Source organism: Alosa sapidissima, chromosome 10 (assembly GCF_018492685.1).
Source record: "Alosa sapidissima isolate fAloSap1 chromosome 10, fAloSap1.pri, whole genome shotgun sequence".
Lineage (NCBI taxonomy): Eukaryota > Metazoa > Chordata > Actinopteri > Clupeiformes > Clupeidae > Alosa > Alosa sapidissima.
In genome coordinates, this window is record NC_055966.1 from 25,243,464 (window position 1) to 25,315,552 (window position 72,089).

At 44.1% G+C, this 72,089-nt stretch overlaps 2 protein-coding genes, 1 long non-coding RNA gene and 1 other non-coding gene across 4 annotated transcripts in view; 3 read left to right on the forward strand and 1 right to left on the reverse strand.

The window, feature by feature from the left end:
- The first annotated feature begins 3,898 nt into the window (after positions 1-3,898).
- LOC121721548 lies at positions 3,899-4,004 on the forward strand. The gene has a single exon (XR_006034867.1). It is a non-coding gene; the product is annotated as a U6 spliceosomal RNA (small nuclear RNA).
- A 2,737-nt stretch (positions 4,005-6,741) lies between these two features.
- On the reverse strand, positions 6,742-32,070 carry ibtk (inhibitor of Bruton agammaglobulinemia tyrosine kinase). Its single transcript, XM_042108229.1, has 28 exons — positions 31,908-32,070; positions 29,729-30,646; positions 28,797-28,893; positions 28,211-28,335; positions 25,913-26,023; positions 25,241-25,411; positions 24,808-24,925; positions 24,178-24,358; positions 22,762-22,885; positions 22,280-22,457; positions 20,252-20,411; positions 19,139-19,846; positions 18,631-18,717; positions 17,567-17,649; positions 17,267-17,304; positions 15,904-16,000; positions 15,582-15,683; positions 15,085-15,202; positions 14,867-14,927; positions 14,614-14,735; positions 14,196-14,308; positions 13,126-13,301; positions 12,700-12,818; positions 12,375-12,473; positions 11,601-11,762; positions 10,303-10,497; positions 8,491-8,623; positions 6,742-7,846 (listed from the first exon to the last, which is right to left on the reverse strand). Exons 2-28 carry the CDS (start codon positions 30,056-30,058, stop codon positions 7,721-7,723), a joined length of 4,134 nt encoding a protein of 1,377 aa, XP_041964163.1. The 5' UTR covers positions 30,059-30,646; positions 31,908-32,070; the 3' UTR covers positions 6,742-7,720.
- A 5,866-nt stretch (positions 32,071-37,936) lies between these two features.
- On the forward strand, positions 37,937-40,901 carry tpbgb (trophoblast glycoprotein b). Its single transcript, XM_042108233.1, has one exon. The coding sequence runs from the start codon at positions 38,495-38,497 to the stop codon at positions 39,635-39,637; it is 1,143 nt and encodes a 380-aa protein (XP_041964167.1). The 5' UTR covers positions 37,937-38,494; the 3' UTR covers positions 39,638-40,901.
- Positions 40,902-61,515: 20,614 nt separating this feature from the next.
- Positions 61,516-72,089, forward strand: part of LOC121721366 — a 20,022-nt gene continuing 9,448 nt past the window's right edge. The window contains exons 1-2 of the long non-coding RNA XR_006034810.1: positions 61,516-61,616; positions 71,117-71,122. This is a non-coding gene — a long non-coding RNA (uncharacterized LOC121721366). The remainder of the gene's footprint in view (positions 61,617-71,116; positions 71,123-72,089) is intronic.

Below are 72,089 nucleotides of genomic sequence, written 5' to 3' on the forward strand. Positions count from 1 at the left end.
CCATACAGCAATAAAACATAATGCCATAATACTAGCTCCAATAAAACATTTAAAACATAAGACATATAACCATACAGCTATATAACCCTTAAGGGATCAATCAAGTAACCACCTATCCATCTATCTATCATACATACACCATGGGTTACAGGACAGCTAAACTATAGAGGCAGACCAACATTAATGTATTATGAGAAGTGCTCACATTTCTGTATGCTCAAAAGCCAGTCCTTAAGATGGTGTGTGAATGTATGGTGAGAGGTGGAGTTTCTAATGTCCACTGGCAATTGATTCCATAGTTTAGAGGCTCTCACAGAAAAACATAATTGGCCAAAGGAACTGGACCCAAGGGGGACTACACAGTCCCCTCTTAGGGCAGACCTTGTGGTTCTGCTGCTAGATGACTTTTGCTGTATAAAAGTGCTGAGTGGAGGGGAAGCCTTCCCATTAATGATCTTAAAAATGAATACACAGCACATTACTTAATGATTCACTGCTTTAATTATATGGTTAATATAGGAGAATGTTGTATGTGGAATATGTTTCATTGACATGTGTGTGTGTGTTTGTGTGTGTGTGTGTGTGGGGGGGGTTGGTTGTGTACTGTATGTTTTTTTTGTGGCATTTATTCATGTACATACAGTACAACACTCATTCATAATCCAAAGCACGTCACTTGTTAATCTATTTTATCACCTACGCCACCTATACATAATGCAGGGATATATCCCAATATGATATCAGTGATGATGATGCATTAGTCTCTTACAGAGTAGCACTAGCCCGGTCAATATTTCCATTTCCATATGTAATGATAAGATAGAGGAAAAAGGGGAAAGCCAATAGGGGACTGATCTCTACAAGGATAATCTGGGAGACCAATGCTGCACTCCACTGGCTGTTGTCAGAATTACTTTCAGGAGGGCAAATTGGGATTACACAATCTGATAACACTGGGCCGGTTGATGAGTGCCTGTAGCCCAAATCGGTGTGGTGTACACTACATCGCACCATCAATACCGATGGACCTCCATCAGCGTGTTTGCAGCCAATTTAAAATGTTGAATTGGCGACAAAGCTGTTTGCAAAATTATTTTTAATTTTTTTTTTTTTAAATAGGTTGTTTTTTTGTTGTATTTTTCGTACTTGTTGTACAGTTATGCTACAGTGGAATCATTTTGTTTTTTCTATTCCAGAAAGTGGATTTTTGTTTTTAAAAAATCTGAGTTTGTTAACCCTGAAATGAGTGGAGACATGGGATTTCCACTCCAAGAGACTTCACCACCATAACTGACTCTGTGAACATAACCTGCTACCACCATAACTGACTCTGTGAACATAACCTGCTAGCACCATAACTGACTCTGTGAACATAACCTGCTAGCTGGCAGGTTTTCTCTTCTCTGAATCTCCTTCCACTCATAATGCATTAAGTAAAATAAGTAAATGTAATTTATAACACAATTATCCAAAGTGCTTCACAATAAAAGGAAGAAAGAGTTTAATCGGTGGTTCCAACATCAACTACAGCTGATACAGCTGACAAAAACAGATATACAGAAATAATAAAAATAGGATCTCCATCCAGTTCCTACAGGCTCAATGGCTGTTAAACGCAAGTCGGAACAGACAGGTTTTTAGCAATGATTTAAAAACAGTCACAGAAGATGTTGATTCGAGATCTGTTCCAAAGGCGCGGGGTATGGACCTTTCTCTGAGGGATGTGAACGTGGTATGTCCAGGCGCGCTTGGGATGTCATGATGAGGTGTATAGGTTCAGCATGTTTGGTACATAAACTGGAGCACATCCATTTGATGCTTTAAAAACAGTCAATGCCATTTTATACTGGATTCTATTTTAACAGGAAGCCAGTGCAAAGTCAACAGTACTGGATAATGATGAGGAGAAATGAGAAACATGATAGAGGACTGGCTTCTAATAATAATCTGACAGACCAATGCTGCTCTCTACTGGCTATTTGCTGAACTGCTCTCAGGAAGGCAAGTCATGGCAACATTTCATGTTCTTATTCAATAATTAAAGCAATCAGTGTACTTTTTGACATGTTTGCATATGTAAAAAATCAATATTGGATCTCATAATTGTGTTTTTCATATGTTTAGCACTACTCAGTAAAATGGCTAATGGAGCAACATTCATCGCTATTTATCACACAATGAAACTTTTAATTTAATCTATCTTTTTAAGATTCTGTTACAGAACAGGGTGCAGTGAATGGGCCCTCCACAACTCTGCTTTACTCATATCAAACCGTGTGTACTCTCTACATAAACATACGCATTGAGCATGTGCAAAAACATCACAAGCATACACACACACACACACACACATACACACACACACACACACACACACATACGCACACACATACACGCACGCACACACGCACGCACACACGCACACACACACACACACACACACACCTCAACATCTGGATCAGCACCTATATATCTCTCTCGCTCTCTCTCTCTCTCTCACACACACACACACACACACACACACACACGCACACAGATACAAATTTTCAGGAGATGGGGGTTTTCATTATGAAATGTTATTTTACAACTATAAATAAAATTATGTTGTTTTGGTGAGTAATTTCAATAAATATATGTTTTGGTTACAACTGTTTATATTTTATTGTGAGTCCTCTGTCTTTTGATTAATCTTGGTCAGAGAGAAAGAAAGGGTTTATATTTACTGATTTACTGTAGTCTAGGCTACTACACTGTAATTAATGCTAAAATATTCAGGTGCACACAGATTCAAACTGTTGCTGATCTCTTGATAGACTTGTCTTTAGCTTTGAGGGAACGCTTCCCTTAGTTGTATTACTGTAAACCAGTTGTGTGGTTACAGATGTGTGCAGGCTGGAATCAGCATACTGTAACATGCAGAACCGAGAAAAACGTGGAGGTGATGTTTGAGGACTTACTGAGGCGGCAGTTTGAGTTCAACATGGACTCCTTCCAGTTCAAGCTCGACTCGCTGCTGCAGTTCTACAAACTTGCTCGGAGAACCCCATGACCCAGATGTTGCGCCCATTGTCATCGCTGAGAGTGTCTACGGCAACTTCGGCGCCATCCTGACCTGTGCCACCAGGTGATCTGCACGCGCAATCTGGAGGAGATCCGTGTTGGCGGGCTGCTGAAATACTGCCACCTGCAGTTGCGTGGCTGCGTAAACGCGAGAGCAAGAAGCGCAACTGCAAAGCAGTAGCCTAAACAAAAAAATGTGTCAATGAGGAATAATCTGAGGGTTATCCAAAGAGTTAAAGAGTCCAAAAAGTTATCCAAAGAGTTAAAGACAGCTTTATTTTGCAATTATACAAATAATTTGTTTGCGAGTTTTAAAATTGGTCTTTGACTTGCACAAATTACTGTAAACTCCATACAGCCGTGTATGGCTCTATATACAGTCTATGGCTCTAACGCATCGGCTACGAGACGCCACCTGTCGGATGACGAGTGCAACTCAACTAAAGAGTGAGCTGATCACAGACGCAGCCAACTTAATTTTCAAATATTTACTCTTATAGGTGTGGTCTTGTTCTTTCAGTCTGTAGATGTTCGTGGGGGCTTAAGTGGCTTGTCGGAATCAATAACCATGTCAATAACCGCTAGGGGATAAACATGTCTGTATTACCCATAATGCAACGTACAGTGCGACTCGAGCCTATTTTGTCAGTTTAGATATAAAACCATGTATAATGCGTGTTATAAGTTATATGTTATATTCAAAGACTACATCGATAGAAATATCTCCAATGACGCAATTAAAATGTTTGTGTTGAAGAACACGTCTCAAATGGAACACCGGCAGATAGCTGATCCTCTCTCATCAGGCATAAGTACACAGCGAACACTCAGTGTAGTTGTGCTTGCTACGGCAGCACATGTACTAAAATTGGAACGATACAGAGAAGATTAGCATGCCCCTGCGCAAGGATGACACGCAATATCGTGGAGCGTTACCAATTTTTCGGTATTTATCATAAAAATATTATTTCATTTTCGCCGAAACCCCATTGTTCTCTGTTGTTCTCTGACAAGCCACCAGAGGGTGCACTGAGCACCAGCAGATCTAGGCTACTGTAACAGTGGAACTACTCACACTGTCCTGACAACTCAGGCAGGACGATAACATTCTTTGCCTTTACCCCCAGCACATCTCAGATAATCTCGCATGGCCCAATAACTGCATTGGCTTGGCTCTGCTGCATGCAGAAAGCACAGCAAGTGTTATTTTTTGGGGTGGATGTTGGCGAAAGCTGGTCTGGCTCAGATAGATGCTGGAGTTGTAAAGATTGTAAAAGACAACTACAACTCCCAACCCTTGATGGCATCTATATCACACTCCCTCCGAAAAGCTGTAAACTTGAATTTCCCCTTGGGGATCAATAAAGTATCTATCTATCTATCTAAACATAGCCTATTTAAAGACTCCCTACATTGACTCCATATGAATGGACTCCATACATTGAACATATAGGCGTATGCACACATCACCAGTTTTTTGTTGTTTTTAACACTGAGTACACTTTAAACGTCATTACATATAATTTTACTCACACTATGAATGTGTCGTACTTGTGCAATGACGTATATTGTAGGCCTACAGCAGGCTGACAAGTATACAGAGGGCGCCGTGACCATATCAGAGATTATTATTTTTTGTCATCAGAGGAACAGTTACGTTATAGTTGTGTAGCAAAGCATGAAACATTTCTGTCTTGCAGTATTTAGATGCATTGCAGACATGTTATGAGCTTAATATAAAAAGTACAAACGATTGATTGTTAAATGATTATCATACAGGAATGCAAAAACAAACACATCATGCTTGGTGCAAGGCTCTATGAATTTATGGGAGGACGTCTCTTGGCTTAATATTGGCTTAATATTAGTGAAGAAAGAAAGAACAATGACAACAGGCAAGCTAACGTGATTAGTTCAATAACAATTTATTCCAACGTGGAAATTTGCAGATTGTTTAAGTAACACAACAGTTTTAATTTGGAATTTAGTTCTGAAGAGACAGTTCATACATGCTTATAAAACATGTAGCCTAATAGTAGGCCTATAGGCTAGACGGTTAATTGAAATTAAAACACATTATTAATTTTCAAACACATATCACACATTAATATTTCAAACATATTTGGATACTTATGTACTACTTTTATCTGGCTTAGATACAGTAGTTTCATTAGGTTTCGAAGCTGCATGTGGCGTGTAGGCTGCTTTATGTGTAGGCTACAGATGTGGCTTAATTGCTGAACATATAGGCTAGATGCCTTAAAAAAGAATAGTAAAAATATCAAAGTGTTTGAATTTTATGTGGTTCTCCCATCGTCTTGTTTTGAGGAATGCACAACAACAAATATTTTAATGTAGCCTAGCATAGGGCAAATAAACCATATGTTTATAATGTAATATGTAACCGATAATGGGATGATTTGCAAACTATCTGGCGTAGGCCTACTGATGACTCTGGACTCTATGGGCAGGCAAGAGGTATAGGACGCTGCAGAAATGCTTTACCACACGAATTACGATTGAGTATGCACTCTGACTGCCACACCTGCCTGGCTCTTTGGTGTTGCGGTCAAGCTGCAGATGCGTGCATCCACTCTACTCTTGCACAGATGGAGGCAACTGTGCGCCAGGCCTGCTGGACATTGAGAAGGGGCTGACTTTATACTTTGACTCCACTACATCTCAAAGTGAAAATTCTTACTTGTTACTCCATTAAATTTAGTGAAACCTGTCTTTCCTTTTTACCAAAGCGAGTGCACCTAAGCGCTACCTAAGCACATGACCAATCAGGGCTCAGCGAACGATTTGCTCTGAACGCCTTTTGGTTTTGTTGAGACTTGTTGGACCATTGCGCTCCACGTTGAATTCGTCACAAGCCTGCTGCAGCATTTTGAGGATGCTTTATGGTTTCAAATGTGGGGACTTTTAAATATAGTCCTTTATTTGTATCTTATTTTTTTATTATAATTTAACTCTTCATTTATGTATATTTTCTGTTGATTCTTCCTATGTTTACTTAGCTTAACTATGTGAAGGTATCTGTGTCTTTGTAGGCTACTATCAGATTGTTTCAATAAACTGGAATAAATGAATCAATGAATGAATCATCAATGAAATTATGGAAGAAACGGCTGACACGGACTTGCCTGAACACCCTTGGTCTTATTTGCACAAACTTTTTGCAATAGTGGAAAAGAAGAACGACTCATTTTATTAGTGTCTTCTCTGCCTGCCAAGGCACCATACAATTTTCTCTAAAGTTAAAAATAAATGTAAAATGAAATAATTGATCTCTAATGCGGTTATTTCATAACTGGTCTTACCTAATGGGAATGGATTGCGGTTTTGTGCTTATGATCTTTTTAGACAAATGTCAGACACTATTTAAATATTGGTGTGCCAAGAGTGCCATTAGTATTTTCACCTAAAATCAGTTGATTGAGCAGGAGTTTTGATGTGAAAATGATAAAAGGACATTATAACCATAATCCATCAAGGTATTTTTACTTTTAATACTTAAGCACATTGAAGGCAAATACTTTTAGAATTCTACTCGAGTGGAATACTTCCAACTTTTACTGGAGTAATATTTTACACAAGGTATCTACTTTCACTCAAGTATGCAGATAGTGTACTTCGTCCACCAAGTTTGGTTGCACAAGGCCAAAGAATACAAGAATATTTCTTCATTCAGATGAATTTTTTATTGCATGCCACTGTTAAGATGAGTGATAAGTCTTGAGCAATCAAACTGCTGAAATGGTACCAAACGCAAAAGTTAGCCAAGACAGAAAAAAAGGCATCAAAATGACATCTGCTTCAGATCAATCCACTGCAGGGCAGGGACTAATCCTTCGTATGTATACTGTATCTATTGTATGGGTTTTTTGTGCGAGTGTAACAGATAATTGGTCGACAAGGCAGAAAGGCACACTTCCCAGCTATGGGACTCCGGCATGAGTCTGGTTCTTACTGTGCATCAAATAACTTGGCAGAATCACGACCACTGACTGTTCTACTGCAATATGCAACAGCACCAGCTGACTAGCACTACTACTTCAACTGCGTATCACATTAAAATGTCCCCAGCCCCACCCTAGCTGTCCTAGATTTGGATTCAGATATGCATGTGTGATACCTCAACTCATCCAAGCCCGCCAGTGGTTTAGCTATTTCCACCAGGCCCGAGGTAAAGCCTGGGACTTTCCTGCTGAGGCACCCTGTCTTCCCCACTGCATGGCCAGTAAAGCTTTGTTCCATGGAACCCGTTACCAACTCATTTCCAGTTCATCTTTGGCAGCTTCAAGACTGCTCTGTGTGCATCATGAGACAGCCATCCTTCCGAAGACACACAACTTCACATACACCATCACCTTTGTTAAGTTTTACTAAACGCCAATAAAGGATGGTCAGGTCATTTGCCATCTATCTTTCCTCACTGTATTCCTCCTGTTGTGCAAACAGGATATGAAGCAGCAGGGTTAGCAAAAAAATGACATGGAAAAAAAGGAGGAAAAAACTGAAAAGAAAAAAAGCCAGACTATTGTCTGTCACTTCATCCACAACACGAGGTGCAACACTGAGTTTATGGAGGTCACAGAGGGGGGTTATCTTGTCAACATTTCTCTGTGTTAAATTGTACACAGTGCCGGTGTTTGTGCTAGTGTTTGTTCCAGGTAGGGGTGGCAATAGGACCCAGGGGAGCCCTCTCCACCACAATCAGCTCATCAGGGTTGTTGGCGGCTCGATAGTGAAGCAACAGGTCTTGAATGGCTCGCTCCTCAATCTGAAAACACAAACGGAGGGAACACACAGAGATTTAAAGGCACTCTTACCAGTTTTTTGACCTTATCATAGCGTTTCCAAAATCATTTTTGATGGCACATAACCTCATAACATGACTAACGGCACTTCTGCCATAGTCTGAGTGGCCCCAGGGTTAGCCCTAACCCTAACCCTAGGAAAACGGAAAAGAGCTGCTATGCTAAAGGAATTCGGAGATCTATTTCTACAGACTGCCTTCGGTGCATTCCCTCTATATTGTATCGGAGTTATGTTAATACTTTGTTGCAAAAGACGCATATTTAGTTTGTTTATTATTGCGCTTCTCAACAGTAGGGGAACCCCGAGATCTTGTTAAGGGTGCATTTAAGACAGGAAGTCAAAACCACCCACAGGAAGTCAAAACCATCTTAGCAGCATGAAGTGAGAAGAAATAATGAGTACATGGAAAGTCAGGAGGGGTAGACAAAAGTCATGGAAAAGTCAGGAAGGGTAGGGAAAAAAGAGGAGGAAGAAAGATAGAAGTGAAAGAGAGGAAACAGTGAAAAGCATAAAGAGAGAACATGAAAACAGATGAGGAGCGCAGAGAGAGAGAGGGATGAAGGAGGACAAAGGGAAGGAGGTGGAGCCAGCCAGGCGGGATTGTACCTGTATGAGAGCCAGCGGTTTCTCCCGGCTGCGGATCAACGCCGCCTCCTGTTTCCTCTCCTCCTCCACAATGGCCGCGAAAGTCACGGCCGCCCCCGCCGGTGGGCTGCCCACCCCGCTCCGCACCCACGGCCTGATGGGAAGAGACAGGAAGTGCCAGTGAGTGAGGGGGCACAAGCACGCATGGGTCAGGGGTCAGGGGAAACGTCACAGCCCCAGTCATCACACCCTCTCCACACTCGAACTTCTGGAGCTTCTGTTACTAAACAAAGCCATATGGCCGATAAATAAAAAAATTTCCCTTTTACTTTTGTTCATATCCATATGTATTTTTAATTGTATTTTATTAGTACTCGAAAGAATACAAACTACTCCTTTAATCATAGGAGCCACAGGTGTCATTCTAGGTCAGCACCAATAGCACAGCATCTTTCTGCACAGCTAGATAGCTACAGCGCACAGAGCACTACATTCACTCTTAAATTCAAACACTCTCTTTTCTCTGCTTGGCTGAAAACACCAGCCAGCCACCCGTGCAGAATCTGATGAGTAATTTCTATCAGTCCAGAGGTTCAATGCTGAGTGGTCTCTGCACTAGCGCACACATGCACACGCGCGCGCACACACGCACACACGCGCGCGCGCACACACACACACACACACCCCCCATAAGACACAGACAGAGCAGGTCACGGTGACTGTGTCTCTGCGAAGCTGACACAAACTCAACCAGTACATTTTGCCTCTTTATTTTAGAATATGGACACATAGACAAACAGACAGACAGACACACAGACACACACACACACACACACACACACACATACAGGCAGGCAATTTGGAGCTGGCCTACTGAGTGAGTAGCAGTTTCACAAATTCCTCATTCTATGAACCTTAATCTGTAGCAGACACCAGTAATGTCGTTTTGTAATGATGTATACAGACTAGCCAGTAAAAAAATGGCATTTTATTTGCAGTAGACGCAAAAGCGCCACACACACATACACACACACACACACACACACACACACACACACACACACACACACACACACACACACACAAGCACAGTGCATTGCATAGACTATACAGTCTATGGTGCATTGAGATCATCTTACACACACACACACACAGCACGCCATGGCCCCAATTAGTCAGACCATAAACCCAAACTACTAAAACTTATAAAACAGCTACAGTCACAAGACAATATGAACCTATGCTGATTGTTGATCAATCTGGGATAAAATTAAATAAAACAAGGGTAAAGTAGTAACCCAAGATGTTTGTAGAATCTCACACTACTTTGAGGAAACGGGTGCCGAGGACTAACAACTCTGTTATTGTCATACGTGCCCACTCATGGCCAAAATACAATACAGCCATGTGCTTGCAATGAGTGGTCCCCTCTGCATTAATGAAGTAGACACACTCACTCCCAGTGTTGTAGGTTGTGAATGTGTGTGCAGAGATAGTGTGCGTGTCTGAGACAGATACTGAGTGTGTGTTCATATGTGCATATGTGCAAATGGGTATGACTGTATACATATGTGGGTGCCACCGTGAGTATGTAAGTGTTAAAATGAGTATTGTAGTGAGTGACTGTGTGTTTGTGTCTGTGTGATGTGTGCGTGTGTATGATATGTGTATGTCTGGGCAATGTGAGTGTGTGTATGTGCATGATGTGTGCATGTTTGTGAGTGTCTGTGTGCCTGTATGATGTGCGAGTGTGCATATGTGTGTGTGTGTGTGTGTGTGTGGTGTGTGTGTGTGTGTGTGTGTGTGTGTGTGTGTGTGTGTGTGTTGTCCTACCCTGCAGGTTTGTCTGTATCGCTGCTCTCCGCACACTTGAAGGTCACCCTCTTGGCTCCTGGCACTAATCGCACTGCGGGCCCCGGATTCCCAACAGCCACTGGGGCAGCTGGAGGGGTCTTGACCCGCTTCACTTCCTCTTCCAGGACGTCCCGGAAGGACCGCAGCGCTGGTGGAGACTGGACCGCTGTCGCCCTGGGAACAAAGACATGAAGATGACCTCCAACAGCACATGAAGATGACCTCCAACAGCACATGAAGATGACCTCCAACAGCACACGTCAGGTCAGGGACAAGGAGATAGACAGTGTGTCTGAGAAAGCTGGATTTGGATCGAGTCATAAAGGAGGGAGCGGTTACAAATGCTTTAGTCACTTCCACAAACAGAAGCGCAGACGTGCTTTTAAGCGTGCTACCCATCCACACGAAAAATTCCAGACATGATCTCTTAAAAAGGTGCTCTAAGCGATGTTGGGCAACGTCACTTCTGTTGATGTTCAAACAAAACAGAGAGCTAGCTCGCTATTCTTTCCCCCTCCCAGCCGAGCTGAGGTCAAATCCATACTGTTGAGGCAAAATACTTTTTTTTTATTAATACTAGGCTTCGATTCCAATCCAGTGTCAGAGAACAATTTCTCTGACCTGACCTTGACAATTTCATAAGCTGGCTCATAAGCTGCCTTGCAGGACCAGTAAGATGTGAGATGTGGTTGTGCGAGCTGCGTGCATTATTAATGAGAGAAAGGTTTTATACAAATAGCGATACAAAAACGGTTGAAGTTCAAGTTGAAGTTCAAGTAGTTTATTGGCATGTACTTATAAAAGGAATTATAAGTAATGAAATTCCTTGTGTTCAAGAGCCAGCTCAATTTTAAAGAATAAATAAAAAAAAAGTAGTAATCAAAAAGGATTATATTGTGTGTGTGTGTGTGTGTGTATGGAGGTGCATGGTGTGTGTGTGTGTGTGTGGGGGGGGGGGGGGGGGTTGCCCGTGTAAATCCTCACAGCCCTAACCTTAAGAACGCTTCTAACCGCGGAGTTGGGAGCCTGACATATATCAGCTATATTACAAGGGATTACATTGTCCCCGGAGCAACTTGGGGTTAAGTGCCTTGCTCAAGGGCACAACGGTGGAAGCCGGGAATTGAACTGACAACTTTCAGGCTACTAGTATGCTAGCCCAGCTCCTTAACCACTACACTACCACCGCCCCATCGAATTACGACCTCTGTTACATGTGCGAGAGTGAGATGCACCGCAGCACCACCAGACACATCCAGTCGCTGAGCACCACTGACCATGCTTTGGCCGTTTTGGAGGGGGTGACCACGGGGGTTGGGGGCGACCGAACAACGGCAGCCCTCTCCTGGCCTCCGTCCTTGGAGGCCATGGCCATCAGCTTCCTCTGCTTCTGAGAGAGCTTCGCCGGGAGGGGCGACGCCTTGGTTACATTACCCCACCTGTTCAGAGAGAGAGAGAGAGAGAGAGAGAAAGAGAGAAAGAGAGAGAGAAAGAGAGAGAGAACTTATATTACACATCACACACAACTCATCAGCATAGAAATATCCTGTACAGCATAAATGTAACCATAAATATAAAGTGTTCATATAAAGTGAGAGATAAGATATTTAAGATTTAAAGCTGCAGTTGGCAAGTCTGACAGATTGAGGAAACCAAAATGTTGAATGTTTACAACTCTCATGCCCCTCCCCCAGTACCACAGAGCACCCTCTCATCGAGTTTGTGCTCGTCAGACTGTGATTGACAGTCAGATCTCACACAGCCCTGCTCTGATTGGACCAGAAGAACCGGGAGCTGTGGATGTTTTGCAAAACAAATAACAGGCTCTAGGTGGAGGTAGAACCGGCTGATTTATGTTGTTCTGTCGGAGCATAGTGTTGGTTTCAGTGAATATGATCAAAAAAATCTTGCCAACTGCCGCTTTAAGATATTCAGCCACATGAGAAAATAACATTCAATGCATCTCAGTCTACATTGTTTCATACAGCAACACACACACACAGACACGAAGACACACACACACACACACAGAAGAAAAAAAAAACACTCACGATCCAGGGCTTTTAGGGGTGGCTCCTTGATTCATGGAGTTGGCCTCCATCTCCATAATAATCCTGAGGTCCACCACAGGAGGAGTCTGACGGACAGTGCTGGGGAGAACACACACACACACACACACACACACACACACACACACACACACACACACACACACACACACTTTAGGATTAAATGATCCCATAATTCCATTGGGAGGCGTCACATAAACAGACACTGAGATCCACCACATTATGGCACAAATTCAGCTCTGCGGATAACAGATGCCATCTGTACTGAGAGAACCGTAGCTCAGCACAGGATGCTGCTGAGGCTTACCTGGATTTGACCACAGGTATGGGCTCAGGGGCGGAGCTTGCCAGTGGGGCGGGGCCCCCATTCCTCAGATGGGGGGTGTTGGGGGGAGTCCTCATCCAAGGGGGGCCGCATTTCTCCTCCTGACCAGGACACAGTTTAACCAAATTGTCCCACCTAAACTTTGATTTATCTGCCCATGTGTTACCTACAAGTTCAGTATCTTCAGTTGCATAGGATTGGTATGCAATAACAGGCAAAGTCTAAAGTATAAATCAAGATTATTTAATAATTTGGCAAAATTGATCTGCTAATTCAATTATATGAGCAAGACCCTATGCACAGACATTGCTGGGTCAGCTCAATGCTCCTACACCACACACCACATGATAGCTTTCGGCCTAATATGACATAGGTCTCTCTCTCTCTGTGTGTGTGTGTGTGTCCTACCAGTGTTTCCGGTCGGGTCAGGGGTATGGGGGACTGCAGGTCTCGCGGGCTGCCCACCCCCATGTAGCTGCCCTCGGAGTCCGAGGTGACCACCTCATGCAGCGACTCCACAGAGTTAGCCTTCGCTGGGGGTCCCAGGTCCCCGAAGAACACCCCCGAGGACAAACACTTCTCCCCTGTGCCACACAACAGCAACAGCAACACAACACAACCGATCAGTTGGTGTCTGTAATGTTTTCTTTTTCTAAAGATATTTGTTATGGTGCAGAAAAGAAAAAAATAAAGCACAGAAATAATTTTTTGCTGATACACTAAAGCGTTGGCTTGTGGAAGCCAATTTTCTTTGTCAGTCTTGCATCTGTGACCTCGGAGCACAGAGCCATTCTTATTTTCCCATTGTGCAGCCATGTAGAAACCGTGGCTGCTGGAAAAGCAGAGGGAATACAAAGTAGACTTCTATAAGAAACAGGGTAAGCATGGGGGACAGTCTGGCCCCGGCCGTGGCGCGACTCTCTCTCCCACTCGCTTCCTGTCATTCTCCACGGTCTCATTAAAGGCATAAGAAGCCCAAAAATAATTGGGGACAGTCATCATCAGTGTATTCACTTAATAGACACTGGTACTTAATAAAAGAGAGGTCATTTCCATGTTTGTTTATCTATATTCTATGTGTGAATCTCGGCACCCTGAATGACCTTGCTGAGTTTAAAGAGTACAGGGATGGTATGTGTGCATCATGTGTATGTGCTCATGTTTTCCTGCTAGATAATTAAAACCCAAAGTTGGCCATCTAGGCATCAGAAATGAAAAGCTGCACCATGCATTGGTTCTGTTGGGACACTCTAAACATGCATTAATAAGCTGATCTATCTGGATGAGGGGCTGTGCTAATCCGAATCAGCTGGTTTACATGGTTGCAACAAATATTTGGTAGAACCTTTAATGATCAACTTAATGGATATTGTTGTGATGACTTCATCTCATTGGCTTATCCAAATAAGGCATTTCAAAAGTGAGGCTAGGACTGGATAGGCTTGAGCGTGTCAGAAGGAGTGGAGGGGGTTTGGTACCTGAAGGAGGCGGGCTATGGATGATATCAGACAGGGTGTAGCCGCCGGAGCTGTCGCTGCGGCGCCTTGGCTTCCGCTTGGCCTTGAGCTTGGCTTTCTTCAGCAGACTCTCACTGAAGGAACAGAAGAACAGGGATCATTTCAACAACACAAAACACCAGCTCAGTGTGTGCATGCTGCAGACTGAAATTAGAGCCCCATATTTTTTTTGTTCATCTTCCTGTAGAATGGCGTAAATATAGAAAAAAAATGTGTAAATGTTAATAACCTAAATGTTATTCTAATTCTACAACTGCAGCTCTTTATCTTCAATATTAAATTGCTAAATGTTAAAAGCATAAATGTTATTCCATTGCTGTAAGTTGGATGAAGGCGTCTGCCAAATGCATAAATGTAGATGTCGATGACTCTTCCTTACTTGCAGGAGTGGTTGGTGTCGTTGCTGGGGCCCAGAGAGGAGAGGAGGTCTCGGTCCTCGTACCCGCTCAGGTCCGGAGCGTTGGGGTAAGGAGTGATCAGGCGCTTCTGCATGGCTGGGATCTACAAAGGGAAGTCATTCATATGTCACAGATTGCAAATCACCAACCAGTTGTGTGTGTGTGTGTGTGTGTGTGTGTGTGTGTGTGTGTGTGTGTGTGTGTGTGCGCGCGCGTGTGTGTAAGTAATCTTACCATTCTCCTGTAGGCTGAAGACAGCTCTACCAACACATCTTCACTCAGAACATCCAACGCCCTGAAAACACACACACACACACACACACACACACACACACACACACACACACACACACACACACACACACACACACACACACAATCAATACACAAGGCAGAAGAACAAAGCACAAACACACACACACATTTTCATTGTAGATAATACCCGTGCTCACCGTGACTCGAGCAGGGCAGCCATGTTGAGCACGATGAACTGCTGGCAGGAGAGCTTCAGCTGGTCAGCGTTGTACATGGACGCAAACTCCAGCAGCTCTGCAGCGTTCTTCAGGGTCACTATGGACACGGGGGAGAAGGAACCCTCAAGCAGCTTTCACACACGAGGCCATTTGTTTGCTGCCCATCGCTTGTCATCTTAAACATTTGAAATTAGTTTCACTTAGTCATGCAATGCTATTCTCTAGTCTACGCTAACGGATCTTTAGCCTGGCATCGCTACAAGTTGCTGAATTGCATTAACATTTCATGGCCTCTCATTGCTACTGCATTTCTGCTAATTTCTTCCAGTCTTGAATTCAACTTTCACCAACACTCACTAAACACTCTCTGCCCATTCACAATGAAAACAGAAGGCGGTCACTGGTAAAGGGCACCATGGGGGCACAAGGTGGCACAGGGTGGGGGGAGAGAAAGAGAACAGGCCGTGCAGACTCACGGTTCTCAGTGATGGCCACCTCACACATCTCCTTTAGTCGGGGGATGAGGAGCTGGTCCGCCACCACCAGCACGTTACACACAAACTCCACTTTCAGGGACTCTGAGAGAGATATCAGACAGAGACGGAGAGATTGAGTGAGGGATAGAGACAGAACGATAAAAAGATGAAAAGAGCATGAGAAGCAGAGAGAGAGGGCGAAAGCAGCGAGAGAGAGTGCCAGTCAACAAAGCCAACATTATACCATAGTTCTGTTCTGTCCTCAAGTATTACTGTTAAGTACTAAATTTACTGTGATTTAGCTCACGCAGACAAATGTTACCTTTGACAGTTGGTGAGTCGTCTGTGTAAACATACTCTAAGATGACCTGCAGAACCTCAGAGCTGGTGGGCATATCCAGCGCAGTACAGCTTGTGGCCTACAGGGGGCAGGCAAACACATTCAACCATTCATTAACCCTTAGAACCCTAAGCTGTTTTTAGGGCATTTTCACTACCTTTATTCATAAGGATTTATTCTGGTCATTGTAAGTGCCACACACACATATTATATATTGTCTTTTTCAGCAGAGTCTAGGCTATCCAGATCTGCCTATTATTTCATGTATTAGTACTAGCATTCAACAGTACAAGCTCATAGCTCTACATGCATTTCATGTGTGTGTAGGGCAGACCGTCCTGAAACGGGCAATATAATTGCCATGTTGGAGGGATACTCTGGGGCTGAGCAATTTACAGAAATATGTGGTGTGTGGTTTACGGAAATAAATGCCATTTTTTTATTTAGCGACCCAAGTTTGCCTGTTAGCATGTGTGACTATGGTGTATGCACTCATGATGATTCTCAACTTTTTACTGCATTGCCATGAACAAAGTAAAGGCAAAAAAGGTGTTTCTTTTTTGAACAAATTGGGATGCAATGTGAGCCTTGAATTGGATGCCATGCAGGAATTTGCTAGGATCTCAAAACCGGATTATGAACATGTTTTGCCATAGAGAAACACACGATAGCGTTGGATTATAAACATGCTTTGCCACAAAAACAGACAAAAACGTGGGGTAAGTCCAGCTATATGAAGTTATTATTTTGCTGTCACTTCGTCTGTTTTTATGACGCGAGTAATTACTCCGAGAGTAATGGGTGTGCAGCGTTGGTTTGTGTACATGACGTTAATATTTTGCAGTCACTTCGTCTGTTTTTATAAGCCAGAAAGATCGATATCCATGGTACCAATGGATAGCCCTGTTTCTCCTCTTTCATCTGATATGCTTGCCATATCTATGCGATCACGGGATCGTGAGTAATTCAAACGAGAGTAATGGGTGCGCAGGTGAACGCAGAGAAGTATAGACTTCAAATATGATGCAATTTTATCTAATTTCATGATTTTTTTTTATTTTCATACTTGATCGTACAGACAAGTGCGTAGTCTCTTTGGAAAGCCCGACTTCTTCTCTGTCATAAAATAAAGGTTTTATCTCGTTGTGATGAACAGTCGCGGAGCAATGTAACAGAGAAGAAAGGGTGTGTTTTTTGACGCACTTTGCGTCAATCGGGTTCTAAGGGTTAAAATGTACTCTAATCTACAAAACTGGTATCTCAGTTCAGGCCAGCAGTAACCTTCACTGAATTTACACAGCAAAACGGTACATCATAACACATTGTGTGTATGGGCATAACATACCTCAATCCAGGGGTTTCCAAGCATACTGTTGAAATATTCTGTCAGAAAATAATACAAAATATAATAATAATAATAAATAAAAAAGACATTCATATAAAATGAATATGTGATTTTGATCAGAATAGATGCACACTTCATTATGAAAAGGGATTATAATGGGACCTGAAATGTTAAAGCAGAATTAATCTTATTGACTTGCCTCCCTGCAAGTGTGATGTCTACACAACCTCTCAAGATGCCATCATTATCAGTGAATACTGAAAAGTACATCTAGCTTATCTAGTCTAGCAGTTTTCTTACCCAATCGTGCACACAGGACACATTTGTGGCAGGGGAATTCTTTGCCATCCTCAGCTCGAAGTGTGACATCACACAGGTAGGTGCTGTAAACACAGAATCAAGACACGGAGAAATCAGAACCAAATAAACACTTCATCCAACCTGCATACACACATAGCTGAATAACACGACCATCAACTGTCCTTAAGCACTCTGCACTTTGTTCAATTAAATAATGGTTAGAACTACATCATACTTCTATGAAAAATGGTGGTTCAATAAAGAGACATTAAGTGATCTGCTTAAGTGGTCTGTTCTTAATTAACTACTTACTAATGGTTACACAGTACATCTTATATGAAAACATGTTTCATAAAGTGAAGTTAGGCTACCAATTGATGCTAGTGTTCATAACGTGTAATGATGAGAACGGACAGGAGATAGGAGAAATCACACACTGCTCACTGTCTTTAGTCAACTCTACTAAGGACTCAACAGAAGAGAGCGGGACCAAACTGCTCTAAAAAACATCTAGCTGGCATTTGGAAGCAGGGAGGAGGCGTCCTTGAAAGGTCGCTCGTGTCAGACGCTTAGCAGCTGTGCTGACTACAGTAGACAGCTCCCAACAACCTCTTTACAGGAGAGCTGAGAGTTACAGACGCAAAGCCACAGGGAGAAGCTAAGAGAGAGCTGCCAGTGCCACCCTCATCTGCATAGTCTAGTCCTCACCGACATCTACAATTTACATTACGCTCACATAGAAGTTACTTTTGGGTATTTAGTAGTATTTGAAGCTATGATTTGGGGCATTTCTTGCCTTATTTGACAGGACAGTGGAGAGTGAACAAGAAGTGGGTAAAAGAAAGATGGGGATTGGCTACAGAAATGACCTCAGGTCAGACTCGAACCCGGTTCCCACAGGGCCCGTATGTGGTAGACAACGCCAATGCTACATTTACACTTACATTTTCTTTAGCATGCGTGTTAAACCCATGACCTTGGTGTTGCTGGCACCTTCCGTAAGGGGCACCCATACTAGACCGACAGCGCAGTGAACGTGGATTACTCTACTGCACGACACCTACCATTTCTTCTGGTTGAACTTCGGTCTGCTGCCCGTCTTCTTGGCCGTCACAGTGACTGTGCCATTCTCAAACTTCACGCCTTCCAACCTGCCAATAAACAACATCTACGTTCAATTGCTGGCTTACTCAACAAACATACCCATGACATACTGTACAACACCATAGCTGTGAGACCACAAACGCTTAAAGCCACCTCTCCAAAGATGTATATCTAGGAAAATAAGCTGCCCTAATCAGTCAGTGTAGTTACATACAAACAGATTTCAGTCTAATATACTGATTACTCCGATTAAAATAGGTCATGTAAAAATTGTGTATTCGGATTGAAATCCAATTTTATGCTAAAAGCAACTGAATCGGTTATCACTGTAATACCAATAGGCTCAACACCCCTTTCCAAATATTCAGCTAATTCCCATGAACACAACAGATACATGCATATATCTTCGCCTTCCCAGAAGCTCAAAGCTACATCCAGTCACCACCCACTGTGGACTGTTTTCTTCACCTGTTGGAGAGGCTGCCCAGACCCAGTCTTTTTGCCAGCGCCTGCAGCATCTTCACTGGGCTGGGACCGCCCGCTTCACTCCCACCACCACCCTTGCTGCCCTTCTTGCCAGGCTTGGGGCCTTTCCCCTTGGGCTTCTCTTTGTCCCGGTTATCCCCCTCCATGTGGGTAGGGGGCGGCAGCGAGCGGTACACCTCCAGCGCCGAGCGTCCCCGCAGGCTGTCCCCCAGGCCCAGCTCCTGCAGGCTGTGGATCAGCTGCTCCTGCTGGTTCTGCTGGTTCTGCTTCTGCTGGTTGTGGCCCGGCTTCCTGGCGCTGTTGGTGGCGTTGACGCGTGGGACGCTGGGCCGGGCGCCGTGGGTCAACATCTCGCACGTGTCCGCGTAGACGAACTGCAGCGCCTGCTCCAGCAGCTCCGCTGAAACCTTCTCCAAGACGAGCAGGTCGCAGCCGGACGCGTCCTCGCTCCGCCGCACCTCCTCCTCGTCCCAGTCCTCTCCGCCGCCGTCACCCTGGCCGCCCTCGCGGAACAGAAGCTTCCGGAAGAAGTCGGAGCGCACGGACAGAATGTACTTGTGGGCGGGGAAGGTGCGGTCACCGGCCTGCAGCGTGACATCGTGGATGCTGTCCATCTCGTCTGCCTCGGCACGGAGCACGCGCAGGTGATCAGAGAACGTGGACATGGAGACGGTAGGAATCTCATACAGACTGGAACACAGGAGGGGAACACAAACACAATAGTGTAAAACACAATAGTGACTTCACCACCCCACATGACAAAGAGTTGAAGACATTTGACCATGTTGTCAAACGGTGAAGGGTGGTATAAAAAACTACATGGCTCAAACCAAAAAACAAGTTTAACCCAAGGCTATATACAGATGATGGTACGGAGGCCAAGAAAACAAGGAGAGTGATTCCTGTCCAGAATATCTCAATGTGGTTTAAATCAAATCAAGGACATTGATGATGCACATTTAACCATTGAAAACACAATTCAACCTGTACAACAAGCCAATGTGTTATTTTACTGTCTTGTGAGTTTAGTGATATCTGTGTCCTTGCAATGGCCAGTGGCTATTCAATTATCGACTGTCGGTCAGTATTTGGTACCTGGTCTTAGGGTCGGACTGTAGCACGGCAAAGTTGCGTCCCTTGGAGTCGACTGTAATGCTGACGGCTCGGTGGACGTAGGGAAGCTTTTCCAGACGGATGCGCTCGTACACCCCTCCAGCTTCCGAGTGGCCACAAACCTCCACCCCCCCGGTCGGGTCTGTTTGGGCAAGGAGATGGACATAGTGACTTCACCCTTCTAAATATGCTAAATATAACTCTGCTAAATAGCTACTATTTAATATTGCTACTACTAGTGATTGCCAAGCAGGGCAGTTTGAGAACACTCTTAAAGAATACACAGCCACTCACTGTACAAATTACAAAATTAATTTAGGCAAGGGGTTTTTTTTTGTCCCTAGATTTCCCTGCTTCAAGATGAGTGATTTCACACTACTCATGGCAGCCTGGAGCATAATTAATTTACAGTTTCAAAATAGCTTCAGTCTTCACGCTCTCAAGTGTAAGACATCTCTCAATAGTATACTATTTAGTAATAGTAATTACTAAACACGGCAGTTGGAGAGGAGTCTTAGAACATACATACGGTGACCAATGCCGGCCTTACACCATGCGATTTTCGAGCAATTTCACAGTCAGCAACTTAGTTTCCAAAATCGGAATGAAATCATGGGAGTTTTACTGGAGTTACGGTGCGCTCCCTTCAACTAGATCTCCATCTAATATCTAAACCAACAGTGACCTTTTTTCAACACCAAACAGGAAGGGGCAAAGTAGGCGACAGCTGTAGCCTATATGATTTAGTTTTGCATAAATTATTAGTTGGCTATTCCAAGTGATAGAACAACTCTGAAACAATGCTGCAGAAACATTAACATATGTTTTTGAGGAGTAGGCGATCATTTGATATCCTGTTGATATCTATTTACGATGGGAAATAATTTAAGGAATCTAGTTGCAGTCCAGTAAATAGTGACCCTGCAAGATCCCTAGACGCTGCAAAAATCATAGTCTGCGACTAGTCTGTGACTTAAAAACTCTATGACTTGTCTTTAGATGTGTGAGGGTCTGAGACTGTCCTTTCAAATAGTTTCAGTCTTCTGGTGTGAGGATGGAATAAGATGATGAGGAAGGGGAAGTTAAGTCCTGTGGTGAGGTTGTTCCTTCCTGCTACAATGCAAGCTGATGTGGTTCATGTGCTACACTGTTCAGAGTGAGAACTGAACTAATTGAGCGTCAGCGTCAGTTCTGGCAGGCCAAGTGGTCAAGGCGCTGCTAACCGCTATGGGCGTCAGCTGATCAGCTGTCAACTCCCTTCACACTCCCCTCGCTTCTAAATGGCTACATCCAAACAGGGTGCCTTATTTAAAGCTGCTTTAGTTATTCCATTTATGCAATCCACCTCCTCCCCTGCTCCACCCTGTCGTGTATAACATGGCATAGGCTTAATGTCATAGTTGCCTGCTCTGTTCATATGGGGGAATAGTTTAGCTCGCTCAGTGTTAAACTGTGTGAGCGCCCCCTAATGCTGCTGCTGTCCCCAGGCTCACTGCTCTTTCATGGTGCTCATGAAAGGTCTGGGGACCCCTCTGAACAGAGCCATACCGCCAAATTTAATTATTGAATATATTTACATATATTTATGTAATATATTCAATAAAATTTCCTAAAGAATTTGTATTGCCTGTGTTGTTCTTGACTTAATGGACCTGACAGAACTTGATTAGTCAGTAGTGTTCCTTACACGCAGGTTTTGTGCTTTTATCTTTTTGCATGTGTGTGTGGGTTTGTGTGTCTGTCCAATGAAAGGAACCTAACAAAGGGCTCTTGTGTTTTGCATCTTTCTTGCCTGCGCAGACACAATGTTCTTTGATCTTTATTATTGCTAGTTCTCGTACGCTTATAGCGTACCCACAGATGTGTCAACGGTACCCGTCTTACACCGTGATGTATTTGTCCAGAAAGCTGTATATGTGATCTCTGCTTCAGTCTTTGTTGCCCAGGAGCCTAGAGATGTGATTCCCCTGTCCTCCTACGATAGCATTCTAAATATTGTGTTCTGTGTACCTTTCTTGTCTGTGATCTTCTTGTACTCCCCGAGCCACTGGCCACTGAAGCCCTCTCCTTCCTGCGTTACGAACATCATGTTGCTCTTGCTGAGGGCGATGTCGGACATGAACACCTGGCGGCCGTACGCCCACCTGCACTGCCTCAGGGCTCCGCCCACGGAACGCCAGCAGAAGACCTGAGAGAGAGAGAGAGAGAGAGAGAAAGAAAGAAAGAAAGAAAGAAAGAAAGAAAGAAAGAAAGAAAGGAGAGAAAGAAAGAAAGAGAGAACTTATATTACACATCACACACACACACACACAACTCATCAGCATAGAAATATCCTGTACAGCATAAATGTAACCATAAAATGAATACAAAATAGAGGAGACATCACTGTGGTCAAAGTCTTTAACAAACCCTAACAAAGTCTGATGGGCTTAAAGTTTGAGATTTCTTCATGCCTTTCGTAGCTAAAAAGAGAAGAAAACATTGTTACTCACCCGTCCAGCCTCGTCCAAGGCCAAGATGGCGGCCTTCTCTCCCCCGTTCTCGTTAAGCAACTGGGGGTCCACGCGATGGTCCAGAGTCCCGCCGGTCACCAGAACCTTCTTAATGTTGAGTTGCCTGAACAGAAAATAAAATACAATCTCTGGGTCACAAGGCCATTCAGAATAACAGAGCATGCATGGACCCAGCAGGATAAACACCACCAACACCTCATGGTCATAACAATCCTAATAACCAGGCATACACCTCAAACTGAACGTCTGTGGTGAGGCCTGTTACTGAGGCACCAAACTAGGAACGAAGTGAAGAACAGACCATTAAGAAAGCAAATTATAGAAACTTGTCAAATAGAAGTGGTAGTTCTTACATCACAGACTTGACTTTACTGGAAGTCCTAAAGAATCATCACTCAAATGTACTCAAAAGATCAAACAAACAACAGTACTACACTGGTCACAAAAGAACAGAGAAGACTATTTAGTTTCCCACTATGACAAGGCTCTAACTCTAAAAGCATACTGCAGGGCCTAAAGCAAAGAACAGTTTTGTGCCTGAGGTCATCATAAATGTTCTTCGCCGATAGATCTATATATAATGCTCTACTTTCATATCTTAAATAGCCTGACCTACACCTGAATTCCAGCGCTGTGCCTGAGAACTTTAAAGATGCAGTCAGCGATCTTACGCATTCACGTACACATTCAGCGAACATCTCCTCACAATCCGCTAGCTGCCCATCAGATGAGTACACTGTACAACCAAAAAAGGTCTGTAGGCAACCCAGGCTCCGGAAACGGAAATTGGAAACTGTCCCCCAAACAATAACAAACCCCTGTGTGGAATTTCTCCGGGAATACTGAAGGGAGGGTAGCGCTACCGATTTGTTGTTCCGTTTGGTCCTTGGTTAAAATATAATGTGCGTAGTTTTGAACAAAAGCGTCTGCTCCATCACTAGTTTTAAATCTAGGCTCAAAACCACTTTAGTCAGTGTAAACTGTATTTTAAATGTGCCTTATCAAATATAAACATAAACATATATGATGTCATGCGCAATCGCTTACCCCACTTTTAAGCCCTAATACTAAACAGCACCCCATTATGTCTAGGTTCTAACTTTAAAGCAACAAAGTGTAGATCTTTTATCTTAAAATAACAACTTCAAACTCATTTTGATGATTCATGTTTGAGTTTGGCATTGCCGATGCGCACCCAGAATGCCTGGTGTTGCACTATGTAGCGTTGTTGTCGCGGTAATGTCGCGAGCATGACCCTTTTTGTCAGTTTTTATACAAATTAGGTACCCCGTAGCACTAAGTGGGCACCCAGTATGTTGAAAATTGACAAAAGTGGTATTCCTACATTGAGTTACTTCAAAAACTTAAAAATATGCCCGACTCCGACACACTTACTTAGAGGCCAGCTTCTTGCACTGGTAGTCAGCCAGCAGGTAAACATCGCCCTTCACCGTCACACACACCGTGGCACCATTACTGGCCGCTACCATGGAGATACTGACATCCTTATAGTGCAAAGCGGACACCTGGCGGGGCGAGGTCACACACTTCTCGCCGTTGGGATCCAGCAAATAGCCTACAGGTCAAGGGTCGAAAGGTCAACACATGAAATTGTGGAGCAGTCTAACTGATCTGAACTGGACTACACTATCTAGTGTGAATTAATCTAGATAATCTGGTCTGAACTGGGCAAAACTATCTGGCCTGGATTGATCTGGATCGAACTAAACTATTTGCTGTGGACTGGTCTGGGAAATCTGGTCTGAAACCGGTCTAAACTGGCCTAGACTACATGGTGTGTACTGGTCTTAACCATCAAGTGCTGACTGGTGTGTGGACTGGCTTAGGTAAAAACTAATTTGATATAGATCAGGATTATGTTTTCCAAATCCAACCAATATTGTGTATCATTGTTGTAAGAATGTTAAAACTGTCCATCACGTCATGATGGTAGTTGTTCAACGATACTTCAGGAACATGCACCTCGGGTCTGGTCTGATCTAGTGTGGTCTGGACTAGACTTACCAAGCTGCCCCCCGTTCAGTCCCACAGTGTAGACCGCATCATGGGTCCACATGACCGTGTGGAACCTTCCGGCGGCAACGCCAATGACATACCTCCCTTTCAGAGTCTTAGATGACACCTATGAACAGAGAGAGAGAGAGCGAGAGCGAGAGAGAGAGAGATAGAAAGAAAGAAATTCAGTTTAGTCCTGTTTCTTTGCATTGCGTGCGCAGTTAACAACGATTTGTGTTTGATTGATGTATTTTGAGGCTAGCTGTACCTGCTAGGCCCTACCTACTGCACTAGCTATGGGGTGTTTATTAGGGAAATCATATGTTGGCAAGTTGTATTTGTAAATTGTAGCCCCTGAGCCACACACACACACACACACACACACATAATCCAGAGAAGTTTAAAAATAAAAAATCCTCCTCCTCCTCCTCCTCCTCCTTACATGTTTGGGTACCAGGCTGGCTGCAGGGGGTGGGTTGAGGCCCAGCTGGTGGAAGCGGTTGAGGCCGAAGGTGTAGACGTTCCCCTCCTCCGTCAGCACCACCGTGTGATCTCGCGCCGCCGCCACCTGGGACACGTAGTCACACAGGAGCCCCTCCACCATGCGGGGGACCTGGAGGAGGCAGGGTTGGACACAGGTGAGGTGTTAAGACAGGTGAACCTGATACAGGTAAGACTGCTGCACACAGAAGTCACACAGGAGGCCCACCACCATCCAAGGCGCATGGTTGGGGTACAGGGAGGGGTGAAGACAGGGTTAGAAACAGGTAAGAACATGAACATGAGATCAGTGATGTGAAGCAGGTGGGAGGTGAGAAAGGCCTTTGCGTGGGTTAACTGGGAGAGTGGTGGGGTGTGAGAGATGTGCAGAGAGTGGAGGGTACGTTATGAAATGGGGCACTGTGGGATACAAGCCAAAGGACACGGCCTCACAGGTGAGACTGGACAGGACTGAGGGTCATTTAGGGTGTGGATCAGCTATAGTGACACAGAATATTTAACAGCATCTGCTGCAGTTCAATGAAGAAATGATGCTTCTTAGAACTACATTGCATGCCACGCTCACTCACACAGACACAGACACAAACCAGAATGTCTGAAGGAATCCACCCACCAGATAGGTCTGCTCATCCCCGTGTCCCAGACGTCCGCCCTGCCCGTGTCCACAGGTGAACACTTTACCGGTCTGAGACAGGAATACTGAGTGGAACTTACACAACACCACCTGAAAGACAAACACACACACACACACACACACACAGAGGCGTGTTAAAACTTCAGACACACATACACAGAGAACTCTTTTTGCACACAGACAGAGACATAAGTCATTCAGACACCTTCAGGGACAGACATAAATCTAGTTTAACACACACACACACACACACACACAGTAACTTTATTATTATTATTTCCCAGGGGATGGCACTTTAACCTGGGACAAAACCGGGTCACAAACAGACCTGCAGCACTAAAAGAACATGCATGTTTCATCTCCTTCCATCAGACCTTCATCTATCTCTCCCCACTGCCCTCTGTCTGACCCACCTGCTCCTGTGCCAACCCCAAACAGCAGGGGAGCAGTGAAAGACCCCCCCCCCCCCCCCCCTCCAAACACACACACACTCACACAGGTTGTTTGTGCTGTGGTGCAAGTGCAAGTGGCGAGGCTGGGGAAAACATCATCACTAATGCAACATGCAGCCCCTTCAAGCCTCAACACACCACATATGACAGCTATGCAGGATCAGGATCATTACTGTGTGCCAAGAGCCTACTCAGGAAGCACATAACACACTCACACACACACACACACACACACACACACAGGTAGTTTTATTTAATTACTGTGTGTTATTTTGAGATTAATATTTAACTCTAAGCATCTGCACAGTAGCCCTTGCCAGAGCAACAATGGCCTTTTCCTTTCAGCATAGGACACATCAAGAGGTTGGTGAGAGGTTGGTGATATGTGATCCTGCCACAAACACACACACACACACACACACACACAAGCACACACACATTGCTATTGGAATCCCTATTCATCAGCAAGGAGACCTTTGTAAAAACCAACACATAAACAAAGGGGACACTTTCAACTTTCAACAGGAATTTGGGCAGATAGAACAAAAAACTGCTCCTCAGCAACCACACACACCCACCCACAGCTGGTGCAGAGACAACACAAACCATGTGTGAGGCAGAGTTCACAGACAGTGTAGTGGTGATGAGTAGAAGTCTGCTGAAACATAAACTACTGGATACCAATATCCAAGCAACTTGCATCCACAGAGACACAGTGACACACACGCACACATATACACACACACACACACACACACACACACACACACACACTGTAGAAAAGAGCGTGCCAGTAAGTTTAATCACACTAACAGCATATATCCAGCCAAGATGAAACCGTAGAGCAGACTGAGTGAGTGAGATGCCTCTCTGTGTGTGTGTGTGTGTGTGTGTGTGTGTGTGTGTGTGTGTGAGGATGGGTGGGGGGCCTTGGCACTGAACCACTGTGTGAAACTCGAGCAACCCACGGTCCTCATGCTGTGCTCACCGCCCCATTCATCCACTCGCTCTCTGGAGATTAAGCCGTGGTCTCTCCAGCTCAAAATCCCCAAATCCATACTGGACCAAGGACAATATCGCATTGTCACTGACAGTCGATCACGTTACCCCTCCTGGGGAAAATGTGTACACACACACACACACAAACACAAACAGACCTTCCCTTAAGGGTCACTCTGACCTGGCTATACTCTGGTCCAGGTGGGGGAATGGAGGGGGGAGGGGTGGGGGTGGGGGGGGTGATTGTTTGGAGAGGTTGCTAGAGCCCTCTAAAGTTCACGCACGGCACAGACACAAACACACACACACACACACACACACACACACACAGAGAGAGGAAAAGCAGTCATAGCAACTGTTGCCACCGTTAACAGATTCTTTTCTTTACCAGCCCTGCTGAAATAGACCTCTGTGCCCTAGGCCCTAAGGGACACTTTTCTCAGGTGAGCAGGTGTGTGTAAACATGTGTGTGTGTGTGTGTGTGTGTGTGTGTGTGTGTGTGTGTGTGTGTGTGTGTGTGTGTGTGTGTGTCAGATGTTTTGAATAAAGCGCATTGTGTGTAACACCTGCTATCTGACAAAACCAGAGTCAATCAAATATCTCTGTTTTTCATGTTAAAACCTCAACCACTATATACTACAACAGTGTGTGCGAGCCTTCGAGGCTTCATGCTTTGACAGGAAAGCACTACAACTCCGACTCCACCAGCATGCGAGATAAGCAGTGGACTCAGCAATACTAAGTCAGGGTTTCAGCCTGTTACATAAGGCCTTCGGCCCCACCCCTCAGGCACGAACCGCAGGGAGCCTATTGGCACAGCAGTCACCTGCTTGATGTAGACCCCAGTCCTCGCAAACAGGTCCACGATCTCCGGGTGGTGCCTGCTCTCATGGTTGCCATGCCCCAGGGTGAAGTTAGCGTTGTTCCCCCAGGTGTATACCTCAGTGGGATCTGGAGGGGAAAACAGAGCTTGGAGTGAACATGTAACAGCAACAGCTTTTTTCACCTTGACCAAGCGGTGACTGCAAAGGAAGACTGGAGAGACATGATATATAGTCCTGCAAAGAAGGTCAGCTGAGAACATTTCTTAAGAAAGAAAACACAGAAAAGAGATGAAATGGAAGGAAATAAAAGGAAAGGAAAGAATAGTCAAACCAAAATGAAATGGTTAATGCATTTCAATCCGGTCGTTTTCTCATAGGTGTTGTTTAACACAAGAGCTCTTGATTGTGCATAAAAAGCTATGTAGCTAAAAACAAGCCTGAGTGCAACTATCAGCCTGTTCATTTGTCAATGATTTATCTTGCCATCAATTTCTGGATCAATCTACCAATATAGTTACATTTCATGTTATTATTTTAATAATTTAATTTGAACAAGGAACCACCTAGCACACAGAGCGGAACACCCACCTGTGTTTCTGAAGACCACATGAGCCGGCCTGTCCTTCATGGTTAGATCCAGAACAGACAGGCCTTCCTTATCCTGGATGGAGAGTGGTCCACCATGCTGCAATGGCAAAATGCACACAGGATATGTTGTCACATTCCTCTTAAATTTTCCCCATGCCACCACCAGTGATAAATTTAAAAGTCGGAGAGCGCGGCTGCTATTGTAAGGCAAGTAGCTGTCTGTGACTAAACAAATGTCAGAATGGTTGCTCTGGTGAATGGTAATTCTGAACAACTTCACTTGCGAGTAAATGTCAAGGTTTTAGCTGGTGCATGTAAAAAGCTACACAAGAAAAATCTTTCACAATAAGAGGCAATTTAACAATGGTATACATATATCACAAACAAAAATATGTACTGAAATTGCCTAACTGTGGTTAGACGACTGGTGCAATATTTCTATATTGCAAAAGCAACACATAAGAATTTCAGGCAGTTTAACCAGGTGATGTTAACTCCAAACTTTAAACTGCTGAGAAGGCAAAAAAGTATATCCCAGACTACTGAAAGTGTTCCAGAGCCTTGATAAGTAGGGCAAGAGACGCTAACATCATAAAGGTCACAGGTTCAGAAAGCACAAAAAAACTGCCACATCACATGTGCCCTTTGGACAGTAGTGTATTCTAAAGGAATGTAAATGGGAAGAACAGGGATAAGAGATGCTACCCTCAAGCATATTTTGGCAAGGGAGGAAAACTACAGATTAAAAGACCTACCCATGTATCGGTTCTACCTGTACATGCAACACAGGTGATTTCACTAATTAAATGATCTACCTGGCTGAAGATTTGCTGAATCAGCTAGTTTAGTGAATGGTTTGGAACAAATATGTGGAAGGACTTTCTTTACTTTCTGAGGTCAGAGGTTCCACCACTGTGTTCTGCATAGCTCACCTTGACCAAGGCCATGAGGCAGTGGATGTGGCCATAGAATGCGCTGCGATGCAGGGCGGTCCAGCCGGATTCCTTGTCCTTGGCCAGCAGGTCGGCGCTCTTGCTGTCCAGCAGCCACTCCAGCAGGGCACGCTTGCCCAGCGAGGCAGCCAGGTGCAGCGCCGTGCGGCCAAACCCATCGCGCAGCGTGGCTGCATTGTGGCAGTGGGCCATCAGGAAGGTGCAAAGACGCCCCTCCTCTGAGCCACCCGTCATGGCCGCGACCACCTCGTCCGCGTGCTGAGCTGAGCGGCATTTAGGGGTGCAGTCGGGTGACGCCACCACGCTCATTGTGATGCCCAAACACAAAAGGTCAAACTTTCTCCCAAGAACAAACCACCTGGTACCTTCAGGCCCCCCCGCCTACTTCAGTCCCCCCCCCCCCCTCTCTGTGAACCCCTCTCAGTGTTGCCTGCTGCCTCAGGTTGTGCTTAAGGTATAGAAATGCAAAGACTCAAAAAAAAAAAAAAAGGTAACACTTCAAAACAAGGTGGCTAATTTGTGTTTTTTCAGGGTGCTAGAATTGTGCTTGTGTTGGGATTCCACTGCACCCTAGCAACCCCAGGGCACAGAAACACACCTTCTGTCAGTCCACCATGACAGTTACACACACACTACAACCCTTTGGCACAAACAGAGGTATAAATACAATAATTACACTATATATAAATATAAATATATAAGCACTTTTTACAATTTTTACAAATATATTATCTTTCAAAAAAATATTCTATGATTTCTTTACATGGAAAAAGGCAACACTGTTTACAACCCCTCTTGCAATGTCCATTCAAAAACAGTCTTTCTAGCTGAAGGGGAAAGTTCCCCTTCCCCCCAAAACACACCACGTTTTTAAGCCTCCATAATTGTATGAGGTACCTGCAGAGAAAAGTAGAAGATGAGCAATGCAGAACATTTAGAAACCAAAGGCAAGTGAACAACACAGAGAGAGGCCTTATGTCAAGGGCCATAGGACACACCCACTTTCTCTCGATCTAATAGATATGTGAAATATGTCAACAAAAACAACAAGTTTATGTGTATTTGCCTATTCATACAGTATTTAATTGTGTTGTATTTGCATGGTCTGATTGCATATGTTTCTGATCTTGTGTTACTACCGTTGCACAACCAATTGCCTCTTTGGGGACAGATCATGTTCTACTTGACATGACATGCTATCACACACCTCTCCAAAATCATTAAGTGCCAGAACAACATGATGAATGTAACTTCCTTTGAGCTTTAGAGAGCAGCCAAGCATTGACAACAAGTTGCAAGATTTGAATGATCGAGGGCTGTTTACTTAGGCCCACTTCATTTCCACTCGTGGAATAAATGTAATGCGCTGCAGAACACCAGCTGCCTACTCGTACTGGTGCGAACAGTGAGTGGAATGGGGCCTCAATGATCAGAGTTGTTCGGAGGTCAAGAGTCAAGTCATCCATTTGAACTAGGGGCACCAGAAATATCTGACCGCTGTTACCTAACCCGAAGTATGAATGTGTCGTCTACATTACACTAACGTTAGTAGGAGTGCCAGCTATTCACAACACTGCGTTATATCTGCACATAGCCCATCAGTACCAGGTGGTAGCTGGCCCCCTGGTTTCACAAACTTGACACGTCTGTCATAGCTAGATTACAAAACACTTGATACATGTAGTAGGCACTGCAGCAGCACAAGTTGCTACAGCTGCCCACACAGGAAACCAAGAATTAGGATATATTATAATTGCCGTGCTATTGCGACACAGTGTGTATGGTAGGTTGAGAGGCTAATATTGAAACACTGCAATCTGAAAAGGTATGAAAGGTAATAATCTGAGTTAAAGCTACCACGGCTAGTTTACGTTACGTTAGGTGACGTGACGTTAGCTAGCTAGCGAACCCATACATCCTAGTCCAGCAACAGCACGTAAAATAAAAAAAACGAATGATCTAAATAATGCCCCAAACCATAAAATCTGAGAACAGATGTATCTTTTCTATGTTTACTTCAACCAGCCAACAACTAATAAACTACAGAGGAAAGTCTATGTGAATCTATGACACATCATCGCTGCAGCGCTGAGCCAGCAGCAGCCCAGCCCAGCCCAGCCACAAAACAGTCTCCGCTGGTCATATTTCACTTTCTCACCTGCCGCTAGATGAAGATGACGGAGTTATTTGAGATCGTCTCAGCGATGCAATTCCAGACTTTCATCGTTAAATGAATAATAGTCAATTTCCGATAAAATTGGCAGACTAGCTGGAAACCTCTTATTAGGTAATAAGGCTAAAACAGGAGAGGAACGTGTTAGTAAGAGAATCTCTTATTGGTGGAAGCATGATCCAATCCGTATGATGATTGGACGCTAGTGTTACAAGATATTACGTAGTTTTAAAGCAACTTGGTCAGTGGGTCACCTTCTCTCCCAAGCCCAGTAGGCTAAACTGTGAGCCCTGATGAAGATCATTAAAAGGGAAGAAAAGGTAGCCAAATTATGTATTTGTATTATTGTTTTTGTGCGTGTGTGTTTTAATAATAGGCTACATTTCGTTCGCGGTACCCGCCCATTAGATGGCACAGGCGGCTTGTGCGGCTGTGATAAAAACCTTGCCAATTTCTGATTTGACGTCATTTTGTCTCAAATCTTCACTTTCAAATTTCCCTGTTGAAAAAAAAGCTAAAAAAGCTGGGTTTAGCTGGTCTAAGATGACCTCATACCAGCTCTTGATGGTTTTTCATGGTAGCTGGTTGGGCCACCTGCTGGTCATGCTGGACCATCTTATCAAGCTGAACATGCTGGTATGACAGCAAAACCAGCCATCATAGGCTGGTCCAACCAGCTTAACCGCCAAAAAACATCTTAAGCTGGTCTACATCAAGCTGGTCAAACCAGCGAAACCATCAAAAATCATGCAAAAACATAATTTTTCAGCAGGGCAGTCTAGAGGTTGCAAGCTTACATAAAAGGATACAAGGAAGTTTATTGTCACATGCATATAGTTACTGGATGTAAGAAATGCAGTGAAATTATGTCTGGTGTCAGCCTATTTGTGCATTTATGGGGGGGGGGGGGGGGGGGGGGGGGTGCAGTAGAAGAGGGGTTTAGTAGATTAAGTGGCAAGGGTTGCATTAACCAAATAACTTTCAGTTAGCACTCATATTTTCATTCTATATTGATCAACTTTTGCACACAGCTTCACAAGACCTGGTGCTAGGGCTCAGTTGTGTTTCTAAGGGATATCAAGAGACCTAGAGGGCTGAAATGTGGTCAGTTCAGAGATGCTTGTAATCCGGCAGAAAGAAAAAACTATATTCTAGCCTCTGTAGCTCTTTGTCAGTACATCACACAGTTATCTTGACTGCTTCCTACGAAAGCTACAGGTTCTCAGCTTTCTATAGAGGTCCAGCACTTGATGGTTGACCCCAAAAGAGGTGGGAACAATGCCCTTGTAAATAGGCACAGTGCAATTTCAGGCAAAAACTTGACATTTTTACTGAGAACTATGTAGTTAAAAAAGGTGGGGGAGGATTGGGATTTGGGGGGGGCACCAACAAGGAGCACCCAAGAGCAACAGGGGCAAGGAAAAACTCCCTTACTAAGGAAGAAACCTTGGGCAGATCCATGGCTCAAGGGGCTAACCCAACTGCCAGGGGTCTTGGTGTGTGTATTGGGGGGATGACAAGGGAGATGGGATAGTGTGCTGTGTATGTGGGGAGAGGGCAGTGTGCAATATGTGTGTTGGAGAAGCTTCCTCATGAGACAATGTGCTGTGTATTGAGGGGGGGGGCAGTGTGCTGTAAGTATGTTGGGGATGTGTGTTGGAGAAGCTGTGTGTGTGTGTTGGGGATGGGGGTGTGTGTTGGGGATGGGGGTGGGGGGGGGGCAGAAAGACTAGGCAATCAAGGACATGGGTAGATAGATGGAGGAGAAATCAAAAATAATAAATAAAAAGTTCTATGGAGATGCTAAAAGTCATGTAGGTGTGTGTGTGGGGGGGGGGGGGGGGGGGGGTCATGAGTGCTAGGAGTGAATGAGTGCAAAGTCAGTATAGTGTGAGTTCAGGGTTGGGAAATGTTTGAGAGTGCTGAGGAGTGAATGTGTGCAAAGTCAGTAAAGTGTGAGTTCAGAGTTCGGATGGCCTGGGGATAAAAACTTCTCCTGAGTCTCTCAGTTCTGACTTTGTGACTACACAGGCGTCTTCTTGATTTCAGCGGTAGGAATAATCCATTGTTAGAATGAGAAGAGTCCTTCAGAATCTTTTGGGCTCTTAGGAGTACTCTTCTGGAATAGATATCTTGTAGAGCAGGGAGTTGAGTTCTTATAGTACGTTCAGCTGAGCGCACTACTCTCTGCAGAGTACTACAATCTCTAACTGTGGAGTTCCCATACCAGGTGATGATGCTACCAGTTAGAACACTCTCAACCGCTGAAGTGTAGAAGGCCTTCATGATGGATGTAGAAACTTTGAATTTCCTTAGCTGACGAAGGAAGTAGAGTCGTTGTCTGGACTTCTTTAGAACATATTGAGTGTTAACAGTCCATGTTAAGTCTTCAGTAATGTGGACACCAAGGTATTTAAAACTTGTGACTCTCTCTACAGGTTGCCCGCTGATCATTAGTGGGGTGTAACTGTAGTTCTGCTGCTGCCTTCTGTAATCCACTACCATTTCCTTGGTTTTATTGACATTCAGTGTCAAGCTGTTAGATTGACACCACTGTGCCACCTCATCAACCTGATCCAAGTAGAGCTGGCCAAGTACATGGCCTACATGTTCTGTTAGAGAAGGCAGCTTTTCAGTCTAGGCCTAGGCCTAATTGTTGGATTCTAGCCATGGAGGATAGGCAGGGTCATTGAAGTAGGTAATCGAAGAGGGTAATTGAAGTAGGTCTACTGATTTTTATCTAGGTGGTCCGTGATTTTTTTTTTTTATTATTGGTTAAGTGGTCCTTGGTCTGAAAAACTTTGAGAAACACTGCTCTAGAATAGATCATGTTATTTTTGTTTTGTCTACATACCTGTATTCTAGTCTCAACTCAAATGAACCATAGCTGGGGTATTTGGGTAGGCCTTCTCAAATATGCACAGAGAAAACACATTCAAAATCATCTGTCAAACTGCTGGTGTCAGAACACAGCTTGCTTCCAAACAACTGTTATAACATGGTTATAGCTATATTGCAAATATGTATCAGCATACTGCACGGCCTCATGAACAATTTCACCAAACTGTTCATGAGGCTGTGCAGTATGCTGTCTTACCAACTTTTTAAATTGTTTACTGTTAAATGTAACTATTGTATTGTTGTTATTTGTATGTCGCTTTGGACAAAAGTGTCTGCTAAATGCCATAACCATAATTATAACCATAACCATAACACAACTATCATAAATACCACTCAGGGCATGTGCATCTAAACTAACAAAGTAATATTACACATTTCATGAAAATAGTAGGCTATTGCGCAAATCAATTTGTCATTCAGTTTGTCATAGACTGTATAGGTGGACAAACCCTCTGTGACTTCAACCATGGCTTTTCTGAAGAGTGGCTTTGAAGCTAAATAGGAACCTATGGGCACCATCATGTCATAGCTGACGTAAGCTACCAGGCTAATGGGCTGACGGACAACTCAAACATCATGCCAGACATCATTGTTTGTTACAATAATTGTTTTATTGTATTGTTATTATTGGATAGTACAGTGTCCATTTCTTTTTACCTTACCTTGTTTCCAAATCACCAAAAGCCCAGGATCCAATCACAATTGTTTATCCTCTACAATTGTGTGTGTTTGTATTTCACACATCTGTCGTAAATACCACTCATGGCTGACCCTCTTCCACCTGGACACGATACATGGATTTGTTGACAAATGTTATTATGAAGGTAAACTTGCATAAAATGCCTTTAAACAGATGTGATACGAAAGAATTCCCCCACTCACAGTTTTCATGACCAGAGCCCAAAACCGTTTTTGGAACCATCACCTATATCCATTTCTGCTGTGAGGTTGGACATTTTAAAGGGATACTATGCAGGTTCAGGTATTTTTTTCCGACTGTAGCGCTCCCCTAGATTCGCGATATATTTATATTTTAATCTTCAGTTGTAAATAACTAACCTGACTCCGCCAGATGGATGCTTCACATTTGCTCTGCATGCCCATCTTGGAACTTTCCGTTGGAGAACTTTTGGGAAGGGGCGGAAATACTGGTTAGCTGATTGGATAAACCATCTGTCTATCACCACCTATGTTGGTTATCGACGGGCCAAATCAACCAATTAGATGAACAAAGTGTTCTTTATGAACTGGAATCGGCCGTGGAGGATGTCTGTGTCGTTCATTCCTCCAAGCTGCATGGCTGAGACTCATAGCTTCACAGCTTACCTGGGAATACTTTCTAATTTGAATAAAACTTGCGTGATAGCTATGCTCATCTCATCTGTGGATGCCGTTATGTTCGTTGCGTCACATCTAAACCCGCCTCAAAACCAACGCTGATTGGCCGTTCGTTTGGTGAACTGCTCCAAATTTTCTCTATCGGAAAGTTGCCAGACTGATCTGCGAGTGAAAACCTGAAGCTCGCGAGATCAGGATGGTCTAACGAGGCTAGTAAATAACCTACTTCTCGTGACTTGTTCCCCCTGTACACAATGGAAATGCTTTCGTTGTGACGTGAAGGATTAACGAAAGGGAACATCTCCAAAGAGCTATCTACTGACAAGGTAATGTTAGTCGCTTTGGTTAAAAATGCGTCAGCCAAATGTAATGTAATGTAATGTTTCATGATTCTCGCAAGATGATTTGGGGCGCTGTTCTTGAAGTTGCATGGCTGGTTCTCTCGTTAGCGACTCGCTATGCCTATGCTGTATGGCTTGATAGGTTAACGATTCCCCTATTACAAGTTTGTTTACCATCAAATTGGCTTTGTAATGGTTAGGTGAAAATCTTCGTACCTCTAATATGGGGTCTATGGAAACTGCCTGCCTTTTGAAACCAGCCCCTGATGGACATTCAAGGTACTGCAGGTTTGCATGTCTACATGTTAGTTTATAATCAAAAGCTGTTATACTACAGTAAACATTTATAGGATGCCTTTAACATAATGGAAGGGAAAGAAAGGGGAAGAGAAAGCACATTATGAACAAAAAAGGGTCTGAATAGCAAATGTTTCAGCCTCTGTTGAGGTTTCTCACAGTCCTGTTGATGGCATGCTGAGGATTTTGATTAAAAAAAAAACAGATAGCAAGATAGCAAGAGGCTGGCGGACCACTGTCAGTCCATTGGGGGCATAGCTGTCGGTCCGCTGGCATTTTGCTCATCGGTTCTCTGAAAAAAAAAAACAATTTGCCACTATTGGTCTAAAATATTTTTCATTTGTTCAGTTATACTCCATATATCATTTTATTAACTAATATTCAAGTTAAATTTAAAGAGATGGTGGTCCAACGGCGGACCACAGGTGGCATGCGGCACCAGCGGCATACGGCATACCACCAGCGGTCCGCTATCTGCCAATCTGATTTTGCTGTCTGGGTGGAGGAGGGGGAAAAGCGCAAAGAAAATGAATTATGGAAAACACAGGATGACTCAAAATAGCATTGTACTATGCTACTCAAGACTGCTCCAACTGACGCTGATTCCTAAACAAATCCATTCCTGACCTGTTCTCATGATTTAGCCATGATAGCCTCTAATTAAAGGAAAGTATTCTTTCACACACATTTACAGAGCCAAGACTGTACAAACACAGGAGCCCCCCCCCCAACAGTTGAGACCTCTTACTGTCCAATTCAAGCTACAATAATTGCCAATATCATTATAAGCATTACAAATCGTGACTCTGAAAGGATAATTAATTTGGTAGATACAAGGTGAACAGTAAAGGCAACATGTCAAAGTCTTACAGATGTTTAAAGTTACTTGTCAATGGATTTTGTCTGTTAGGGTGGTTTGGGTATTCACTACAAACTGATGACATCAACATAATGTTGAAAAAGGCTTAAGATAAAAATCAATTTCAACACTTTTCCCCCCTGAACATTAACAAAATATCTGTGGTTAACGGTTTGGCTTTATATGTGATTTTTAAGCGCTAAAATGTCCCTTGCACACAAACTGCAATGGTACGGTCCAAGCAGTGGTTTCCACTGAGGCTTCGAGGGGGAAAGTATTTATTTAAAAAAAACTGCGCAGGGATGTACTGACTGAGCGTTAGTGTGAGATGTTGAACTCGCCTTGGAGAATGACTAAAGAACGTTCAATGGAATGCCAGGTTTGGGGGAGCTGTGCACTGATCCGCAACTTACTTCCGTGAAATTTGCTAGCAATTTGCTCTGAGACGGCACACTACAAACGGGCGTAAACAGCGTAGACGTGTTCAACTGAATGAAAAGAGTCTTTATCGGCGATTCGTGGAAAATTCTCGGTCTTGATGAGGAAAGGGTCGACTTTGGACGAGGTAATTTGAGACTGGTGTATTAATGTTTTTGAGTTTTTTTTATACCTGCATGTATGCGTTTTGAGGCTGTGATAGTTGGGTAGCCTAATGTCTTGGAACTTCGCCAACACTTAAAACTTGGAGGAAGAACTGTTTTCATCTGGAGTTCGATGTAGTTCAGTCACACATTCAAACTCTTCAGAACTGAGCTCACAAAACGGGCTGGAATTAATACACCAGCAGGCATCGATAGTCGTTCATACTCTATTAGGCCTGTTGAATAGAGGTAACCATGCGCCTTTTGGATTTGACGCTTAAAAGAAAAGTTGAAGAAAAGCAGCTCAATCTCTGTTCGTGGAGTATATCTGTAATGGTTGTCCTCCATGTCATCGGATTCGCTCCGTCCTCCGCCTGTCCCAGCGAATGCGTATGTTTCAATACAACAGTAAAATGCGTAAACCAAGACCTCAAAGCAATTCCTAAACCCCTACCTGAGGACACCAAGATACTGTTTGTAACGGGCAATAACATTATGCGTCTCTCCTCGGATTCCTTCCCTAGCCCCCTCAAACAACTTACCAATGTCCATTTGACTGGGAATCGTATAGAGGAGATAGATTCTCGGGTATTTAATAATATCCCAAACTTAAGTCTGCTTGACCTCAGCAACAACAGGATACGAGAATTCAGTGCAGACGCGTTAGCCGCCGATAACTCATTGCTTACGCTAAATCTGAGCAGATCCCTGTGCAATTACTCGTACACCGGTGAAATATCTCGTCTATTGCACAACACTCCGAAGCTTTCCAAACTGGATTTGTCAAACAACGACTTGGTTTTGCTACCAGACGACATGTTCTCTAGTCTGTTGGACATAATTTTTTTGGATTTGCGCAACAATTCCATCGTGTCTGTAAGCAGCGGGACTTTGAGAAACCCCCTCCTAGGTCTATTAGATTTACGGGAAAACGCTTTGAAGGAGCTATCAAATGGAACAATTGCCGACTTCAGCATCAACCCCAACCTACGGATCCGGTTGACTGGCAACCCGTGGGTATGCGATTGCAGTATCGTGGACATGCAGGAGTGGTTGAGGAAAAACGATCAGGTTTTGGATAAGGAAAACATTACCTGTAATAGCCCGAGTTACTTCATGGGGGATTCACTGCTAGAGGTTCAGTCCTCTGAGCTTACGTGTAATTTCAATGGAGACCTGGAGGGGGTACTGGAGACATCTTATGTCTTTCTGGGCATGGTGCTGGCACTAATCGGGGTCATCTTTCTGCTGGTGCTCTACCTGAACAGAAAAGGCATCAAGCGGTGGATTTACAACATCCGGGACGCCTGCAGGGACCACATGGAGGGTTACCACTACAGGTATGAGATCAACTCAGACCCGCGGCTGGCCAACCTCAGTCTCAACTCAGATGTCTGACACTCGGGCTTAAGCTCAGACCACACACCCAAACTCTGCATGACTGGCCCTCCAGTGTGTGAAGTGGCTGCCCATATACCCGCCTGACCCCCTAACCCCCTCCCCATCATAGACTCTGAGGTATTCAATCCCCCCTCCCCAAAACGCCTTTCCACCAGACAGGACTTGAACTGTGCTTCAAGAGAGGATTGTGACTCAGAGCAACTCATACCTAAAACCATGTGAAGTCTCTGCTAATGTGTTTAGTCATCTTTTGATGTTGTTCAGTGCTGCATGGATTGGAATGTCATGACACAGGCATTTGCAGACAAAGCCATCAGTGAGAGGTTTTTAAACATTTTTTTTTCTTACATTTCTTCTCTATCAGTAAGGGACTATCCTGGACAAGGGTTGGTTTAGTAGACTACTGAACATTATTATGAGAAGTGTACTTACTTGGTACACTGTGTAGTGATGGAAATGTCAGATATATATGCTACAGCTTCATTCTCTTGCTCAAAAGTCTTGTTTCTGCCCATTTTTTAGCTTTGTCTCAACCCAAGACAGATATGCTTGTTGATGTGTTGCTGTATTTTCTAAAACTTGCCATGTAATTTTATGATATCAGCATTGAATCAGAGTTGTATACCATTTGTTTTTATATTCAATAATACTTGCTAGCTGAACAGGGAATTGCCTCAATTTTCCTTAAAGGTACTAGAATCTCTCTGATCTGGGAGAGGAATGTGGAACTGTGTATACTGATCGAGAGGGTCACTCACTACAGACTTTGGGATGATGCCTGGACGGATTTACTCTTTCATACACACACACACACACACACACACACACACACACATACTCATTCCTCACCCGTAACGAGCATGCCTCATCACAGACAAATTACACCTCTCCAGACCTAAATCCTCAAACGGAGACATCGGAAGCACAAAGGAATGTCGCACAATCTCAACAAGCCCTCCGTAATCCTCCAGACAACTGGGAGTTTTTTGTCATACATTTTCCCCCACAGAGCATTAAGCAGACAATTATAGAGATATGGTACCATGTCAAATGGCTCGGCCCCACAATTAGGCCTGATGGATAAACTTTAATGGACCACCATTAAGTTCAGCTAACGACCATCTCCAGAAATGCCTGACTTCAAAGCACTCAAGTATGACTGAGAGGGGTCAGGAATAGCAGCTTTGCTGGAAAAAAAATGCACAAAATGAACATTGCAGAGAAAGCGTTGAAGCTTTCATCTTTGCCATTTTTCTGTATACAGAATCAGAGTTGGTAACCACTGCCTCTTACTGTTTTTTGTGCTGTATGTGTCATCAAGCCCAATGTCAGTTATTTAAGGTAAATATTAAATGTTCAATAAAGCGAAGCTCCCTGGAGAGAATGTGCCGATGTCTGTTGCTCACTCACACACTGGCTCGCCACACTGCACCCCCAGTGTAATTTACTTTGATGCGTGAACAAAAGTCAATAATTCATGTAAATTCATTTCCATAAATGTCTAGGTTTTTGAAAAAAAGCATACAGTATATTTCATGAGTTGTGTATTTAGAAGTGACTAGATATTCACTGCTAAAGCTTGCGATGTGTTACTCTGTGGTGGCATAGGAGTGTATGTGACTGCTGAGGTATCAGCAGAATGTTGGCTGTGGTGTGTGTGTGTGGGGGGGGGGGGTGGACCTAGCTCAGGTCTGGCATGAATCTGGCCCAGATGTGGCTGCTGTCCATGGTGGCTGTTCATGTTGCAGATCACCCTTAGGGCAAGAACACCCACACACAGAGACAGACATACAGAGAAATACACTCACTCACTCACTTACTCACTTACTCGCGCGCGCGCGCACACACACACACACACACACACACACACACACACACACACACACACACACACACACACACACACACACACACACACACACACACACACACACACACACACACAATGAAAAACATACTGACACAGAGACAACACACACACCGAAAAAAAAAAAACCCACACACTCACAGATGGCTTCTGCATGGTTCACCTCTGCCAGTGTGTGTGTGTGTGTGCCTGCAGCTGTGTATCCTCTTACCAAAACACAATTCCCCCAGCCCCGCCTGGGAACGAGTGAGAGAGCTGAAGAGACACGTCGCGTGAAGCACCTATCATTTGGGAGAGAAAAGAAAACACACACACTCACATTCCCCCCACCTTACGTGTGTGTACTTCATTTCGCCCATTTCACAGGGGTGTATTTCTGTGAGTGTCTGTCTGTACTGAAGGGCTTTAGTTAATGACACCTTGCAGCTGCAGAGACCTGCTTTTTGTGAGCATGTTTTATCATTTGCCGTTAACGTTGTAATTAGTTATAAGATTGAGTCATGAAAAAAACGTATAATGTGAAATAACTCTGCGACTGTGTATGAACATGAAAAACTCGCACGTACATGGCCTCTGTTTGCTTAGACTGAAAAAAACAGCAATCTGCTTGGCTTTACTATAAACATAATGCAGGCATTTTTCAAGTCATCGTCCCTGACGCGGATGTTTCCTATTTGGTTTTTTTAGAGAAGGGGCTTTCAGCTACTGCCAACCTGCTTTCCAGGCTGGTTTAAAAAACAGTATGGATCTGAGCTCCTCACACCTATCTGAAGCGAGGCGTAACTGGAAGCTCGGAAGTGATGTGAAACACAATCTGCTCAGTGTAGCTCTGCGCTGTGCGGTGGCACCTCCTATCTCTTGTGGCAAAATTGAGTTTCATCAAAGCAACACACAAGTCACCACGGCAACTAGCATTGAATTGTCCCACCATCACCGCCAATTTACACCCCCATATATAACAACATTGAATGATGGCTTCCAATAATTTGAGAGATTGAACTGGCCAAATTGCCATAGACATACACAAGCCATAGACATGCTCAGGTGAGTTCCATCCGTGATTTCCATTTAAGGCTTGACATGATTGTAACGGTGCTTTAGCTCTACCACATCTGTGACCCATAGTCATCATGTCTCTGCTACCAGGAGTCACAGTATGGAGGTAAAGGGGGGTGGGGAGTGTTCAAGGGGTTTTTGGAACAAGGGCTCTTTGTGTTCAGAGTAATGAACCCCTGAAGGGCAAACCACTCCTTGCAGTGTGTGTGTGGTGGAAGGGGTCCCTTTGGTCTTTGGTCCTGTGGGATGAGGGTGGGGTTGGGGTGCAGCAGGTGTGCAACACCTCATGTTTCCATAGCAACAGTCTTGGCATTGTGCCAATATGCTTGCCTCACAGCAAACATCATTTCATGTTTTTTTTGTTTTCTTTTTTTCTGTTTCTCTTGTTCTATTTCTATTTCCTAAGTTATTCTTTCTATCTTTCTATTACTTTATCTCTTTCTATCCAAGGATCTGTGGCTGGGGAGAGGGGAAAAAATTTGTGACTGTGTAGGAGGGGTAGCCTATATATCAGCCCTAATCTCTGGGTGTATCAAAGCTTGTCCCAGCTCTGTTTGAAGGCATTCTTCTTACCCACCTGTTGACTACCATCCTCCAACATGTCTCAACTTGCTCTTCTTTTCTAGTGTTTCACAATTTTTTTTTTCTAATGTTTCCCATGTTTACTGAAGTCAACAGTATTTTCTTCTAAACACCCAGGACAACAATTCACTCTCAAGGGATAATACATTCGTCTCAATTCACAGCAAGCAAGTAAAAAGAAAAACTCAAAGCCACTGATTCAATTCAATAGACCTCTCCAGAATAAGTCCCGCCTCCTAACTTCCGTATCCATCCAACCTTCGGTCGTCAAATGTCTATGGGAAATAACATGGCGTTTTGAAAGATCGTACCTGTCAAACTCTGTAGGCGACAAAGTAGATAGTATACTACTTAAACGGCACCGACAATCAAAAAATCCAGTGGAAACTAGATGGCAGAAGTGTGTAGGCCAATCTGCCCACCAGCTTTTTCTACTTCGCTACCTACAGATGTTTTACCGGTATGATATTTCGAAACGCCATGTTATTTCCCATAGACAATCGACGCCCGGAAGTTGGATGGATACGGAAGTTACGGAGGCGGGACTTATTCTGGAGAGGTCTATTCAATTTCAATTTATTTGTAAGGGACAGTGTGCAATTAAAACATAAATGTAAACATTTGATGCATTGCACCAGTTACATTTTTACATAATTACATCTGCAGCCCCACAGGAAGCACAAATACAATATACAAGCACAAATTCAACATTTTAAAAACAAAACATCGCTCAATAAGTGAAAAAAAAAAAACATGTAGCAAATATCAATAAGTTACATTTGTTCCACAGGTACACATATACGCACTACATGCCCCCATTCACACACACACACACACACACACCCTATCAACCCCATTGGAGAGAAGACTGAAGCTAAAAGTTATGAGGAGTGATTAACTAACATTGTGTGTGCATAGTTGAGAGATTTTTAAGTATTTTTTTAGATGAGTTTTAAAGATACATCAGGAGGGGTATTCCAAGTATCTGGTTTAGTGACAAACCTGGGTAAATTAAGTATAAGTATAAGTATATATAATCTTTTGACAAGCCGAGATAAGCTATGAGACATACGTTCACACTCGGTATCATGTTTCAACACACTTTAGGTCAATATCACACCGGAATTTCCCTTTAACTTACACAACTTTGTCACTAAACCACGTACTTGGAATACTCCCCAGACATCTCAAACAGACACCCAGCACAAAGAACCTCAAACTCAAACAGGCATCTAAAACAGACACCCATACAGCACCACACCCAGACACCCATACAGCACCACACCCAGACACCTATACAGCACCACAGCTCTCACATACTACAGCGAGCTGAGTCATTCCCCATATTGTGGGGCTCTTTGTCCTTCCCCGTGTGGTGGGACATGGTCCATAACTGGCAGGTTATCAGATCGACACAGACCTTAATTACTGCCAACACAGGCACAGAGTGCCCAGTGAGTGGGTCCACCACTAGCCTAGTTGGCAGGCACCGCCAGTCGCTGACCTTTGCTGGAGTAGAAATGGCAGCTAATGTGCAACAGGGCCTTTGCACAGGAGCGAGTCTGATGATGTGAATTAAGAAGCAGGGTTTGTTTGTTGGTGTCTACTACATGCATGTGTATGGTTTAATTTTAAATGAATCATTATGAGGATTTATTTTAAACAAGCTCTTTGATGACAGAGATCTTATATGTCCTCCCACTCATCCACTATGCGAAAACACAGAGGGCATCAGTGTTGCATGGCTCTCCTGTGTCTCTTTGAGTGTGTGTGTCTATGTGTGTGTATTTGTGTGTGTGTGTGTGTGTGTGTACAGTATCTCCTCTAATTTGGATTTATGATACAATTCATTCATTAATGCGACGTCTCTGTCATGCTACCCAACCCTCCCGTCGAGCGTCATTAAAGAATTCCCCGTGAAATGAAGACGGATCGGAGCTGATGGCTACCACCACTCCATCTGGAAGCCATCCGAGGCACTCCACTGGGACCCGTCCGCCCAGAAAGGAAGTGTGCGCATTACTGGGCAGAGAGGCTGCCCCAGCAATGGCTCTCGTTAATACAGATAAACCTCCTCCTGAACCGCGCAGGCTGCCCTCCTGCCATGGCAAATTAGAGAGCGAGCTATGGGGTTTATTTATTTGTGCTGATTTGATGCATTTTTCCTCCCACCACTATATTGAATAGAGGCTGAAGGGGCAAATTCAAAGCGGAGTCTGTGTTGCTGAGGCCCTGCGGAGAACTTCAGGATGTCCTTACGGGGAGCGCTCACACACTGCCGCTATACTCCAAGCCTTTCCTTATTAATTCCAGAATAATTTTAGTGTCACATGATTATTTAAACGGGGCTGTGACGTCTATGAATAGATGATGGTTAGCAGGTCAGTGCTTTTCAGTTCAAGGAAAATATAATAAAGGACTGAACATTATCTGTACATTACATAGTCCCTGCTATTTTCTACCTATAACCATAAATGCAATACAATTATGCAAGTATCAAAGTGCTGTTACTATACGTTAATGCCCCAAATGTTACATTGTACATAAGACTATATTACACTGTGATAATGGCTATGCAATGCAACGTACAGTATGTAGTGTAATACTGTCTTATGGGACAGGTATGGGGCACACAAGCAGAGCACAGGCACAAAATGTCCAGAACTGAAGAATCCAGACTTCTAGAGATGGAAGCACAACCACAGGCAGGATGCGCCTCCCGAGGCTCCTCCAGTTAGTGCTTCTTGTTGTGGCTGACGTGGATTGAAGAAGTCTTGAAACCACAGACCTGTCTGGCTCCCAGGGGCAAACCTGATACCTCCCACTATCCGTACGTCTCAGCAAAGGCCACTTGGAGTGCCACTTGGAGGCCACATCTCCTACAGTGGAGGATGGTCAGAGTGTGTTTGTGTGTGTGTGTTCTGGACAGTACAGGGGCGGGGTGGGGAGGAAATGGACAGCTGACTTTACACCCTGATGACCAACCATAAGTCTCAGTCTGAGCTCATGGAAAAAAGGACAGCACATGTCTCTTAAGATTACAGACGATTACTAGGGTTTCGCCATGTCTATAAAAGTGCCTAATTTTAACTTCATTAGTGGCTAGGCTATATTTAGGGCTAAGTTATATAGGCTATACAGTATATTTATATTGTTGTGCCACCATTTCAAAGAAAACCATGATACTTGAAGTCCCATTAAACAAACAACATTACCATTCAAATACTTTAATACTATTATAGTTGCGGCCACAACTCCATCTAAAGTAACCTGCTGCATTAAAACAGTACAATATGTGAGCTGTTTTCCTCCCAACTTTTCTAATTGTTCTGGCTGGAAACATGAGCTGTGTGTAAGACCAAAGCAGAGACACTGTCTCCCAACACGACTACTCTGCTTAACTGAAAGACAAGTTATGTGGGAAGTATATAAGAATAAGAATAGTTCATAATAAGTAGACTTCTGTTTATTATACTATTGTCTTCTGTATTCATGGGTTTCATCATGTCCCTTGCCACAGGTGTATAAAATCAAGCACATAGTTTATGATTGCAGACTGCATGGTGCTTGATTAATACACCTTTGGCAAGGGACCTGATTAAACCCATGAATAGTATCTCTACTGACTTTTCTGGATTCACATGACTAATATATCAGCACAGGGGCATGGTGATTGTGTCCTTTTCATGGTGTGGACAGTGGTGTTCGTGGCCATGGTGATCTTGTCTTTGCCATGGTGTGAACAGTGGTGTTTGTGTCTTTAACTGAACCTGGCTGGACTGCCCAGACAGACAGTCGCTGGCAGCTTAACTTGACCCTGAGGAGAGGGGCCAAGTCAAACAGAGAGGGTGTGAGAAGTAGAGGGGTGACTGGCGTGGGATCATCATCATCACACACACACACCCAGACAGTCTTCACCAGCAGCAGAGAAACTGATGAGTTTCCTCAGCAAATATTTTCTTTCATGTTCAAATATGCCGTGACAGATCTAGTGTTTCAAGGTCTGGGAAAAGCAGTAATGGGTTGTCTGTGTCACTGAAGGAGACTGATAGAATATGTGTGTGTGTGTGTGTGTTTGCGAGACGGAGAGAATGCATGTGATGGTAATGTTTAACACAAATGTCAGTTTAGTGGAGACACAGACAGACCCAGACCCACACACACGCACATACACACACACATTAAAAAAGGAATAAAACGATTGGGTGTGCCCATGCCTGATCAGCCACATCTGGGCCTCAGTAAGCTGCAGTTTGTGTCATTCTCATTCTCACTAGCTTGAGGGGAAATGACAATCTTTTCAACCCAAACATACCTCATCTGGTTTTCTACATTTGATGCAACCAAATAGCAGCTAATGCTACTAGAATATTAAAAAAGGAATAAAACGATTGGGTGTGCCCATGCCTGATCAGCCACATCTGGGCCTCAGTAAGCTGCAGTTTGTGTCATTCTCATTCTCACTAGCTTGAGGGGAAATGACAATCTTTTCAACCCAAACATACCTCATCTGGTTTTCTACATTTGATGCAACCAAATAGCAGCTAATGCTACTAGAATATTACTATAGTATATTACATACTGCCACTCAACAAGATGATACCTGTCCCTAGCCTAAAAATCTAGACGCACCCTAGGGGCAGCAAATTACATTTGCTGCCAGAGCTAGTCTAGCAACTCTCCGTTGGCTCGAAAAATTAAACTTCTATCAGGCCAATCAAATTGTGTATAGAGTCGTTAGGCAGGCTTAACATAATGATTGATGACAGAGTTGCAACAGTTTGGCTTGAATTCCCTGCTACTTGAAAACAAATAAGATAATGTTGCTGTTGGCGAACAGTGTGACACAAGTTAAGCTTTTATTAAGTTGGCAAAAGTTTGAACTAGCCAACTAGCTCCGCTGGTGGGAAAAGCATGGGACTCATAGCGCTGTCCTATTGCGTGCAGAGGGAATTTGAAAGACAACCGATTAGGGTTGCCACCTGTCCAGGATTTTTCCTGATTGTCCAGGATTTTCATGGTCTGTCCAGGAAAATAAAAATAAAAATCCTGGACACTGAATGTCCCGGATTTTTGTACATGATGCGCAAAATGTGTATCAGTTTAATTGAAGCGTGCCTACGTCCATAAACGTATACACAGCCTTATTGGCTCTACAAAAATGACGTAGCATAACATGGGTGGTGGTGGTGGTGGGGGCACGCACCGTGGAGGTTCATTAGAAATGGTAAGGTGGAGACGGAGAGTGTGTGGGACAAGGAGAGACAGAGAAAGGAAAGTTTATTCCACATAAGCAAAAAAGCAGAACCTAATTATGTATTCCCCCTTTTTTCTCAATACTGCCCCCAGGTGTCCACAACTAAAAACTGTTGAAAATATAACAAAATAATAAAGGTCTGCTATTAAATAAAGCAATTAACTAAACAAATAACTAGAAATTGTCATTCTTACTAATTTTAGCTATACAATTGTCGCATAGAATGACGGTTTTTATCTTGGGTTAGATGTGCGAAAGGCGCCGTTGCTTACAAACAAAAAGGTCGATTGGATGGTCAAAATGTCCAGGATTTTTGTCAGACACAGGTGGCAACCCTACAACCGATTATCCCGCCCCTCGGACTTAGCACTGCGAACGGTGAGTGCCCAGATCCTACATTTTAATGTGGGTCTGGCTCGTCAGGCTAACCTGTCCCCATACTAAAGGAAAATGACAACAACAACAAAAACAATAAAAACACCACAGAGTTTTTCCATGTCCAGAAGCAGCTCAAGGAGTTCTCTGGAAGAGGCCTTATTAAGTATAAGTATAGTATATATACTCTTTTGATCCCGTGAGGGAATTTTTGGTCTCTGCATTTATCCCAATCCGTGAATTAGTTAAACACACTCAGCACACAGTGAACACACAGTGAGGTGAAGCACACACTAATCCCGGCGTAGTGAGCTGCCTGCAACAACAGCAGCGCTCGGGGAGCAGTGAGGGGTTAGATGTCTTGCTCAAGTGCACTTCTGCTGTGCCTACTGGTCGGGGTTCGAACCGGCAACGCTCCGGTTCCAAGTCCGAAGCACTAGTAGGCCACGGCTGCCTCAATTAAATGTCTGGTAAGGCAAAGTAGATCAGTGGAGCATGTCACTGAGAGTAATAACCTCTGAAAAACCACAGCAAAGCCTTGACTGTGGAGATAAGACTGTCTTACACACAGACACACACACACTTGCACATAGCACACACACATGGTCATTCTAGCAGCCATTAAAATACATTTATAAATAGTATTTTCCATTTTATTTGAAAACTTTGAACAAAGGCCTTGAGCAAAGTGATTTAACTCTATGACCATGTAACCATGCTCTTGTCACAAACTGTAATTGCAAGCATCTTCAATGTTTAACTGTTTTGGGCTCCTAGGTCAGGCTAGTTTCCTGTGCATCACAAAACACCAGGCGGCTCCCCACTTTATGTGCACCGGCACTTTCATCACCTCCAAAAGCTACATAAATATGGGAGGTGAGTCAGAGCTCTGTTTGAACAGAATCTGGGACACTGTTTTCTCTTAGCACCCTGAGACTAGCCAGGTCACTATAATGGCCTGCATCAGGTACCGCCTATCATTAGCTAACCACACTGCACTAAAGACCTCAGGCATCATTGCCACCTTTGTGTGAGGTGTAAGGACGTTTAATCTTAGAGGCTGTCTGCTGTCAGACAGGCCGTGTCAATCTGAGCCAAGTGTGGTGTGGCTAGAATAGCAACCGTGAACCTGTTTGGAAAAAAAAGAGTACTGCATGGTAGGTAGAGAGAGAAGTTCTCTTGCCCGCATTAAGAGTCTCTCTGTGTGTCTACCCTCAATCTGGAAACCCTTCAGCCTGGAACAGTTACTTGGGCTTCCTCCATGAATCAGTCTGTCAAAGGTGAAGTGTTTCTCTCTCTTTCTCTGACAGTACTAAACTCTCTAGTGTGCTACTGCTTTACACAATAGGCAGGGTCACCTAGCCTCAGAAGTAGAACATGGGCGCGTGCAAGTAAATGAGTAAGTGCGCCATGCAAGATCCGTAGCATCTCAGGTGCCGGCTTCAATGTGAAACCTGAGCACTTTTGGAAATATTTGCATGATCGCTCTGGTTACAATCTCAGCATCCTCCTGTCAAGTGTGCTGCCCTGCGGTCCCCACTGACTAAGTGTCTTGTCATTTTCCAGCCCTTTTATGAAACCAGACATGTCCCGTACACATCACACAGGCCGCTCTGAGAGGGCTGCCGCACAAAATAATGGAACTGGTGAAGGAGAGAGACCCGCCTGTCAGACAGTACGTCCCAACACATGAAATGCAATATTGGCAAAGTGCTGCGTAACCCGAGTGCTAAGTATTGATATCAGATGTATGGTGCTGGATTGGAACGCCACTTACAGCCGACGAGCCAGCGTTTGAGCCAATTACCTCGTCTCCGGTTACCGAGCTCGCTCTCATCAGATTGTTGCGATAAAAGCTCATTTGTACGTGGGGTGACTCACCCGTCTCGTCGCGCTGTTCGCTTTTCCCCGTTCATTTACTGAACGAGTTTATCACTTAAGTGTTTGAAAGTGTTTGAAAGACTTTGGGGACAGGGTATGTTGTTACATGGTACATGGCAGCAATTTTAGAGAAAGGAGATCTACTTATTTAGTAGCCTACTGATAAAGACAGGTGTTTAGTTTGCTGGAGGGACAAACAGAGCGTTATCTTAGTGTGCTTTGGTAAATCGCATAAACTACAAAATCAAAGCAGTAGGGAGTTAGTCATTTCCGGCCTAAATTGATTAAGCTCTCCCCTTTTGGTGCCTAGTCTGACAGACAGAAAGGCAGCGCAATTGAAGCGCTGTGGTACCATAATAGCTGTTCCGGATGGTGGTAATACGTGAGATGTGGCTACAGTCTGGAACCAATTGCTTTCTTCACGCACTGGTAAAACGTTATACATGTGCATAAAAACTTGATTAATTTTAGCTTCACATTCCACATTTTCTCCATTCATTCACAGGTCGACTTTTGCACAGGCATTGCTCACATTAGGTAAATGACAAAAAGCCAATTTGTTTAATTCATACAGCTCTGGAAAAAAAATAAGAGACTGCTGCACATTTTTCTAATGTCATCCGGTTGCTAAGTTTTGAATACAAGTGTTACATGGCAACTGGCTCCCATGTTAACTGGCTGCGTTGATGGCATTTCATGATTGATGACAGATGTGGCCGCTTGCAGATTTGTCACTTTCTGATATACTAGAGACGCACACAAATATGCATGACATGTTTAAAAGTCAAAATTGTATGTAGTACTACATGCATTGGACCATGAATATGCCACCCAAAAACAAACACCTAAATAGCATAAAATAACTCCACGTGGTTATCGAACCACTAATAAATTGACCTGTTTTCTTGGTAATAGTGCCTATCACTTGCGCCACGAACCAGCTGACGGCACTCACAGAAATTGACTTCAGTTGTATGATTAAAAGAAGTCAGCTAACGTTATTATAATTGTAACAAGTTAACATAGCTGTTCATGTTATCTGGCTACCATGTTATCATGCTACCATTGCCCAAGCCATTTAGTAGGCCTTCAAAGTATCATGGTTAAGTTTTACAAACGTTTCACTGAGGTTAGGCTGTGGCCGCCCCTACCTGAAGTGTCTGTTGAGCTACATTAACGTCAGCAAATAAATTAAATAAAAATGTGTTGCCTAATTGTGTATCCTTTTGTCCAGCCTATTCTTTTAAGAATTCAGTTCATGAAACACAGGCATTGGAAAAAGATGCCGTTTAAGGAGGGGGACATGGCAGAGCTGAGGCGAGTACAGGGGGAACTCAAGATTAAGCTGAAAGAGGCTAAGGAGGACTACAGAAGGAAGATGGAACAGAAGCTGCAAGATAACAACATGAAGGAGGTGTGGGACTGTATGAAATCTATCACTGACCTTAAGAAGAGCAGCAGCTCTGTGGAAGGAGACCTGGACAGGGCGAACCAGCTGAACCACTTTTACAACAGGTTCGATTGCCCATCCCCCAGCCCCCACCCCACCTCATTACCAGTGCAACACTCACCCCCACCATCACTGGATATTGCACCCCTCCCCCACATGGCGACCACGAACAAAGAGCTGACAACGACCTCAGTCAACAGCCATCAGACACACAGACCCCAGATGCTGCCCCCCCTCCATCATCACTGCTGATCAGGCTATCGCACCTCTCCCACCACGAGTAGTGCGGCAACAATGGCTTCAGCCAATGGCCATCAGTCTCTAGCCACACGACAACCCTCACAGAAGCACCCCTCTTCCTCCTCACCCTCCACTCCCCTCATCCCCCCCATCATTTCAGCGGACCAAGTAAGTTATCTTTTAAAAAAACTTTTAAAAAAACATCCTCATAAGGCAGCCGGGCCTGACAGACTGTGTCCAAGGCTGCTCAAGGCCTGTGCTGCTGAACAGGGGGAGCCACTGAAGCACATCTTCAACTGGAGTCTACGTCTCGGACAAGTTCCAACACTGTGGAAGACATCATGTCTCACCCCCGTTCCCAAGAAACCACACCCCAGCGAGCTTAATGACTTCAGGCCTGTCGCTCTAACATCACGTGATGAAAACAATGGAGCGGCTGGTCTTAGGTATGATCAGACCCCAGGTATGCCATGCACTACTAGACCCGTTACAGTTTGCATACCAGGAGAAAGTGGGCGTGGACGATGCCATCACTTATCTTTTACACAGGACACATTCTCACCTAGACAAGGGGAAAAGTGTTGTGAGAATCATGTTCTTTGATTTCTCAAGTGCTTTTAACACCATCCAACCCCTCAGACTGGGAGACAAGCTCTTGCAGATGGGTGTGGACGCTCACCTGGTAACCTGGATTACAGATTACCTGACCGAGCGACCACAGTTCGTCAGACTGAAGAACTGCCTCTCTGACACTGTGATCAGCAGCACCGGAGCGCCACAGGGAACTGTGCTCTCTCCAGTCCTGTTCACCCTGTACACATCTGACTTCTGCTACAACACCGAGTCATGCCACATGCAGAGGTTTTCTGATGATACTGCAATTGTGGGGTGTATCTGGGACGAGCAAGAGGAGGAGTACAGGAGCCTGGTGGAGGACTTTGTGCAGTGGTGCAAACTCAATCACCTTCAACTAAACACTTCAAAGACCAAGGAGATGGTGGTGGATTTCCGAAGGTCTAAGCCCGCTCTGCTACCAGTCTCCATTGATGGGGTCAATGTGGAGGTGGTAAGCACCTACAAGTATCTGGGTCTCCACCTGGACAATAAACTGGACTGGTCAGCCAACACTGATGCACTCTACAAGAAAGGACAGAGCGGGCTGTACTTCCTGAGGAGGCTGCGGTCCTTCAATGTGTGCAGCAAGCTCCTCAGAATGTTCTATCAGTCTGTTGTGGCCAGCGCCCTCTTCTATGCAGTGGTATGCTGGGGAGGAAGCACAAAGAAGAAGGATGCTGGGCAACTTGACAGGCTGGTAAGGAAGGCTGGCTCTGTAGTGGGAGCTGAACTGGAGTGCATCACTTCAATATCTGACAAAAGGACCCTAAACAAACTGATCAACATCTTGGACAATGAACTGAAATAGTTCTTTATTTTACCTTGTCTACATTATACTTTACTCTCCTTTTTGTCTATATTATTTATGCCGGTCTCTAGACCTTACTCTTGCACTGTTGCACTGTTGGACTAATGTTGGACTACTTTTTGCACCTTCACCATGACACTCACTCTCTTGAGCACCTTGCCAGGCACACATAACTAAGGACTATGGTTGGACTACTGTTTGCACCTTCAACATGACACTCACTCCCTTTAGCACCTTACCAGTCCCGGCCCTGTCACTACAAGTGTCTTATGCTTGATCACCCTCAAGCACATTGGACTTTCTTAATTTAACTTATATAGTGTATTTAGTATTTAGTTTTGTTAGTTTTCTTATCTTTCTTATCTTCCACTGTCTTTATTGTACAGTGGAGTTTAGTTATATGTTTATACTTATACTTATGTTTACCATTTCTGCTGTAAGTGCATGTTGTGTGTTATGTCTGTATGCTACTGAGACCCTTGAATTTCCCATTGAGGATCAATAAAGTATCTATCTATCTATCTATCTATCTATTGAAACGCACACTGCAATGGGCAGGAGAAGTCTATAACGTGTCCATATTTTACACAAACTTTGAGCACAGGGAGAGTCAAAACTCCTAGGCTTATAGGCTATTAACGTTAATGTTGCTGACATGTAAACATGGGTTTGATGTTTTTTTGATACTTTATTTCCCAACTCACAAGTTGGTGCTTCTCCTGTGGCGCAATAGGTTAATTCCTATATATTGCTTTTTCACGCAGTCGACATGGGTTCAATCCTCCTCATCACACGTTTTTTATTATTATTTATTTATTTTTAGACCAGCAACGCTTCCTCAATTTAGGCTACAGATACTAGGTGGCCACAGAGAGCCTGACCAGCAGTCAGTGAAATGTTTGAAAACGTAACCACCTACTGGCTTGGCCAACTGCTGTAGCAAGACAACACCATCAGCCCTGTTAACTTGCTACAATCATCAGCTGACTTCTAATTGTATAGACTAAGTCAAGGAAATTTCACTATGACTTATCAGCTGGTTCGTGGCGCAAGTACGTAGATGAATGGTTATCATGTAGGAGGTTTCATTTAGGAAGCAGGTTCGATATCCCCACGTGGAGTTATTATTTGGGTATTTATTTTTTTGGTGGCATATTCATGGTCCAGTGTATGTAGCGTACAGACAATTTTGACATTTAAATATGTCATGCATATTTGTATTTGTTTGTCTCCAGTTTCCATCAGAAAGTGACAAATCTGCAAGCGGCCACATCTGTCAAAGAAACGTCATCACTCGTGAAACGTCATCAACGCAGCCAGTTAACATGGGTGCCAGTTGCCATGTAACACCGTCAACTCATTCGAATGTCACTCAGCAACCGTATGAAAATGTGCAGTGGTTTCTTAATTTTTTTCCAGAGCTGTAGGCTATTTGGGCCACGTCATGATGCGTGTGCATGTTTGTGCCCCCTCTTACCCCCACACACATCCCTAAATAAAGTATCCTGAGTGAGTATTTTTGCACAGATGTTGTTGGGTTGTTTCGTCATCTAGCCTGTCAGAGAATGCTTGCCCTCACTTGATCAGGCTGCAGCGTGAGAGCTACACAAAGAGCTCAGCTTCCCACCAACATATTCAACCTCACAGGCAGCAGGTGAGGTTCCTGCACTAATTAGAGGCAGTATGTGTGTGTCTGAAGTGTGTAAGTGTGTGTGAGAGAGAGACAGAAAGAAAGAGAGGAAGACAACCATCAGGGGTGTGAAAGTGGAGACAGGAAAACCGAGGGGGAGGTGAGAGGCATCTAGAGTTTGATATAAACAAGAAGGCAAGGAGGAAGTGTGAGGACAAAGACTGAACTGCTTTATTGTAAAACGTCTGTGTTCTGCATGCAGGCTTACATAAAAAAACACTCTCTTATTAAACAATCTTATGAGCACCAGCCGACAAAACAAACAAAATAATAATAATATACAGCTCTGGAAACAATTAAGAGACCACTGCACAGTTTTCTGATGTCATCCTACAGTTGCTGAGTGACATTCAAATGAGTTGACGGTCATATTCAAATTGGCAGTGGTCTCTTAATTTTGAACATGACCGTCAACTCATTTGAATGTCACTCAGCAACCGTAGAATAACATCAGAAAAATGTGCAGTGGTCTCTTAATTTTTTCCAGAGCTGTAAATAGATTGGCAACCAAGCTTTTGTGATGTCAACAAAGAATTGCAGAAAAATATACCAACCTGTGTTCTATGACACACATTTATTGCAAACAAAAGTGTGTACACGTGCACACACACACACACACACACACACACACACACACACAACCACACACACACACACCTCATCAGTGTCTCAGGTGAGAACAAGCTACTCTCTTCCCGTATCTCATCACCCAGATAGAATAGGGGGCCCAACTGAGATGAGAGGGGAGAGAGGACTGCTGTGCAGTGTACAGTATGTACATATGTCACAGGGTGGGAACTAAAATGGCATCTGGAATTCCATGGGGACTGGTTTTGGGGTGGAACACTATTAGGCCAAGATGGCAGCCCCCTTAAGCACACAGTGTTTACAAATCAGACACAGGTGTGTAGCAGGAATGGTTTTGGGTGATTGGCACTTGAGGTGTAGATTAATTAGACACAGGTGTGTAGCGGGAACGGTGGGTTCGGTGATTGGTACTTTGGGGGGGGACTGGGCTTTTTCTAGGGTGGCCACTCTCAGTCGTGGCGAAGTAGCCTTTGGAGAAGGACGTGACAAGCAGCGGAGCTGGAGTCCCAAAGAGAGGGCGAGCTACAGACGACACGACAGCAGCGTGTGAACGCTGAGTGTGAGCCGCGGCCAAAGACTTCACTCGCCTCCAGTTATCAAGCCTTCCGGGCAAGTCGGCCGGTCTGTCCAGGCGCTGTCCAGGCCGATATCCGAGGGGTGGAGACGTCCACCCCTCACAGAGCTAAGTACCCGTTTTCTGCCTACCCTCTGCTTGTTGCTGTGCGGTGATTACTGCTATTGTTCCTGAGCCTACCCTCTCTTCTCCTGCATTAGAGGCGGCTCACGCGCCGGTTTCCAAGTGAGCTACGGACTACACGCCTCCAGTTATCAAGTGAGCTACGGTCTACACGCCTCCAGTTATCAAGTGAGCTACGGACTACACGCGACTACACGCCTCCAGTTATCAAGTGAGCTACGGACTACACTCGACTACACGCCTCCAGTTATCAAGTGAGCTACGGACTACACGCCTCCAGTTAGCAAGTGAGCTACGGACTACACGCCTCCAGTTATCAAGTGAAGCTACGGCTTACAACTCGCCTCCAGTTATCAAGTAGGCTACAGACTTCGCTCGTCCCCTGTTCAACGGCGGCCGACTATGTGTTCAAGCGTCATTGGATGTCAGAGGGGTGGAAGCGTCCGCCCCTCGCAGAGCTAAGTATTTGTTAATTGCCTCCTGAATGCCCATTGCTGGGCCATAGACTTTTCTATAACTCTGGTGCTACTGCACTGCATTATTGACTGTCCCTACCTAGCAGCTCCTATCCCTGGCCCCCCCCTTGACTGCATTTTTGGTGCTGTTTAGAACTGTGTTGGACTGGTTACACTCCCTGCCTAGCGCCACCCGGCTGCGGCCTTTGTGTCCTTACCTCTCTGCTCCTGCTGTCTGCCCGTTGCAGCTGACTACCTCATGAACTGTAGCTAAACTCCACTCTCCCCCCCCCCTTTGCCTATAGCCCGAGTCCAAGTCGTATAATAGCCGTGTGGTGTGGATTGCAGTGGTTGGATTTCTGTGCTTATGATCGGCCTTATGTAACGTGTGATGAACTGTGTGTATTTTGGTGCAGTGAATTGTGTTTTTGTTACTCGGATGGGCTGGGGTCTATAGGAGGGATTTAGCTGCGTTCACTAAGTAGCCTCTGTTCTGCCACCAAACAGCTGCCACTGGGACGCAGGTCTGCTGACGGCGGGACCTGTTTCGATCGGAGGAGCCGACCACTGGGCAAAGTTGCTTCCGCTGACTTGGCCGCCGGCTCGTTGGGGGTGCTGGACATTCGAACACTGGGAGGGGAGCTCATTTGGTCGATGGGACTTTTAGCATTTAGCTCCTTTTATATGTAACTTAATAAAATACTGGTTTTTAATATATTTCTCGGACTCTTGGCATTATTGAGGAGTAGAGTGTTCTCCCCACTGCTAGAGATTGGGTTAAGGAGGCAATAGCGCCCTCCGCCTGTGACACATACATATGCTGTGTATTTATAGGAATAGCCTTTGGCAAACCGAACATAGTAGCGAACCAACAATCCCAGAAAGAGAGAGAGAGAGAGATGAAGAGAGAGAGATATGAAGAGAAAGAGAGAGAGATATGAGGAGAAAGAGAGAGATGAAGAGAGAGAGATATGAAAAGAAAGAGAGTTCATTGACATTTTCAGGTAGACATACAATGCACTATGTGTTGCTGTGTGTCTGAATAATCCCGAACATATATATGGTGGATCCCCAACATAATTGTTCAGTCCCTCCAGGATTTTGCGAGGATTTTTTGAGATTGTTGCGATCTAAAATGCCTGATTTCGCGACAACTTTTCTGAAAAATTGCGATAGAAGTTGCGGTGTTTTTAGCTGTTTGTTGCGAAGAAATTGCGAGAGGAAGTGAAAATTGCAAAAATAGTTGCGATTTAAAAAAAAAAAAAATTTTAATTGAGGGTAATTAAGGTTAGTAAGACCAAAATTACACGGATCATCTTGATGCTTATTAAAAAGGATAAGTAAAGGTAAATAGTAAGGGTACAGAAAATCAAAGTAGTCCTACTTTATTTGTGTAAATACTTTGACTGGGGTAATTCACAAAGCAGTATAACCTTTCGTAGAACTGTCCAAAAAAGACAGCCCCCTAAAGAGATGGCATCATGTCATATGTTTCAATACATTCATATATGTTGTAATTCATGTTAAGCTCATATCTTTTTAATAATTCATATTCTGTGACTTGCATAATTACAAATAGCCAACTAAGTATCTAGTAATTTCATATTGATTTAAACTATTAGACTACACTTTTCTTTAATGTTATTACATTGTTGGTGTGTAAGTCTAATTGACTGCCTGCCACTTTAAGGACGTGAGAGTAGCGTAATAACATTTCTAAGTGGATTGGAACGCTTGCATCTCACTGTGTTCAGCTATGACTGGAAATAACTTTTTGCCTAGTGCATTACGATATGTGGATGGAATTCGGGATGTTTTATATGTCATTAGTTAAAATAAATGTTAAAAAATAACTCGTATGAAATCATTCTTGGATCATAGAAGAGGTAAATGTCTTACAATGTTATTAATTTCTATGATTTTGGTAGCACTACACAAACTGAGCCCACAAGCTAGCAAACATGACACGAGCTAAAAGGACATCTCCAGGTGTAAACGTTGGGTTGCATATTGTAGGGTTGCCAATGGGTTGCATATTGTAGCCTACTCAAATGTCAGTAAACCGAGTAGGCCTTAATTAACTTACTTTCATAGCCTAGGCAGGTTAGCAACACTAGGTTGAGATGACAGATGCAAGTAAAGCAGATCATTAACGTTAGCCTTCTATTTATTGTCATCAAAACTGCAGAGGAGTGAACAAGTTATAGGGCAGTCTCTGGTGTCTGCAGAAGTGAGTGTGGCATCTGACTCAATATTCTGCGCGAGGGGCTGTTGTGGTAGGTGAAATTTCACGGGGAAACCATGATAATTGGTCAAATTTGCGAAAAAGTTGCAGTGTTTGGACAAAATTGCGAGGTCGCCCAGAATTCACGAGGATTTGCTGAATTTGCGTTAATTGTATTCGCGAATTCCTGGAGGGACTGATTGTTTATGATGATTACATGTATCTCAGTTATACAGTTATACTAGCCTGGACCCTAGAAAGGTTGGAATTTCTATATATTCTGAATGCATTTACTTTTTTAAAATGCATTTTTTTAAAGAGAACTCCATGTACTGGCTGAGCCATGCACAGTGTAGAAAAGGTTCTTGAAACTTTCTTTGGATAGAGGCGCACTTTGGTGCTGAGAAGGAGAGAGATGTGAGGACAATAAAATAGTTGCAGCCGGTACACTCTTCCTACAAGCTGAGCCCTGATGTTATTTGGCAGCACACACATACACACACACACACACACACACACACACACACACACACACACACACACACCACCACCACCACCACCACCACCACCACCAGCACTTTGGTGCTGAGAAGGAGAGATGTAAGGACAATAAAAGAGGTGCAGCCAGTACTCTTCCTACGAGCTGAGTCCCGATGAACGGAGGGTATGACGGTGGCACTGGTGCTGCTGAGGGTGGAGATGGAGGTAAGAGGAGCTGAGGGTGTTCTTTGGCAGCAAGAACTAGACACACACACACACACACACACACACACACACACACACACCACCACCACCGCCGCCAGCACCCACACAAACACAAACCCTCCAAATTCTTCAGCTGAATGGAGTGCCCCATGGTTGTCAGGGCAGCCGGTAATACCTCACCCAGTCTAAAAGAGGACTGTTCAGAGCTAGAGAGAGAGAGAGTGAGAGTTGGAGAGGGGCTCTGCAGGGTATGTGTCGGAGGCTGTATGTGTGTGTGTGTGTGTGTGTGTCTGCATGTGTCTGCATGTGTGTGAAAGGTGAGTGTGTCTGTGTGAGTGAAAAAGAGAGAGAAAAATAGGGCAAGAGGGTTGTGTATGTGTGTGCGTGTGTGTGTGCATATGTATATGAGGGTGAATAGGTACAGTGTGGATGTGTGTGTGTGTGTGTGTGTGGATGTGTGTGAAGCTGAGGGTCTGAACTGTGAGTGAGAGGGCACAGGCTGAGATTGGGGGGAGGGAACAGAGAGCAGTGACCATGAGGAGTTGGAGATTATTCTACGCAAATATGCATGCACTGGCTTATTCCAAGAAATGTGGAACGCACACACACACACACGCACGCACACACACACAGAAAAAAAGCGAATAAGCAAGAGAAAAAGAGACAGACACAGGCTTGGAGACTGCCCATGGCGGTATCTGCTGGATGTTATTTCCTTTTGTTTCCAGCTCTTGAGCTAATCAAATGAGTAAGATATTGCCCTGATGCCCCTAGGTCCAGTCTCACCCACACACACTCAGGCACACACACACACACACACACACACACACACACACACAGAGAGAGAGAGCGCGTCTGTTAAACAGCAAACACAGACAGGAAAAGAGATAAAGATATGGAGGAAGAGAGAAAGAGAGGAGGATGTAGCGGGAATGGACAGAAAACAGACACATTAGTCAGAGCGAGGGGGCAGAACGATCCAGAGACTAATGGCCTTGGCCCCTAGAGCTCTGGAACCTCACACACCTCGCCCCCTGCTCTGCAATAACACCTGACTCACGCACCCCAATTGGGCCCTTTAGTGGCACTCAATCTGGATGAGCGCCCTCAATTAATCACATAAATGGCTGTCTGTTCTGGGTATTTTAAGTGAGTCTCATAGAGATCAATTTAAGTACTAATTCAGCGTTTTTATGAAATCTTCTGCACCATCACTAGAGTGATCAGCTACTGGGGGGGGCGTCAGGAATCACTCCACCCTTCTTTGCCTTTCTACGCTTTTGCTCTCCGTCTGTCTGTCTGTCTCGCTCTCTCTAGGTACAGGCACAGGCCCACCACAGCTGCCTGGACACCTTGTGTGTGTGTGTGTGTGTGTGTGTGTGTGAAGCAGAATTCACCAAGCGTTGGATTGTTCACCCACTAATAGGGAACGTGAGTTGGGATTAGACCGTCGTGAGACAGGTTAGTTTTACCCTACTGATGATGTGTTCTGATGATGGGCGGCTGGGAGCCAGGAGGCAGTAACTCGACCCGCTCAAATTAGACCATAAGTCTTAGTTCAGGAAGCAACCAGATTGCCCCCTCTCTCGCTGCGTCCCCATCACTCTCTGTGTCCTGCAGGGTCAAGGCTACCGGGGGCCGGACGCTGATACGATCTGCCTGTGTGTCTGCGCTCTCACTGGCTTTTGCTGTCCATTAAATAGGTGCACCGTTTCAATAGGTTTCTATGCATTTTCATCCATACATTTCAAATAGAGAAAAAGTTCATTCAGACACAAGAAGGAACAATGGTGTATGTGTTGGTGCATGTGCTATTTCATAGAGTAGACCTGGTCAAATGCAGTGAGGTGTTCTCAGAGTCCTTTAGAGTTCGGCTGGAAACATCTGGAAGCTTATAGGACCATGTCTCATCATATCCTGAAATTCATCCATCAGTAGCTTTCACAGTACCCTGAATAAATGTCAGGACAGCTCAATCACATCACTGAAATGGAACACCTCTAGGAAGAAAAAAAAACTACTGGAGGAGAAAGGAGATACATTAGGCATCATTTACACCTTGAGTTCTTCCTCCAGCTCTCACCTTGGGATGTGTTCGTTCACCGTTCATTATCTCATTATATACCCTCCCTGTTGCATTATGGTGACAGGTATTGTGTGATTAAGGGTGTGTGTGTGTGTGTGTGTGTGTGTGTGTGTCATCTGTGAGTGGATATGCTGCCGGGCCAGATGTCTGAGCGTCGTCAAGGGCCTTATTAAAAGAGTGTTAGAAGGGGACTGAGTTGCTGACTCACCATGAGCACCGATGCCGATGGCAACGCTGGACAGGAAGTGGGGGACAGCATGGGACGGGGCGGCATGGCCACTCAGTCCAGCTCATACCCGCAGGCAGCCTGACACTCAGGCCAAACTTTTCCCGTGGGCATGGCATGGCATTTCAGGAGGAACTCATGCTGGAGGAGGTACCTGTGGGAGAGAGAGAGCAAGAGGCAACCACCAGACCTACTAATGAGTCATGAGGGACCACAGGATGAGAAGAGATGGGTGGGAGAGAGAGAGAGAGAGAGAGAGATGGACAGACAGAGAGACTGCAAAAGAAAGAGGGGGAGTTTTTGCACAAGACAATGTAACAAGGGGGAGGGACAGAAAAAGAAAAGGAGAAGGGATTGCATATGGGTGGGAGAGAGAGAGAGAGAGATGGACAGACAGAGAGACTGCAAAAGAAAGAGGGGGAGTTTTTGCACAAGACAAATGGAACAAGGGCGAGGGACAGAAAAAGAAAAGGAGAAGAAGGGATTGCATAGAGATAGATAGGAGGAAAAAGAGAAAAGGACAGAGAAAAAGTAGAAAACCCAAGGTGCATTGCAACAAACAGACTAGGACGGAGAGGCAGGAATTTGCACTGGGAGGATGAGAAAGAGAGGACAGATCATGGATGCGTGCATTCTGATTCCGTCAGAGACAGGGAGGGAGTTGGTGTGAGTGATGCTGATGTGGCTGTTAAAGAAGGAAAAAAGGCATCAGAGTAAAACACAGCAGAAAGGGCAGATTGAAGATGTTTTTTTGAAGAGTTGGAGGCAAACGCATGAGAATGATCATGTCTGGGGGACATAGGGGAGGAAAGAAAGAACATTTATGAAGCGCTGTGGAGCTGAAAGCTGTGTAGTGTTGTGGAGAGCTCCGAGAGGAGGAGAAATACAGAGAGAGAGAGAGACTGTATAGAGGCAGAGCGGAGGAGAGAAGTGGAGAAAAATATATAAAAAGTAGTGAGGGTAGAGGGTAGGGAGAAAAAAGGAGAGGAGTGGGGGAGAGGAGGGAGGGAGCAGGAGAGGTAGAGAGATAGAGGGAGGGAGGGAGGGAGAGAAAAGAACAGTGGAAAGAGAGAGAGATAAGTGGAGAGACGAGTGGAGGGGAGATGTATTGAGTGAAGAGAGAAAGAGAGAGAGATAAGTGGAGAGATGAGTGGAGGGGAGATGTATTGAGGGAGTGGGCGTGTGATGGGAGGAAATGAGAGTCAAAGAGCAAAGCAGGAGAAGAGGCACATCATTATATCTGAACCAGAGCCACTGGCTACAGCCATGGACGTCATGTCATCCGATGATATGAGACACTTTCACTTTTATATTTATGTTTGTAAGTGGATTAATGTTGGCAATGAAAAAATAGAGCATTGCCATTACAAAAGAGGAAAAGAGAGTTTTTGTTTTGTTTTTATAGTTGTTGATGTTTATGATGAAAGACAGAAAAGGAAAAAGTAACATCATAGAGAAGTGGTTTATCAAGCCGAATGGAAGTGAAATTGGTGGCATTGAGTGATGCTTCATTTACCTGCTCCGATGATAAGAATCTCTATGCGCTGAATGCTGTGAAACGGAAGATCTAGCCTCCTCCTCCACCACCACCATCCCAACCACCCACCCACGGGCCAGCACTGCACACAAAGCGCCGACCGCGCTAATCTAAAAATAATATCTCCCACATTAACACGCGCACATATCTGGAAAATCCAATCGCAATGCAATTTCGGAGGTCAGTGACTTGATCTGTGGGCCCCGTGTGTGTGATGCTATCTGATAATAATCCTGGTGATGAATAAGGCAGTCTGTGTGTCTGTGCCATTAGGAGAGAGCGCGGCCGCCACTACGCTCCACAGGGCAGAGGAGGGAGGAGAGCAGCAAGGGAGCCATCTTACAGTATGAGTATGCTGTCGCAACTTCAGCACAACAGAAAGATACATGAGTAGAAGTCTGTCTTGAAGTCCACTGTGGATTTTTGTTGTTGTTTTCTGCATTGTAGGTTTATGGAGTTTTGAATGACAGGACATAGTTTCCCAACTTATAGGGAACTTAGATTCATAGTCATGTTTGTGATTTTCAGTGGTGAAGTGGTGAAGGGAAACGTTTATAGTCCTCTTGCTTGCTGTTGTCTCCAAATGTTACATCATTGGTAATAAACTATTGGACATTAACAGTTTCACAGAGCAGCGCAAAGTCTCCAGGGCTGTTCCTGTTTGAAGAGCCAGGCCTTGGGAGCAGGTTGTCCAGCACTGGCTGGTGCCATTTGTCACAGCCTTAGACAGTATAAGACGGTTGCAGCAAGGGGAGGATGGGTAACAGCGTTATGCTCAGGAACCAAACACCCAGTCCTCCTTCCAGGTCCAATAACAGCGGCTCCACATACAGCTAAGATGATGATGACAGAGAGGTGGCTTCTAGAGGCATCTTAGAGTGCAATTGTTAGAACAGGGCCCGAGTGTGTTACTTCCCTGTGGCAAGACCCTCTTATTTCATGTTTTTCCCTCTCTCTTCGTAGGAAAAAGTGCAATTATTTTCGCCCAAACTATCTTAGACTGTCAGCCTGCAGCGCAGAATTACTTCCTAATGAATATGGAAAAGATCTCTGATGAAAGGCGTTTGGACACCCCTAAGTTTACTAGCCGGATGAATCGCAAACTAATGAACAATGCAAATGACAGACCCAAGGGAGAAGACAGTGGACACTGTTGTTGCCTGTTTTTGCTAGGGAAAGATAGGGAGCTTCCTGGAATATTTTCACCCAATTAGTAGGTAGTTTGCACAATGGCCCTCTGACTACATCCAAAATTCAAGATTCAAGAAATGTATGTCACTTGTATAATTGCACAAGTGCATAGAAACACTACTCTTATCCAAGTAAAGGGCAGAAAAATAACAATAAAATACATACTACAGTAGGCTATAAAAGTCAAAGTCAAAGTCAAAGTCAAAGTCAAAGTCAGCTTTATTGTCAATTTCTTCACATGTTCCAGACATACAAAGAGATCGAAATTACGTTTCTCTCTATCCCACGGTGAAGACAAGACATATTTTACCAATTTAAGTCCACAGACAAACATAACATTCAAGTAAACAAAAAAGTAAGTAAATAAGAGGGCACATATAATAATGAAAAAAAATAAGAGCAGCAAAATTTGGTTTAAATTGTGCATAGACAGTCAATAAAATACTAGTGCAAAGTCAGGCCAATAAAAGGCTTGGGTAGTTCTGTTTGACCTAAGTAAGAAAGAAAGTGACATAGTGGTGCAAGTTATGTAAGAGCAGCAGATGTGTTGTGTTTTCAGGACAACAACAAGTTGTAAAGTGTACAAGTGTGCAAGTGTGCAAGTGGAGTAGTGCACGCGGCCATTGTGGGTCCAATGTCCAGGATGTTATGTAGCTGAGGGTGGAGGGGGGAGAGGAGGGAGAGAGTTCAGCATCCTTACAGCTTGGTGTATGAAGCTGTTGGTGAGTCTGGTAGTGCGGGAGCGCAGGCTTCTGTACCTCTTCCCAGAGGGCAGTAGATCGAACAGATTGTGAGCGGGGTGACTTGCATCACTCACAACTTTCTACTTTCTACTTTTCTACAAAGTTGTAGAAAAGTAGAAAGTCGAGAAGTAGAAAGTTTTGGGGCATTTATGCATTCATGGCTCATATGGCCTGGGGGAAGAAGCTCCTTGTTAATCTCTCAGTTCTGGCCTTGAAAGAACAGAGGTGTTCCAGATGGCAGCCTTTGAAACAGATTGTGGCTAAGGTGGTGGAATGTCCTTTATGATTCTGTTTGCCCTAGACTGGCACAGACTGGTATGTATGCCCTGGTGTCCTCCACAGGGCACGGGAGGTGGGCAGGAGTGGAGCCGTCTTGCAGTTCAACTTGTAGTCCAGTGAGGATTTTGTGTTGTTGTCTTCTCCACTGTAGGTTTATGGAGTTTTGAATAATAGGACATAGTCTCCCAACTCGTACGGCTTTTTGACTCATTAGGGTATGAATTTCATCGCTAAGAATGCATCCGATTAGCGTTTTTTTGCTCCCCAACGAACGTTCAAACTTGTTATCGTGCTAAGCATAGGCTATCCAAAATCCATTTTACACTGGATTTTAGCTTTAACTTCTCACCCCACCAGCAGGCTGATACAAGTGGACAAGTCCAGAGCCACATTTCATTCCCTGTACACCCTGTAATTTCAGGTGCTCATTTCCCCTACGAGTGCAAGTAATCAGGAAGCCAATTTCAGCCTCTCCTGGTTTCTCTTCCACCCAACACATGGGCACGTGCTGGACAAAGCTGAGCCAAGCTATTTATAGTGACCTCTGCTTCACACGGAAGGCTGGCAGAAAGGCCAGGGAGAGGGGACGGATCAGCAGTGGAGATATGGTCTATTTAATTAATCCATCACGTCAACCTGAACCCAGTCGTCTCCGTAGGCGTACCTGGGCTAGTTTTAGTCAGATTTTTTTTTCTTTTCTCCTTTTTCGCATGTCCAAATTTCCGTCAAGGATTCCCGGGACACTGTAAGACCGGGGTACACGAAACTTGGTGGGCATGTAACCCCACATGGATAGCATGGAACCTCCTGTTTTGAATATCTCGAGAACCGTAGGGTTTAGGAGGACCATTTTTTTTTTGTATGTTGATCTCAAAGGGCCATGTCAACCCATTCCATAATAACCCACTCATTTCATGTATAGCGCCACCTAGTTAAACACAAAAAAGTAAAAATGAGGTGTTGTAATCGCAGGTACGTGACCTATCAAAACTGCACGAAATTGGAAGTGTAGGATCATTATGACACCCTCTGAATGCACGCCAAGTTTCGTGGAATTCCGTTCATGGGGGGCCACACAATAAATTCATTTATGTTACTATACACCAACTGGCCTGTAGGTGGCCGGAGACAGTTTTCTGTAAATATCTCGAGAACCGTAGGGCCTAGGAGGTCCACCTTTTTTTTGTATGTTGGTCTTAAGGGGGCATGTCAACCTATACCATTACCACTTATTTCATGTATAGCTCCACCTAGTTAAAAATTAAAAAGCAAAACATTAGGTGTTTTCATCACAATATCTCTGGCTGACATGGTCAAAACTGCACGAAATTGAAAGTGTAGGATCATTATGACACCCTCCGAATGCATGCCAAGTTTCGTGGACTTTCGTTCATGGGGGGCCTTACAATAAAATAATGTATGTGTACATTTAGTGACCGTACACCAACAAGGATTCCCGGGACACTGAAAGACCGGGGTACACGAAACTTGGTGGGCATGTAACCCCACATGGATAGCATGGAACCATCGCTTTTCGTTTTGATCTGTAGCCCCCCCCCCGCTGGACTGGACCCCCCGAAAGGAGGGTAGGGCAGACACAGTTTTCTGTGAATATCTTAAGAACCGTAGGGCCTAGGATGACCAATTTTTTGCGTATGTTTGCCTCCAGGGGTCATGTAAACCCATTCCATATGCACACATGTGCATAAACAGATACACACGCACACACATACATTCACAGTAATCCTACAGTACGTATGACACATACTCACACAGTAGGACACACACACACAGGCACATAAACAGGCAAACACACACACCCACCCACACACACATAAACATAAACATGTACACGCACACATAATTGAAGAATTTCTCAGAATTATGAACAAGCAAGATGGGGGTGGGGTTGTATAAAATGTATATTACATGTGAAATCTATGAACTAATCATGTTTTGATACTTGTTGTCTAGCAGTGAGAATTGAGTGTGCATAATGCAATTCAGTGAGACAGTTAGAATCACATATGCCTTTCAGCGTGACTTATTTTTGTGGAAAACATGTGCTGGACTGGGCGGCGGTCATATATTGTACCGCTCTGCGGTACATCTAGTTATTTTAAACCATCAGGTAACCATCAGTCACCTTCTCAAGGGATGAATGTTCAGAAGAGAAATGGCCACCTGGTTCATTTAACCAGCTTATTGCATGATGTGTGGTTGTTTATTTGGTGCTGAGAGGAAGCAGATGGTCTGACTGTGTGTGATGTACTGTGTGACTGATTCCAGATGTTGTGCAACAAAGCAAACATTTAATTTTTTTGTTTGACCAGGGGCCGTATTCACAAAGCCTTTTATCTTACCACTAGGAGTACTCCTAAATCGCACTAAAAGATTTTAGCTAGGAGTTTTCTCTTAAAAGTTCTTCACAAAGCCTTTCAGACCTACTCTTAGTAAGGAAAAATGACAACTCCTAAACTAAGAGTGAGTCTTCGTTGCTATGGATGACGTCATTACTCATGCACGAGCTTGCCTGAAGTGACCACCTTGATTGGCTGATGATTGTAACGCGCAAACACCTCCCTTACGATGATGAGTGACAGGTGACAGGTCTGAGAATGCGTGCGCTACACAAGTAGGCTAGTGCGAAGGACGGAAGATGATGAATAACTGAATAAAAAGGCCTAGCCTAAATGAATAAAGAGTAAGGCAAAACAAATAGCCTAGTAGCCTAATGAAACATAGGCCTACGGATTGATGCAGTATCTTTGCAACATTATTAAATTAATCTGTCACCATAGGCTATGCCTACGTTTGCAAGGAGGAGAACATTTTAATTTGATTCACAATGAAACGTTACATTTAATTTACATGTTAACAATGAGTAGTTTTGGTTGTTGTTGGTGGCGTAATTGCATCCCTTTTATGAATGCAAAATTGTTCCCTCGCGATAAGCTCCTGTTGCCATAGGCGACGCATTTCAAAACATCGCAACGTGAAATGCCACAAAAAGCTGTTTGTGAATAGGTCTTAGTGAGTTAGGAGTCCTCTCGACTTCTTTTAAGATGTCCCAGACTTAGGTGCTACTTTTAGGTCTAAAATGCTTTGTGAATTACTTTTAGTGAAAAAAAATAAAAATAGGAGTCCTAAAGTTAGGAGTGACACGCCCATTATTTTTAGGAGTTGCTCCTAAATTCGCCACTTAGGAGCTACTTTTAGCTTTAAAATTCTTTGTGAATACGGCCCCAGATGTTTCTGTAGGCTATAACAAATTCAAAGTGAATAGGTGCAGGTATGTTAAACTACAGGGTGGAAGATTACTAATCCTTGTTATAAGGATTGAAAAATCTAATCTAAACTACAGGGTGGAGAATGACTCATCATGCTTATGGCATAAATATAAAAACTGTCAATTTGGAACAAACAAAAAAAGTGTCGCCTAAACTTTGAGCCAATAGGATTGAGGCACATCCCTCATATGTTCGAGCTTCTATTGGCCATTTTCCCCCAGCATGTCTTCACCATAGATAAAAATAAAAAAAATGCTGACATTTCTGCAATTGCAGGGTTTTTCCTCCCTAGCATTTGTCATCTAACGTAATTATGGTGCATTCAGGACACTTCGGAATGACAAGGACCGCCCCCATGGCTACTTTGTTTTTTCCGACAGCAAGTGTTAATGTGCTTTGCCGTCAGAATGTGTGACAAACACGGATGCCACAACAAAGGTTAAAACATACTCACTAATCCTAAACTACGGAGCCCGGGAGAGCTCACTTTAAGTGATATTTTTTCTGGTCGTGATAATTCGTGAGCACGTTTTCCTTTAATTAAGCCCTCGAATTAATAAAACGTGACCCCGTTGTAGGCCTAAATTGAGCTCTCGAAATATGTATTTCGTGCTCACATTTAGTAATTCCCGACATTTTCTCACCGCTCGCTGTGCTGTGGTGGCAACTTCGTGTTACCTTGACATGGAATAGGCCTACAGCTGTCTGTAACAGTTCATATTGGTAATGTGATGATAACCGTAAGCAGCTAATTAAAGACTTTAGGTGGTCATGTTTTATAGCGGACTTCTACTCTTTGTAGCAGGGGCACTGTGGTGTCAACCGCCAGCTATGGAGACCCATAATGGGGAAATTCTACTACAAAGGCTACTCGCGGGCTCTGTTGTAGCCTAATGACCGGTTTCCACTATCTCCTGGATTGTTGACTTAACTGTGAGGTCTAGAAGTCAATCGAAGCACATCACAGCGACAAGCTCCCAAACAATTACAACACGTAGACCTACTGTTGGTACAAATAGGCTACTGCGTATTAGTAGTATCGCCTAATACCCACCCAATACAATAAGGTTCCCTCTAGCGCCCGATGGGCCTCACCATATAACCCACGCGCACACCAATGATGCACACAACGAGGTAAGCTTTGATACGGACTATGAAACGGGAGACATAAACAGTGTCGTTCACGATGCTCAGCTTCTCGGGCTATGTAGCCCAGCTCACACCGTTCGCGATAAACACCACAGCTCTGCATACACTTGGACCTCAACAAACACTCAAAACTTCGCCAAACATTCAGCTGGACGATGTTGGCAAGGGGCCTGTACAAACACACACAATCATCTGCTCTCCCACCTACAGCCTACCTAACGGGGCTATAACCAGGTGCACTGCAATCAATGAGATTCCCTCTACGTCACTACAAGCGACACACCTCCCGACGTCATTCCCGGGCATACCCCTTGACACCACACTATGTTTTTGTGCACACAATTTAATTTCTTCGAGCCCACGTTTTAATTATTCGTGGGTGCGTTTTAGTAGATCGAGATCTCGAATATACTATAACGTGCTCATGTTTACATGTGTCAAGACAATATTGAGTGCACGTTTTACAAATTGTGGCCACGTTTAAGTAGATCGTGCACACAATGTTCTATAACCATGTTCACAAATTGTGCTCTCGTTTTAATAAATCGTGCCCTCGTTTTAGTAAATCGTGAGCTCGTTTTAGTAAATAGTGCACTCGTTTAATAAATTGTGCCCTCGTTTTACTATGCTTAAAATGAGAGCTCAATTTAGTAAAATGAGCTCACACTATAGTAAAACGAGAGCACAATATAATAAATTGTGCACACGATTTAGTAAACCGAGCGCACAATTTAGTAAAACGAGCGTACGATTTAGTAAAACGAGTGCACAATATAGTTAAACGAGGGCACAATTTAGTTAAACAAGAGCACAATTTAGTAAAACGAGCGCACAATGTAGTAAAACGAGCGCACATTCTCTCAACATGCAAAACATTTTGCAATGACCCCTCTAGGGCTCCGTACTAAACAAACAACTGTATTTGCTTAAAATATAGTGTAAGACGCTCGTGAAAGAAAGATATTCAGCTTTCAAGTGACGGAAACGGCAAATTCCCAAGTTCACATTAAAACTGTTGGACATGAAAGGCCACATGGACTACAAACGAACTACAATGTGACGACAAAAGTGATGACGAGCCCCTAACTGGGCAACCAAAGATCTTTGGGGCAACTCTGTTAGCAAAATCTAGCCCCAGTTTCCGACCTCTGACTCACACATTATGTGACGTGAATGATGATGTTTTCACTCGGAGAAAGGTTTTTCGAAGCCCATGAACGCTAGGTTAAAGCTCCAGGACACTGGTAGGTGGCCCAGTAAGCTGGGGCTCTGAATAATGATGATGAGCTGAATCAGACGGCAGTGAAGCCGACAGTTTTAGGAGCTGTAGGCTTGACTACCTCCTTCCTCTCCACAGGAGAATATGCCTTGTGCCCATGTGATGGATGTCTGAAAAAAAAAAAAAACCAACACACACACACACACCCAGACTGTTGGCTCTCTGAGGGGCTGCTTCAG

Bases quoted from the DNA above. Each gene is read 5' to 3' on its own strand.
- ibtk (XM_042108229.1), bottom strand. From the start codon at position 30,058: ATGAGCGTGGTGGCGTCACCCGACTGCACCCCTAAATGCCGCTCAGCT. The intron at 19,847-20,251 runs GTACCAAATACT...CCTGTGTTCCAG, and splicing joins CAGTCCGACCCTAAGACCAG to TCTGTATGAGATTCCTACCG. The intron at 14,736-14,866 runs GTAAGATTACTT...TTCCCTTTGTAG, and splicing joins CTTCAGCCTACAGGAGAATG to ATCCCAGCCATGCAGAAGCG.
- tpbgb (XM_042108233.1), top strand. From the start codon at position 38,495: ATGCGCCTTTTGGATTTGACGCTTAAAAGAAAAGTTGAAGAAAAGCAG.